The sequence below is a fragment of the Miniopterus natalensis genome, chromosome 1, assembly GCF_054644295.1.
Source record: "Miniopterus natalensis isolate mMinNat1 chromosome 1, mMinNat1.hap1, whole genome shotgun sequence".
NCBI classification, from domain to species: Eukaryota; Metazoa; Chordata; class Mammalia; order Chiroptera; family Miniopteridae; genus Miniopterus; species Miniopterus natalensis.
Genome location: NC_142081.1, coordinates 59902566 through 59963513, shown reverse-complemented (window position 1 = coordinate 59963513; position 60948 = coordinate 59902566). Strand labels below are relative to the sequence as shown.

The following is a 60948-nucleotide window of genomic DNA, read 5'->3' as shown; positions in this document are numbered from 1 at the left end:
CTGAGTGGCATGCCCGGGACTAGAGGCTTCAAGGCAGGAGAGGTCATCCAGGGCGAAAGAGAGCGTTGAAATGCTTGGACACCATGTTCACCGAGGGGAAGAGGAAGCAGCCTGGGGGTGGGGAGGGCAGGAAGGTGACCCATTGTCCCTGTTTGCCTGGAACCGACCCTGTTTTAGCACTGAAAGTCCTGCATCCAGAAACCCCTCAAGTCTAGGCAAACCTGGACATTTGGTCAATTTAGGAAGAAAGAAGGTATTGCAAGAGGCTGGGCAGGGAGGGAACTGCTCAGGAGCCTGTTGGTGAGATACTCTGAGTGATACCAGAGGCCAGAGGTGGGGCCATGTCCAATAGGAAGATCCCTGTGTGAGCAATGGAAGGAACAGAGAGGCCAGGAAGTCAAATAGGTCCTCAGTGCTCATCCTAACAGTAGTAACACCACCTCCCACTTACATCTGACATGGCCAACCCCTCACACACGTGATGCCATTTGATCTCGTCAAGCTCTGAAATCTGTGAATTAGCCAGGGCAGCTGTTATTAGCTTCTCTTTGGCCATCAGGTCGGTGAGCTGCCCAGGAGTCTGGATGGAGGGGTGGAGGCCTCCCCACTGCACCTGCCCTGAATCACTCAGGCCGATGCCCCAGCCCTGAAGCACACTCTCCAGTGCATGCCCAGGGCTGGCCACTTTTGCCCTCCTGCAGTGAGAAACCTGTCCACCCAAACCATGTAAAGGAGCCTGGCTGGCCTGCCTCCCTCCCCACCCAAAACCAGTCCGAACAAGGGGCCTTGCTGGCTCTGCTGAGAGAGATTGGAGGCCAGAGAGAGGGCCATCCTGCCTTCTGGCCTTCACTGTCAGTTGCACCCTCTGGAGACCCCTGCCCATAGCCTCTACCACTGCAGGAGACACCCTTTAGCCTCTCCTCTCCCTGAGCCCAGCCCCTTACCCAGTCGTGTCTTCTTTGCTCCCCAGGCTCCTTTCTCTTCCACTTGGTACCTTTCTGGCAGGGAAGTGCCTCCTCTCTCAGCCAAGCAATAAGTCCAAGCACTTGGTGAGCACTTCCCACCTGTAAGGCACAGTGCAAAGGAAGGGGACACACATGCGGCCGAGGCTCTGCTTGCACACCTTCAGGTTGGGAAGGGGAGAAGCCAGAGCACCATGCTCTGCTGTAAATTGACTCCAGCATGCTCACCCTGCTGTGGGCATCCTCACTTCCCTCAGGCCTCTCACCTCACCCAGGCCACTCAGTCTGTCCTGGCTTCTCTGTCCACCCCATAAAGACAGGTCTACCACCTCCATACCTCCCAGCATGTGCCTGCGGCGACTGGGACCCCGAGCTCAGACCATGACTCCAGAGATGATGAGAACTGAGGCCCTAAACCTCGGGACTAGAGCAGTGAGCCCCCACAGCACTCCTCAGCCCTGCAGCCCCTCAGTCTCCCTTGAGGGTTCCTGAGGACATAGGCCTCCCCTTTCCTGCCAAAGCTGTGGGGAGATCATGTTGTCAGGGTCCCTAAAGGGGGAAAGGAGGATTCCTAGGAGAGAGAGTGTGAAGGGCTGGCAAAGACAGGGCGTGGGTGGACACAGGTCCTGCCATTCACGCAGTGTGGGCTGAGGGGCGGGAGTACTGCAGGCACCTCCCTGTGGGCCTCCATCTCCCATGCCCTGGCTCCCCCAAGGCTCACAGCAAATGTGTGGGTGATGCAGTAATAACTCTCCATCTAGTCATTGACCAAAGTCCTTTGTCCACAATGTTAACAAAGCAGGCTGGAATTTTCCAGAAGAGTATTCCTGAAAGGAGAGACAATAGTAAGGTGGAGAAGACCCAGGCTAGACTCAGATTGTTGTGATTGGGACTAACTGCACACCGGCTGGATGGCCTCAGGCAAGCCTCTTAACTTCTTTGAATCCTGGGTTTTTATTTTTTTTTAATCTACAAAGGAAGGGAAGGTAACACTTATCTCCAAGAGCTGATAAGAGATAATTAATACTATAAAAGAACCTGACACAGAAATATTTTTCTACCCACGATGAAAATAATGAAGAATCACTCTTTTTCCTTCTTTCCATTTTTCAAATCATTTTCTGATGTGGTTATGTTACTTCTGTTTACAGCTCTCAGTGAGACCAAATTGACATACCATAAACTGCACAAATTGTGCAATTTGATAAGTTTTGCTATATGTATAATCCATGAAGCCATCACCACAATTAAGATAATGTAAATATCCATCAAACCCAAAAGTGTCCTGGTGTCCCTTACTAGCATCTCCCTCCATCTCCTCCCCATTCCCACCACACTGTCCCCAGGCAATCAATGATCTGCGGTCATTGTAATTAGCTCACATTTCCTAGAATTTTCCAAAATTCTAGAATTTTCTAGATAGAATTGTACAGTATGTGCTGCTTCTTTCACTTGGCAGTTATTTTGAGACTCAAACATATTTTAGCATATAGCAAAGGTCTTTTTATTGTTGAGTAGTATCCCAGCAAATGCATACACTACAATCTGCTTATTCATTCGCCTACTGATAGACATTTGAGAAGCTCCCAATTTTTAGCTTTTCCAAACAAAGCTACGCTGAACATTCAAGTATAAACCTTTGTGAGGACCTGTTTTCATTTCTCTCAAATATGTTACTTTTTTCTTTTTTTATTAAAGTATTTTTCAATTACAATTGACATTCAATATTCTATTACTTTCAGGTATATAACATAGTGATTAGACATTTATATACCTTACAAATTGAACACCCCAATAAGTCTAGTACCCATCTGGCAATAGGTGTGTCACTTTTTAAATTTTATTTTTTTGATTTAACAGTTTATTATGATTTATAAGTGTCATTTTAAAAACATTGATCCATTAAATCATGTTGCAATAAGTATGCAAAAAGTTTGCAAACAAAGCATACTTTAAACTAGTTAAAATATAGAGGTTCTCTGAAATTCTGGATTTTTCTGTCACTTTGTTATTATGCTGTGGCAGCCAAGTAATCCTTTTTACTCCAGGTGGAATAAGCCTCCTAAATCCAGCTTCGTTGCAGATTCCACCTTCTATGTTATCTTCTGTCACTTAACCCTTCAAAGCTTTCCTTTAGGGTTAATATGGCTGTATGAATGGTATCTTCAAGCTCTAGATATTCATTATATCTTTTCTCAAGGAAAGTTTTCCCATTCACATGGTTCTTTCCCATGCTGTGGCTTTCCAGGTAAAGTAAGCTCTTGATGGATCTGAGTGAAATAAATATGGTTGTCCCTCGTTCCAACCACAAATTAGTAAAAAACTCCAAATGGACGACCACCACCTGACGGGCATATTCTCACATCACAGATGCTACTCTCTGTACCAGCTGAGCTGTGGGAATGGGTTTTCGGTAAACAAGATAATATTGCTGAGCTAGTTTTGGAGCTCTGTGCACAAGCACTCTGTGATCTGGGCCCATGCCACTAGAGTCAAGCCTGTGTGTTTGACAATTGGCTCCACTTTGTCTACACTTCGCTCATCATACGAAATGGATTTCTGTTTCTTCTCAGTTGCTAATACCACAAATACCACACCATTTGCAGCTTTAATTCCCACTGAAGGGGCTCCTCCAGCTACAGCAGCCAAAGCACATGCAGTCTGAACAAGTTTCCAGATGGGCTGAACGCAGTCAATGAGAAGCTGTGACTGCGCTCGGCCATCTTTACCCAGAGACTAGATACGTTACTTTTTGTTGTTAATTCTCACCGGATCCATTTAGAGAGAGTGGAAGGGAGAGAGAGAGAGAGAGAGAGGGAGAGAGAGAGAGAGACATCAATGTGAGAGAGGCACATCGATTGATTGCCTCCCACACGCACCCCAACCAGGACCAGGGATTGAACCTACAACCCGGGTTCATGACCAGAAATCAAACCCGCGACCCTTTGGTGCATGGGCCGAATCTCTAACCACTGAGCAACACCAGCCAGATACGTTACTTTTTAAAATGAATTTAATGCCATTCAGGTACAGATAGTTCATCCAGGCTCCTTACAGGAAAACCTGGAACAGTGACTGTTTTCACTTCTCTGCTTTCTCTTGTGATTTCACATGGTTCTTGTTCTTGATTGTAACAGGAGCCGACCAAGCCCTTTGCCTCACTGAGAATGGGAGTCTCAGCTGGCCTCAGTTTTGCCCAGCATTGTGAGCTCAGGTCAGCCAGGGGGCTGCAATCCTGGAAGATATGCTCCTCCTTTTTCCAGAAAAATGTGTAACAAGGAGAAAAAACACAAAAAATAAACCACAGAAATGGAAGTGTGTATATATATATATATTTATAATATTTCCATCATTACCCAACAATAACTACACTCCAAATTCACCAGATACTTACTGGCACCTGCTAAGTGCCGGGAGAACTGCTAAGGGCCAGTCCCTGGGAATACAAAGATGGGCATACAGTCCAGTGGGGGACAAGTGACACTAGAAGAAAGGATCTAGGGAGACAGGAGAGCTTGTAACAGGGGTACCTGGTCTGTCTGCAGGGCACAAGTGGAAGCCAGTGTGGCCAGAGCACACAGAGCAAAAGGCTGTGGCCCACGGCAGAGGTCAAAGGCTTAGAGGAGGCCAGAGCACAGGGGATTGCAGAGTGCAGAGCAAGTTGGCAGCCTGGACTTCAAAACCCCTGGCTCCTTTCCCTCTTGTCTGAATTCCATCCCGAAAGTCCCCTTTTCTGAATTGTTTGATTTCCACTCACAATATGGCTCCCTGGGTTGTGGCAGCACATTCGTGAACTCAGAACTGGGGCTTGGTGCCCAGGGCAAATTGTCAACCTGTTCCTTCCACCGGGGTCACTATTTCCTCCACCCCTGGAAGCAGGTGAGAATCCTGTCTATTTGCAGGAGTCAGTGGGCTAACTAAACTGTGTGAAGCATCTCACGGCCTGGCATTCAGTAGCAGCTCCACAGATATTTAGAGCCGGCCTGGTGCTGAACAGCCTTGCCTTGGTTCTATGCATCTTGTTACCAGACCAGACCAATCAGGTAATGGGTTGTTCCCTACTCTCTCCACCTGCTACACACACACACACACACACACACACACGTGCAAACTGCTTCCAGCTCCTCTTTGCCCAGATAGAGGTTAGGCCATCCGCCCTTGTTCCCCACACCCTCTGCCCATGATCCTCCCAGTGCACCTGGCCCCTCCCAGACCCTCCCCTTTACCAGTGATTCTCAACCTTTTTCACCTCATGGCACATATAAACTAATTATTAAAATTCTGCAGCACACCAAAAAATATATTTTTGCCGATTTGAAAACACACACACACAAATCGTATAATTTTTATTCATTCACACAGGACATCTGTTGTGTTAGCTGTTGTCACATTTTTATTGGACAATGTAAGGGAAAAGAGGTCAGCACCCCTGACTAAATAGCCAGGTATTGCATGTTTTAAAAAAATTCTTGTGGCACCCCAGGGTGCTGCAACACACTATTGAAAATCGCTGCCTTATACAAATACACCTGAGGACTGGGCGATCCTGACTTCCTCCTGCCCTCTGCTCTGCACTCTCAGGTAAGAGTCTGGCTCTGCTGGCTGCGGCAGGGGACAGGAGGAGCTCTCTGTGAGAGTGTATGGTGGCTCTATGTGGCCGTGGTCTCTCTGGGTATAAGTACATGTGTTCTGAATTGGTATCTGTGCCCCTGTATCTCTTTGTGTGGGTGTCATGCATCTGTGGGGGTTAGTCTGTGTCTCTCCTAAATGCAATGTGGGTCTGTGTGTATATCTGCATCTGTGTCTGCTCACCTGCCCTGGTCCCATTCCTGGCCAAACTCCTAAACGTCCACCTCTTACTTGAGTTATAATTGAATTTACAGCCTCTGTCATGCCAGGCAGACGGGTTTTGCTGAGGGTTGAAGGGATAGAATGACTAGTTTCCTTTCAGAGCCGCCAATTCTTGTCCCTCAAGCACTTGGCCTGAATTGGCAAGAGAAAGCCCAAGACCTTTTTTGTTGTTTTTTGAGGTTTAATTGATGTATAACATATTAGTTTAAGGTATACAACAGTTTGTACCTTCTGATCCCCTTCACCCATTTCATCCACCCCATCCCCCTCTTCCTCCCCACCACCTCTGATAACCACCAATCTGTTCTCTGTGTCTATGAGCTGAAGGGTTGTTGTTGTTGTTTTTATTTGGGGTTTTTTTTTTAGATCTCACATATAAGTGAGATCATGCAGTATTTGTCTTTCTCTATCTGACTTATTTCACGTAGCATAATGTCTCAAGGTCCATCCATGTTGTTGTAAATGGCAAGATTTTCTTCCTTTTTCATGGCTGAATACGATTCCTGTGTGTGTGTGTGTGTGTGTGTGTGTGTGTGTGTGTGTGTGAACATTTTCTTTATCCTTTCATTTATCAATGGACACGTAGGCTGCTTCCATGTGTTGGCTACTGTAAATAATGCTTCAGTGAACATGGGGGTGCAGATATCTTTTTGAGTTAGCATTTTCATTTTCTTTGGATAAATATTCAGAAGCGAAATTGCTGGGCCATATGGTAGTTCTATTTTTAATTTTTTGACGAGCCTCCACACTGTTTTCCATAGTGGCTGCAGCAATTTACATTCGCACTAACAGTGCAGGAGGGTTCTCTTCTCCCCATCTCACCACCAACACTTGCTATCTTTTGTCTTTTGATAACAGCCATTCTAACAGGTATGAGATGATATCTTCTGGTTTTGATTTGCATTTCCTTGATAATTAGTGATGGTGAGCATCTTTTCATGTACCTGTTGGCCATCTGTATGTCTTCTTTGGAGAAATGTCTTTTCAGATTCTCTGCCCATTTTTCAATTTGATTGTTTGTGTTTTTCCAAAACCTGTCTTTTCTCTTTTTTCCAAGACAGATTCTGACTGCCCCAAGGTTTTCTTTACTGCTCCTTCTCCCAAGCCCAGGCCCATGGATCTCTTTCAGACTCATCACTCATTAAGAGGAAGGATTGGGGGCAGGAAGGGCCATGGGCATAGCTTGGAAGCTGACTTCAGGGGAATATTTGTGGTACAAATAGAAGCCAACAAAAATGAGTGGCTCAAGAGGTACAGGGGGCCTATCTTGGAAGTGTGTGTGTGTGTTAACATTTGTGCTTCTATGTTCAGCAACTATATGAGTACCAGAGAGCCCTGATGTCAAGTATTTGGTCTTTCTGCTGTGTAATGTATTCTCATTTGTGGTTCAGGAAAAATGAATGTACTGTGTGTGCACTTGGTCCATTCTGGTGTTGTCCACTATGACCTGTGTGCCAGCCCCAAACAAGATGAGGCCAATCTTGGCAAGAGAGTACCTCAGCACCTCCATCCGATGAGAAAACATTTGTTGATAAATGACAACTTGGCTCAGACCCTAGGCCTCCCACCAACTTTTAATTCTGGTGGGAAGAGACAGGAACAAGCACTTCGGACCCTGGCAGGCTTTCCATTCACTTGCAAAGGTCTTTGGGTCCCTGGATCTTCCATAGGCCCCAACCCACTAATCCCATGCTGCTCTTCCCTGCTCTGGGTGAACTGATGTCATCAAGCCATCCTCTCCCACCTTTATGCCAGGTGTCTACACAGGGACAAGAATCTATAGGGACTGGGTACCATAACCTGGCACATGGTAGGCACACAACATGAATAATTAACATGATTGACATTGATTCAAGTGGAACTGAATTAATACATGATTTTGAGTCTGGGGGTCAAATGTGAGGGTGCAGGGTTCAGGGGCCAGTGCGTGATGCTTTCATGTCTCTGTCTACCCACCATGTGGGTGAACCCACTGTATCCATTCAACACTTGTGGCTGGCACCTATTCAGTGCCCAGCTCTATGCTGGGTACCGAGCTAAGCGAGAGAGAGCAGTTTTATCCCTTTCAGCTCCTGCGTGGGCTGGGTTACACATCCCTGGGGGGAATAAGGAAAGGTTGAGATTTAGATTACAGTAAACTAAGGTTTACCTGTTGAACCGCAGGTGTTCCTTTGCACTTGTCCCATAAAGATGGAGCTAGGTAACTACCGTGGCGGGGAAGCCGTGGGGTGGAAGAAGGAAGAGAGAAGGAAGAAGAGTGGCAAAGGCAGGGGCAACCGCTCAGCTAGATCTACTGCTGCCGAGAATGTGCATTTGTGCCTGGCCGGTGTGCTCAGTGGTTGAGCATCGACCTAGGATCCAGAAGATCGAAGTTTGATTCCCAGCCAGGGCACATGCCCGGGTTGCGGGCTTGATCCCCAGCGGGGGCGTGCAGGAGGCAGCCGAACAATGACTCTCTCATCATTGATGTTTCTACCTCGCTCCCTCTCCCTTCCTCTCTGAAATCAATAAAAACATATTAAAAAAAAAAAAAAGAATGTGTGTTTGTGCAAAGGTGGTAGTAGGCTTCCTAAATGAAAACAACTTCTTATACTTTGTAGAACACTTTATAGTTTAAGAAAGATCCTCATACCTTCTTCATCTCACTAGATCTTCAACCTCAGGGGTAAAGCAGACAGATGCTTCCCTATTGTACACAAGAGGCCAGAGGAATTAGGGGGTTATGCTCAGGGTGAGGCCATGGAGGAGTAGCTAGTTCAGGAGCCCAGAACTCAGCTCTTGGCACCTGTGCCATTGGCTTCCCTCAAAAGGAACAAGAGACAATCCTGGTCTTCAAGAAATGTAAGTCTCGTTGAGTAGGCAGTTCCCACCAATGCACCCTTCCAAACACCCAGGACACTCAGATTCGTCACTGAAGAATGACCCTACTGGACCTGCAGCTCCGCAGGCAGGGCAGGCAGGATGGCCCAGTCTAAACAGACATCCTGCAGGAAGGCAACACAGAGAGGAGCAAGAGAGATTTTCAAGTGACAGGAGATAGGAGCAAAGGCTAAGGGAGGGGAACAGAAGGCCATAAGCAGTAGCCAACAAGCAGCTGACTGAGCAGAGAGACTGGACTGAGAAAAGTGGGATTTGGCAGGGGGGCAGATGGGGAGGCTGGATGGGGCCTGCCTAGAGGTGGAAGCAGAAGAACCAGGGTTTGCCACTGCAGAATACCTCCCTTAGTGTCATGGAGTTTGGCTGAGGTTTGGAGGGCAGACAGCTGACAGGGTGGGGACAAGAACCCACACCTCCTAACTGGCCCCACAGCATCCAGGAGGACTCGGCCAGCTCTTGAGCAAACAGGAATGCACAGCTGAACTTTGCATTGAATTTCTCTATACACATGTCTGTTGTTGAGTGAATGAAGGAAAGAATGATGGTCAGGCAAGTGAGCAAGCCTGAGGCACCTTGCTGATGGTGGGGGGTGGGCACAAAATCAGCACCAGGGAGAGGACAGGCTTCTCACTGCAGAACCAAATGAGGAGTGGCTAGTTCTGGAGCCCAGAACTAGCTACTCTTTTTCCCTTTCTCTCCCACAGGTCAGAAAGTAGGAAAGTTTCCCAGTCGCCTTCCCTTTTTTCTCTTCACTGCCATGTCCTCCAGGCCTCTAGCTGCCTTCCTAGACCTTCCCAAATGAAGAGTAGGGAGCAGGCTCAGCCGTAGGCCCCACAGCACTTACCCACCCCCTGCTGGCTGCAGCCTTCTCTTCAGCTGCTCTCCTGTTTTCCCATCTGTCTCTCTCCTCTCCTCACATCCCCTCCCTGCCCCAGCAACCCATCCTCTCTCCTGCTGCTTCCCCGCCTGTTCCTGCTTCCTGCCTTCCTGGCCTCCCCCACAGTCTTCCTGGATGGCTGGTTTGCTCCCAAACCCCAACCACACTACAGGGCCCCAGTGACCTGCTCAGGCCAGAGAAGGGAGGCTGCCAGCTCTCCTCCCTGCTCCCCCAGTCCCTCCATTGGCTACCACCAGCAGACTCAGCTCCTAGGCCTGGAACTGGTTCCATCACAAAAAGAGTCATAGGAGAGGCAGGCAGGATAGGAAGGGGCTATATCCAGGCATCACTGAGCCTGGAGGGGGCAGGGGCTGCTCTAACATGGTCACAGGAAAGCCCCTGCTCCTGGAGCCTGCCTCCCCACCACATACCCCCATGCTAACACCCCATGACCACCCCCACTCCCCAAGCCTTAACTAGGCCCTAGGAGGCAGAAGCAGACTGGGAAGCTACCTCACCTCTAGAGTAGGGGCATAGGACACACACACACACACACACACACACACGCTCCCTCAGGATCCCAGCCAGGGTGGTATCTCTCTCCTCTTCCCGCAGCTTGTGGCAAGAGGTAAAGAAACTCCTCTGACCTTGGGGCCTCAGGAGTGGTTCCAGCCAAGACAGAAGGTTAAGCCACCCTCTTTCCAGGCCTCTTCTGGCTGAGGCAGTAAAGCCTTGATTTTACCCTCTAGTCTTTCTGGTTTCTTGAGTCTGGCTCCTATTCAGGGACAGGCATAGGCTCACACACACTCCCATTGTCCTGTACTTACAGCCATGCACATGCACCCATACGCATGCATCTGTGTATACAGCAGACATGTATATGCACCCACCCATGCACATGTGCAAAGACACAGCTATCTGCATGTAAATTAGCACACACCCTTGTACCTATGCACACGCATGCACTACCTACATAATGAATACGAACACCCCTGACTTGCCACCTCCTACCTTTGGTCTCCTCCCACCCTCAAGCTGTCTTCCTCCTCTTTTTCCTCTCCCTCCTCTTCCTCTTCTGATACTACAACCCCCCCCACCCCCCCCACCCCCCCCACTCCCCCTCCCACCCCCCCACCCCCCCCCCCCGCCCCGACCTTGCCTCCTGTCTCCTCCTTGCCTCTGGCCCACAGTGAGCTTCTCTGTAGCCCCCACATCCCCACCCTCACTTCTAAGTACAGTCAGCTTGCGGTTCCTAACATGGCAAAACCTCTAGTCACTCTACAAGGGTTCCTGGGTGATGGAAGGAAGAAGATGAGATTGAGATAATTCTGCTTCTTTGATACAGATAAAATAAACTGAGGTCCAGGGAGTGGGAGTCATATCTCAGCTCAAAGAATGGAGACCAATGAATCTAGCTTCCTCCCTTTTGTCTGCTCAGTGCTCTGGTTTCATCAAAGCAAAAGGCCCAGAGCTAAGAGCTGTCACTGCTGTCCCTGCCTTCCAACCCTCCACTATGATCCCCTGCTAGTGTCCAGGAATCTTGATTCCTCTACAGTATGGAGTAGGGAGAAGGAGGGAGTCAATTTGGGGTGAAATTGGCACCGACCTCTGACTCTAACATTGTTAATTTGGCTTTCCACAGGAGCACTGCCATGGTAGTGAGCATTGCCATGACCCTGGCCCTAGGCACTGCCCTGGAGGGAAGCTACCCCCAGGGTCCTGTGGGTCACCCCCTGGTCCACATCACTGAACAAGCAGAAGAAACAAGACACAAGAATGGGGAGCCTGAGTGGGTTGCCCTGCTGACCTGAGATGAAGCCTGAACCAGAGTCTTTTTTTCCTAATAAACAGCCTCCTAAAGGCCATATTTTAGTCTTTATTATTATTATTATTATTATTATTATTTTAATTTGAGAAAGGGAGAGAGAGAGTGAAACATTGATGTTAGAAGCATTGATCAGTTGCCTCCCATACACGCCCTGACCAGGGATCAAACCCACAACATGGGTAAGTGCCCTGACTGGGAATCAAACCCGCAATCCTTCAGTGCATGGGATGACACCCCAACCAACTGAGCCACACTGGCTGGGTGCCGTGTTTTACTCTTAAAAGAGCCCGACTTCCTTCACATCCAACCTGCCACTCAGGGGGCCTAGCAGTCTGAGTTCCTTAGTTGTGAGAACGGGGTACCCAGCCAGGCATTCTCAGAAGCTTGGCTCTGTGGTCCCCATAACATAAGGTTGTATAAGGCCACCTCTCCTTTCTTTTTCATTTCTGCTTCCTCCCATCAAAGGGCCTAAAATGTGGCCTCATCACCTCTACCCCATCATATACACCCAGACCTGGTGGGCCTTCCAAAGTTCCATCTTGCATGCCTCACTTTATAGATCAGAAGCCTTTAGTGGATCCCTATTGTCCAGATGAATTTCTCATCCTTCCCTGAACATACATTGAACTTTCCAGCCTCCTTAATTTTTCACAGTTCACCACCACCACACCACCCTTGCCTCACCCCCAGGTCAGTAATTCCTTGCTTCCAAGCCATGTGAAGCTCCACCATCAACATGAAGCCTTCCCTAAAGCCCATTAGGAAAAGAGAGGTTCTCTCTTTGCACACTACCTCCTTCTCTACAGCTTATATCAACTATCACATGGATAGGACAGAATAGCCTGACCCCATGCTACCCAGTCAGCACCAATTTATGGGCTAGTCTTTTGTCTCTCCAACCAAACTAAGGTACCCAGGGCACGCCCACCACTTCTACACGTCTAGATTCCCCACCCCCATCCCCTACTGACCTATGCCTTGCATAGAATGGCGTTTGCACACAGTTTAGGGATACCTATACCTATACTTCTGGGTTCTAACTCTCTCCCCAGTCCTATTCTTCATCCAAGGCACCTCCCTGCACACACATCCAGCCTGCTTGCTGTGAAACCCTTTCCACTTATGCAAGTCCTACATCTGGGACCCTCTCCACTCGCCAACTCACAGGCTTCTTACACTGCCCCTATCTATTCGAGTGCTGCCACAGCCCTCTAGCCAGGCCTGTCCACAGCCCATCACACCTGCCCTCCCTCACAGTCATTCCCTCATGCGGAAGGCAGCAAGTGCCCTGGAGTGACTGGGTACTGGGTGCTTCCCAGGCTGAAGTAGGGTAATTATAAGAAAAGGAACGGGGACTCTCTGAGTGTCTTTCTGCCCCCTCCCCACTATATTCCACACTTGAATAACAGAATTGGGGCTACGTTTCTGATGGGCATAGACTCATGTCCAGGTCCAGGTGAAAGTAAAGAAGGACCCAACTTGAGCAGGTGCCTAGCCCCGCTGGGGAGGAACAGGGATCACTGAATGGAGCCGAGAGAAATGTGGGACTAAAGTCATCCAACCTCTCGACCCCTCAGTGTCCTGTTCCCTCAAGTGCGGGTGTGGAGCTGCTCCCTCTTTGCGACTGAAAAAGTCTGCATTTCAAGTTGTGAGGCTCTCTATACTGTGCTCGGGTCCCGCTTCCTGGTTCCTTACGGGAAGACCGATGCCCCTCAGGAGAAGCCGACGTGCAGACTACAGCCAGAAAGCCAGACTCCTAACAGCAGCTCTCAGACTGGGCCTGGTCAGAGGGACCCACACCGCCAGCCCCGGGGTCCTAAAGGACTGGGAGCGTGCAGCTCGGGCCAGCGGCGCTGCAGGCAGCCTCTGTCTCCGCCCCCCAGTGCCGCGCCCATTGGCTGGGCTCCTGGTCGGCCCCGCCCAGCGATCCGCTCGCCCGGCGCCTACGCATGCGCCAGAGCCGGCCCCACGACTGCTTCAGCACCAGGGCCCGGACAGCGGCACCGCCCACGGGCATGGACCGAGGTAGCTGCAGCGGCGGGAGCGGTCCGGCTCCCGGCCCGGGTCCGGAAGAGGAGCAAAGGCAAGAAGGGGAGCCTTTGGCCCCAGATGGCAGCTCCCCGGACAGGTAGGGCGGACCACTCCACAGATCCAACTCACAGACCTTCCAGCACCCCCACCCCAGGTATCCTCAGGAGCCGCCATACATCGCCCCATTCATTCCCCAGCCCCTCTCGGAGCCCCACCTGGCGCCTCCACGCTCCCGGCCCCCTGGCCACGCCCTCATTCCGCCAAGTCCATTCTCTCTGCCTGATACCCCCTACTGTCAGCCCCCGCCGCCCTCAGCGCCCCGGGAACCTGCCCCACCCACCATTCCTACCTTACCTCCAAGGCCGGGGCTTCCCTCCCCGGCCCCCGAGCCACTCCCTCTAGGCCCTGCCCCCGCGCCTTCTCTGTAAGCCTCACGCCCGCGGGCTGCCTCAGTCCGGGTGGCAGCATGTCAGTGTGCGGGAGAGTGTGCGTGTACCATGGATGGGGGGCTCACCAAGGTGGGTGTCCTGGGGAGGGCAGACACTCGGCGGCCACGCCAGGGACTGTCTTTGTCCATCACCGTCAGGAGACTCTGCCCTGCATGGCCGGCTGCGCACGTGTGGGCCAGAGTCCCCGCATGTGGCAGCTACCTGCACTCGCTGGAGGCACTAAGGTGGGCAGGCTCAGAGGCTCAGGCCCTGAAGGAGCCCCAGGCTGGCAGGACCAGAGGAACACCTTTTGGCTGAGGGCCCAGGTCTTGGTGCCTCTCCTCTCTCTTCCTCCATCATATGTGGGAGGAAACAGCCCAGCCAGGTAGCAATATGGCACAGGTTTTGTGCCCTGCCGTCTCCAGAACCCCTCTCCTGACATGACACTGCCTTTCTGTCCTGCCTGGACTGAAATAAGAGGCATTCTTTGCAGGCACAAAGCAGAGGTGGACACATGGTCTCTAGACTGCTCCAATTAAAATGTACATTCTGTACCTCAGAGCAAGAGGAGACCCCACAAGTGAAAAAGAATGTTTTCATCCCTCTATTGTTAACACATCAGCTTGGACAGATATAGCCACCTTTCCATCTGAAAGGCACAGAGATTTATTCAAAGGGATGTGACACAGGATGGATGTGTTCCCTGGACCAAGGTCTACTTGGGATTATGGCCTGACCAAAGAGCCAGGGGTGGACAGGGCAGGGCAGTGACAGGGCAGAGCAGGAGTCTGGGGTCAGGAGCCTCCCTAGAAGGGGCTGGAAAGTCATTTGGTGCCTTGGATATTTTGCCAAGGATCAGCCCTGTTTGGCCTGCTCACTTCCCCTGCACGTGAGGGTCATTCTTGGGCATGTGAACTAATTGCTCTCCTCCAACAACTCCCTGGGACCTCTGGCCCCTCTCTGCACATCCCCAGAGACCCTGGATACCAATCAGACAAAGTGCAATTCAAGAAAAACAACTATGCTCCTGATGAGCTACATAGAACTCTGAGGATAGATACACAGTGAATATGATGGCGTGCAGATGCACACATGGACACGGACACACACACACACACACACACACACACACACTGTCCTTTACTAATGCATTGACTACAGAGCAATTTGAAATACTTCATCCTTTTTTAAACTTTTTTTTTTTAATATATCCTTATTGATCTGAGAGAGAAGAAGGGAGAGGGAGAGAGAGTTGAAACATCAATGATGAGAGTCATCATTGATTGGCTGCCTCCTGCACACCCCTGACTGGGATGGAGCCCACAACCCAGGCATGTGCCCTGACCGGTGATTGAACCACGATCTCCTAGATCCTAGGTCGATGCTCAATTGCTGAGCCACACCCAGCTGGGTGAAATATTTCATTCTTTGTATTTTTAAAAATTACCTTTTTATTTTCCTAGTGACGTGAGCTGCTTCCCCATCTATCCTGGGCACTCTGCAGGATCACATGGATGTCCATATGGCTATGTGTCTGTGAGTTTGGGAGCAAGGTCAATGCACATGTGCATTGCCCCTTATGAGGCTTCCAAGTGGAACTTCTGTGTCTGGAGCCCCGTCAGGCCCTGACTGCTGTGACTTTGGCCTCTTAAGGAGGCCTGCGTCACTACCTTCCATCCCCCTGCCCGCCTACCTCAGTTACTTGGCTTATAGGCCAGCGAGCCCAGGCAGGCAGCCCAGGAAATAGCTCATCCTAGTCAGAGCCATGGAACTGAGAGGGTGAGAATAAAAGCCCCCTGGGGAGACAAGGCCTGGAGTACTTAAGTCATATTATTACTAGATCTCCTGAGAACAGAGGGCAGCAGGGGCTGGCAGGAGAAAGCTCTTATTCTGAGTAGAGTTTGGCTGTTCTTGAAAGAGTTGAGATAAAGGATCAGTCCTAAAGCAGCCAGAATGTGGAGGTTTCAAATTCTACCATATTGCCCTGGTTGGTGTGGTTCAGTTGGTTGGGTGTCATCCTGTGCACTGAAGGTTGCCAGTTCGATTCCAGGTCAGGGCACATGCACAGGTTTCTGGCTCAATCCCCCATAGAGGGAGTGCAGGAGGCAGCCAATTGATGAGTGTTTTGCTCTCACATGAATGTTTCTCTCTGTTTCCCTCTCCCTTCCTCTCTCTCTAAAAATTCAATTTAGCCCTGCTGGTTTGGTTTAGTGGTTAGAGCGTTGGCCTGTGGACCAAAGGATCTCAGTTTCTATTCCTAGTCAAGGGTGCTTATCTCCATTGCACATTTGAGCCCCAGCCCCAGTCATGGTTCATGTGGGAAGCAACCAATCCATGTGTCTCTCTCACGTCGATGTTTCTCTCTCTTCCTCTCTCCCTCCCTTCCACTCTCTCTAAAAATCAATGAAACAAATATCCTCAGGTGAAGATTTTTAAAAAATCTATTTAAAAAATTTTTATCATATGACAATGGGCACAGTCAAAAAGGTTGAGATTTGGGAACAGCTGATCCTAGGTCCCTGGAGAGGGAAAGAAGGGGTTAAAAGAAAGGGGCTGGAGCCAGGAAGACCTCATTAGAAACAAATAAGTGGTAGACACTGGAATCCCCATTAAATAGAAACAATGGAATGAAGGGGTTGGGCTTATGAGGTTTGGTAGACTGGTTAAGGGAGAGTGCTCATGTTCTCCTCCAACACCCCCTGGAGTGCTGGCTTCCCTTAGTGAAAAAGAAACTGACACTCCAAGTGGGAGCCTGGCTCCTAGGACAGGTCCAGTGCTCAGTGAGTGCTTTAAGGCCATGGGAAGTTGGAACAGGCACCCTGGTTGCCCCACCCTCCTGACCTCTGGAAGGCAGGCCCTGCTCTAAAAAGGGAGACCAAGACTAAAGGGTCATCTTCATGCCTTCAGGATCCAACCCAGACCAAGCACCGTGCCCAGCATGTGGTAGGTGCTCAAAAAACACCTGCAGGATAAAAATCGTAAAGAGGTAGATGTCCACACTTAGACACATAAACCCAGGCCATTTATCCAGCTTCCTTTTGTCCATGGAGATGGGCCCATAAGGTCTTTTAACTGCCAGGACAGTTGTTGCTATGTCATTAATTTTATGGGGTCATCTGAAGTCTTGCTTTAGCACAACATTGGTCAAATCCCTACTTTTCTAAAGGTTGTTAGTAAAAAATAAAAAAAAAATTTTTTTTAAGTAGCAGTGATTTAAATTGTGGGATCAAATTCTGATGCAGCTTTTGGATAACAAAAAGTAGTCTTTATAATTATGTATGTAGTGAGATACTTAAGGTGTGAGGAGTTCTCATATAGAGATATATTATCTGAGGTACTAAAGAGGTCAAACTGTAAATATAAATATTCTTAAACTACATGCTCCCTGCAGTACTGAGTGTGAGAAGGGGCAGGAAAGCAAATGTATCTTCCACATGCCAGGCTCCATGTCAGGCACCTCACATATGTTGTATCTGTTAATACCAAACCCAGGAGGGGTCGTTATGGTTATACCCTCACCCAACAGACATGGATGCCAGGGCTCCAAGAATCATGTGTCTTTCCCAAGGTACCAGGGCTAAAGGATGATGGAGCCAGGAGTACACTTCCACTGCCCCCCCCTTTCTCAGCACAAGGGTCACTCTACCCAGACTGCTATGCCAGCCAGCCAGCCTTCTGGGAGGAAGGGGAGGAACTTGCCTATTCTTTGCAGTCTCTCCAGTTGGTCTCTGGGCAGAACCCAGCCTCTGTGAGCAATGTCCAGTTGGATCGGGACTCTGGCCCAGAGCCTCTTCATCAGTACAGCAGGCAGGGCTGGGAGCCAGGGTTGGTTCGGCATACACCTGGCTCTCCCGTGGGAGCTATGCAAGCTCTGGCAGGCCACGTGATCCAGGGAGATGGAGGGAAAAAGACAGGGCTCTGCCAAGGCTACCTAACAAGCCCAGAACCCCTGGGGAACCCCCCACTCTGTTCTGTGGCCATCTTCTCATGTCCTATCTGGCAATTCTGTCACTGGGGTGGGACTCCATCTACCCCCACACCCAAGGAGTGGGGCTGAGTCCCTAGACAGTGTTGCCCTCATTAGTAATTTTGGAAGAGGAATCTATTTCTGACTTCTCCTTGGCAAGTTCCTTGGGAGTCCCAACTGCATCTCCCAATTGTGTACACCCTTGCAAACAAACTTTATGGCCCATGGCCCAAGGTTGGTGGTGGAAAGGCAGCAGCTGCCTCGGCCAAACTTTCCCTGACTATGCCCAGCCTTGTGAAGTTCGGGCCCTCCTCTGGGCTCCTTCAGCCCTCTGTGACTTCTCTCACAGCACTCAACATGTTGGACTGTCCACATCTCCCACCCGCTATGAGTGCCTACAGGACAAGGACTGGGCCTTCTTTATCCTAGCACCACTATTAGCAGCCTGTCTGAACTCGGTATTCATTCAACAAACATTCCCTGGGCACCTTCTGTGTGCAAGGCACTGTTCAAGGCACCGCGGATAGAGAGATGAACAAATGTGCCAGGCCCCGGCTCTCCCAGAGCTCGCATTCCATATGAGAGACAGGCAATAAATATGACAGCTATATCATATCATGTCCAGTTGTGGCAAATGCTCTGAGAAATATAAAGCAGGTAGGGGGATGGAGAACTGGAGGGCAATTATTTAGCAAGGGTATTCATGGAAGGCTTCTCCAAAAGGTAATAGTTGAACTGAGAACAGAATAAAGAGAGAGTGTGAGCCATGCAATTACCTGGGAGAGGAGCAATTACCTGTGGGGACAAGAGTGCAGCAGGTGCTCAATAAATGTCTAACAAGAGGATGAACTGATGACTAGCAGAAAGAGCACAGGACTGTAAGTCAGAACTGGGTTCAAGGCCCAGCTCTTCACATCTCAAAGAACCTCAGTTTTCAAATCTATAAACAAGGAAAGTACTTCCCCTGTAGGTTTTTGTAAGGAGTGCATTAACTCATCATGTGAAAACACGTTCATTGTCTAGCACAGTTCTAGTGTGTAGCAGGCTGACACTAATGTGTTGTTTTTTGAGTGCATGGACAGATGAGTGAACAAGGCAATGGACCCCAAGAGGTAGGTTGGGAATATAGATTCATAGTCCTCACCCTCCTTGCCTCTCCTCCAGGACTAGTAATAGAAAAATTTCACCAATGTGCCTCACCCGATCTTCCCTGCCTCTTTTCTCCCCAGGTCCCAGAGCAAGGCTGTGGCCCCTGAGGCAAGCCCAGAAAGGAGCTGCTCCCTCCACAGCTGTCCCCTTGAGGACCCTTCCAGTTCTTCAGGACCTCCACCAGCAACTTCTACCCTCCAGCCTGTGGGCCCTTCCAGCCCTTTGGCCCCTGCCCACTTCACTTATACACGGGCACCAAAGGAATACCGGGGGGGCAGTTCCCTGCCAGGGCTGGGGGACCGGGCAGCTCTGTGCTCCCATGGCTCTGGCCTCAGCCCTTCCCCAGCCCCCTCACAGCATGATGGGGCCTGGAAGCCACCATCTGTGCAGCACCATGTGATCAGTGTCAGGTAAGAGAGGTCCAGCAGCCTGCCAGCTGCCATCGGAAGGTAGGGCAGGGCTAAAATGTGGGGACAACCCCAAGCTCTGGACAACATCATCAAGGCAGTCCAGGATGTCCCCTGCCTCTGATGAAGGAGGCAGCCTGGATAGAGGAGGAAGTAAGGGCTGTAGCTGTGGTGTGGGAAAGCCTAAAAGGGTTAATACCATCTTCCTCTATCCCCCTACCCCTACCTCCTACCATATAAAACGACTCTGGCAAGCATGTGTCTTTTCTTCTATTCCACAGGCAAGAACAGGCCTTCCGGATGCCCAAGAGGTAGGCCTAGGCCTTGGCCTTCTCTTGACCCCTAGGGTGACCAGGCCATGCCCAATATAGCTCTACCACCCTTTCTTGGTTGCTCCAAAGCTCACCCAGGCCCTGCTACCACACCCAACACCAGTTTATGTGGGTTCTCTTCCTCTTTCCAGCTATTCCCAGCTGATTGCTGAGTGGCCAGTGGCAGTGCTGCTGCTGTGTCTAGCTGTCATCCTTCTTTGCACCCTGGCTGGACTCTTGGGGGGCCACCTGCCTGACTTCTCCAAGCCCTTGCTGGTAAGGGACCAAGGGAAGGGAGGCAGTCCCCAGACCTGGCCACCTCAGCTCAGTCTGGGGCAACAAGTTGGAGTGGCCCAGCTGAGGGCAGGGTGGCAATGGTGGGCTCTCAGCCTACATAGAGAGCTGGAAAAATGCTATAGAGGTGATACTCCCATTCAACAATCCAAGCAGGAAGGCTGGCCTTCCCTGCTCCAGGGATGCAAAGGGGCAGAGCTGAGAAGAACCATATGGAAAATCCCTCCTCCTGCTTGCCTATCTTCTTGGCCCTCCTCCCCACAGGGTTTTGAGCCTCGGGACACAGACATTGGTCGCAAGCTAGAGGTCTGGAGAGCACTGCAGTCCCTCACAGGCCCCAGGAAGCTTCTTTCCCTTTCCCCAGACCTTGAGCTGAACAGGTAATGGGTTCCCATCTTTCCACACCATTGAGGGGAATGAGGGGGGGGGGAATGAGGTCTCTAGGTAGAAGCCACCAGATGACCTCCTCAAGAGCAAGTTAGAGGAGCTTGCTGGGGAGTAGCATCTGGCCTCTTCTGAACACCCCACTCCTTGATGGTGCCTGGCACTGGTTTTCTGTATACCTCAGCTCAAACCCCCACACCACTCTGAGCCCCACACCCTGGAGTACTGCCCAGGAGGGCATGGTCCGGCCCCGGAGGATGGTGGAGCCCCTGGAGGAGAGAGGGCAGGAGAACTTCTTCTGTGGCCCCCCTGGTAAGCTTCAGCTTGGCCAGATCCTGGCTTTAATGGTGGTCCCCACCCCCACCTACTAGAACAGAAGGGCACAAAAGAACAAAGTTAGGCAGATAGAAAGGGAAGGAAGCCAGCTGGCCACATTCAAGCCAAGGAAGTTGGATTACGTACATCTGGGAAGATTAGGCAGATCTCAGGTGATCCAGCCAGATAGGGTCAAGGCGGGGTGGGGGTGGGGGGACAGGAGCTGGGATGCAGGCCCTGGATGAGGCAACCAGGGACAGGTTTCAGCTTCCTGAGAATCTGAACCTCATATGGCCCTGGGTAAGAATCTTTCCTTTGGTGGGCCCAGGACCTGGGGCCAAAGGGCTGAGCTCTGGGGGGTATGTTGCAGAGAAGAGCTATGCACAGCTGGTGTTCATGTCCACCTCAGAGGGCAGCCTGTGGAACCTACATGCCATCCATTCCATGTGTCGCATGGAACAGGACCAGGTGAGCTGACTGGGGAGGTACCAGGACACCAAGAACCTGATCCCAAGGAAATACTGCTGAGCCAGGACTGCTAGGGTGGACTGGGGAAGAGCATTCTCTGCTTAGAAAATTATTCCAATGCTGTTGAGAGGCTCCAGGTTGGGGTGGGGAAAGAAGAGTCAGCTGTTTTCAGAAGAGCCAAAACACAAGTGTTGGAAAACAGACCATGAGGAGCCTGGGGATTTCCTAAAGGTCCTAAAAAGGAGCCTCAAGAACTGTTAAGGAGGCCCTGACCCAAGGGCCCTAGGCCCCATCAATCCAAGCAGTGCCAATGTAATCATGCTAACTAGATAACCACACACCATAACATCTGCAGAAAGGTTTGCTGCTAAAAATACCACTAAGTAGCCCAAGACGCCCACTTCATACAAGGATATCCAAAGTACAAAGAAACACTGGTTAAGAACATGTGCTCTGGTCCTGGCCAGCGTGGCTCAGTGCTTGGAGCATTGGCCTTCACACCAGAGGGTTGAAGGTTCGATTCCCAGTCAATGGCACATATCTGGGTTGCAGGTTCAATCTCCACCCCCGGTCAGGGCTCCTGAGGGAGGCAGCCAGTCAATGTGTCTCTCTCACAACATCCCTATGAGGAAAGTACCGTTCTTATCCCCCCTTTGTATGCACAAAGACTGAAGCACTGAGAGGTTGAGAACATGTACTCTGGAGTCAGATGCCTGATTTCAAGGCCAGCTCTAATACTTCCTAGCTGAATTCAGACTGCTGACTACCAGGTGCCGTCCCGCAAGTTGTGTGACTTCAGGCACCTTTCTTAACCTCTCAGTGCCTCAGTCTTTGTGTGTATAAAGTGGGGATAAGAACGGTACTTTCCTCATACGGATGTTGTGACAATTAAGATAGAATTTGTAAAACTATAATGTAATTACCGGCAAGAGTAATCGCTCAATAAATGTTACTATTGTCACCATCATCTCAGATCCAAGGCCATACACCCAGTTGGTGGCTCTGGTTCCCAGACAGGCACTCTCTGTAACTATACCACCTATTGTGATGTCAACAGCACGTGGGAGAGAAAAGGAGGCATGAGGTCTGAAAAAGAAACAGACCTGTGCCTAACAGGGTTTAAGCAGACCAGTAGACAGAGGGAGGCGGGTAGGGTTTGGTAGTGACCTTGATCCTGGAATGTTTTGGCCTCCGCGTTTCTCACCATTTGCTTCCAGTTCTCTGGACCGCAGCCCTGTTCCATCTGTGACTGCCACTTCCACTCCTACTCCTGGCTCAGGCAGTATAGAGTTGAGGTGTGTGACCTGCAGGGGCCATTAGGGCAGGACCTCTCAGGCTGGGGCCTCAGCAGCATCCCTGAGGCTCCACTTAGATGGAGTCAAGATGTAACTGCTGACACCTGGGCCAGGGGCCAAAGGCAGCTCTGAGACAAGCCAGTTCTGCTGGGCTGTCAAGATACATCGCTGCCTCTGCCCTGCAGTCTGAAAGAAGATGAGAGGGCCTTGGACAGGGCTAGGGAAACCTGGGCCCCTGCACTGCCCTTGAGCTCTCTCCTGCTGTCTGTGCCCTACAGATTCGTTCCCATACCCGCTTTGGGGCTCTGTGCCACCGTATAACAGCCAACAAGTGCTGCCCTAGCTGGTCCCTGGGCAACTATGTGGCCGTGCTCTCCAACCGCTCCTCCTGCCTGGACACTACTCAAGCAGACACAGTCCGCATACTGGCCCTGCTTCGGACCTGTGCCCTCTACTACCACCGTGGTGCCCTGGTGCCCTCTTGTCTGGGACCTGGGCAGGACAAGCCCCCACGCTGTGCCCAGGTTCCCACCAAGTGCTCCCGGAGCAGTGCTGTCTACCAACTTCTGCACTTTCTGCTGGACAGGGACTTTCTGAGTCCCCAGACTGCTGACTACCAGGTGCCCTCCCTCAAGTACAGTCTGCTCTTCCTGCCCACCCCAAAGGGTGCCTCCATGATGGGCATCTACCTGGACCGCCTAGCCACCCCCTGGGGGCTCTCTGACAATTACACATCCATCACTGGCATGGATCTGGGCCTCAAGCAGGAGCTGCTCAGGTACTACCTAGCCCAGGATACGGTGTACCCCTTGCTGGCCCTGGCTGCCATCTTCCTCAGCATCGCTCTCTATCTGCGCTCCTTCTTCCTTACGTTCATGGTTCTGCTAGGGGTGCTGGGCTCCCTACTGATGGCCTTCTTTCTTTACCGAGTGGCCTTCCGCATGGCCTACTTCCCTTTCGTCAATCTGGCGGCCCTCGTCCTGCTCAGCAGCGTCTGCACTAATCACACCCTCGTCTTCTTTGACCTCTGGCGCCTCAGCAAGAGCCAGCTGCCCTCTGGCGGGCTGGTGCAGCGCGTGGGCCGCACCATGCACCACTTCGGCTACCTGCTGCTGGTCTCCGGCCTCACCACCAGCGCGGCCTTCTATGCCAGCTACCTGAGCCGCCTGCCAGCTGTGCGCTGCTTCGCCCTCTACATGGGCACGGCTGTGCTGGCGCACCTGGCGCTCACGCTCGCCTGGCTGCCCTCCTCGGCCGTGCTCCACGAGCGCTACCTGGCTCGCAGCTGTGCCGCCCGGGCGCGAGGCCCGTGGGCTGGCAGCGCGCCCCGGCGGCTGGCGCTGGCGCTGCACAGGCGGCTCCGCGGCCTCCGGAGGGCGGTCACCGGCACCTCGCGCCTGCTGTTCCAGCGCCTCCTGCCCTGCGGCGTCATCAAGTTCCGCTATATCTGGATCTGCTGGTTCTCGGCGCTGGCGGCAGGGGGCGCCTACATCGCGGGCGTCAGCCCCCGCCTGCGGCTGCCCACCCTGCTGCCCCCGCGCGGCCAGGTCTTCCGGCCCAGCCACCCCTTCGAGCGCTTCGACGCTGAGTACCGCCAGCAGTTCCAGTTCGAGCGGCTGCCTGAGGGCGAGGGCGGCCACATGCCCGTGATTTTGGTGTGGGGCATCCTGCCTGTAGACACTGGGGACCCCCTGGACCCTCGCAGCAACAGCTCACTGGTTAGTGACCCTGCCTTCTCGGCCAGCAGTCCCGAGGCCCAGCGCTGGCTGCTGGCACTCTGCTACAGAGCTCGGAATCAAAGTTTCTTTGGAGCCCAACCGGAGGGCTGGCCCACACTGTGCTTCATGGAGGCCCTCCAGCACTGGATGGAGAGCCCCGGTTGTGCCCGCCTGGGACCTGGCCTCTGCTGTAGCCACTCAGGCTTCCCCTGGGCACCCCAGCTTTTCCTGCACTGCCTCAAGATGATGGCTCTGGAGCAAGGCCCAGATAGCACCCGTGACCTGGGGCCTCGCTTCAATACCCAGGGCAGCCTGACTGCCCTGGTCCTACAGTTCCAGACCAGCTTCCAGTATAGTCCAGACTACAGCCAGGCCCACCACTTCTACACTGAGGTCAGCCACTGGCTGGCAGCAGAGCTGGGCAGGGCACCTCCGGGCCTCCGCCAGGGTTGGTTCACCAGCCGTCTGGAGCTGTACAGCCTGCAACACAGCCTGAGCACCGAGCCTGCTGTGGTGCTGGGCCTGGCTCTGGCGCTGGCCTTTGCCACACTGCTGCTTGGCACCTGGAACGTTCCACTTAGCCTGTTCTCCGTGGCAGCTATAGCAGGCACGGTACTGCTCACCGTGGGGCTCCTGGTTCTACTCGAGTGGCAGCTTAACACTGCCGAGACACTCTTCCTCTCTGCATCTGTGGGCCTCTCGGTAGACTTCACTGTCAACTACTGCATCTCCTATCACCTATGCCCACACCCAGACCGCCTAAGCCGTGTAGCCTTCTCACTGCGCCAGACCAGCCGCGCCACGGCCATGGGGGCTGCAGCCCTGTTTGCAGCTGGTGTGCTCATGCTGCCTGCCACGGTGTTGCTCTTTCGCAAGCTGGGCATTGTCCTCATGATGGTAAAGTGTGTCAGCTGCGGCTTTGCCAGCTTCTTCTTCCAATCTCTCTGCTGTTTTTTTGGACCAGAGAAGAACTGTGGGCAGATCCTCTGGCCCTGTGCCCACCTGCCATGGGATGCTGGAACTGGGGAGCCAAGTGGGGAAAAGACAGGCCGCCCACGACCAGGGCCAGGAGGAGGGCCGCCTGGGTCCTACTCGGAGCAGTATGAGCTACAGCCCCTGGCACGGCGCCGGAGCCCCAGCTTTGACACCAGCACAGCCACCAGCAAACTATCTCACCGGCCCTCAGTGCTCTCTGAGGATATACAGCTTCATGATGGCCCCTACTGCTCCCGGCCCCCACCAGCCCCTGCCTCACCAAGGGACCTGCTCCTGGACCACCAGGCAGTCTTCAGCCAGTGCCCAGCCCTGCAGACCTCCTCCCCTTATAAGCAAGCTGGCACCAGCCCCAAAACCCAGGCCAGGCAGGACTCCCAAGGGCAGAAGGCTGAGCCCATGCAGGCCTCAGCAGAAGCTCCAGCCCACGCCTCCAAGCCCAAGGCTGCAGAGCCACCTGATTGCCTCTGCTCCTCAGCCAGCACCCTGGAGGGGCTCAGCGTCTCGGATGAGACCTGCCTAAGCACCTCTGAACCCAATGCCCATGTACCAGATTCCATGGGTGCCTCCCCAGAGGACCTGGATGAAACTGAGCAATCAGTACCTGAGCGAGGCCAGCTGAACAGGAAGCGGGACACCCTGTGGCTGGCGCTGAAGGAGTCTGTGTATGATCCATCACAGCCTGCCTCCCACCAGAGCACCTCATCCTGGAAGGGCCGTGGGGGACCAGGGGATGGCAGCCCTGTGGTGCTGCCCAACAGCCAACCAGATCTGCCAGATGTTTGGCTGCGCAGGCCCAGCACCCATACTTCAGGCTACAGTAGTTGAGGGAGGCTGGGGGAAGCTGGGCCAGGGTGCAGAGCCTGTCAGGGAGGACAGGGCAGGGGCAGCATCAAGCTGGAGCCTGGTGGTGTTTCCCCATGTCAGCAGGGAGAGACCTCACCCTTCAGCTGTGGACTTTAAACCCTGCCAGATATTCCAGCCTTGGTCGGGGCTGCTGCTTACACCCCGCATCTGGAGGATTCAGTGGGGAGAATCTTTGGAGAGAAATGCCAAGCTCTCCTTGTGACCTGCTGAGGACTCCTGAGCCCCCACAGTGCCAACCAGGACCCACTCCAGGGAATCTCACCAAGCAAGAGTCCTGGGGAACCTCGGCAGCCTCCTGGGCCTCATATCTTTCAGGGGCTCTTTACCAGGATACTTCCTTCTCTTTGAGGCACTTCTGTGTGCCAGAATTGGGCTGTGGCCTCTGCCCTGAGCTGCCCTACCCCCCACACACACCCCAGTCTGACCGGAAATTCATCAAGGCCAGGCTGAGAAGGCAGGAACAGGAGAAGAGGGCTGATCAGCCTCTGAGTATCCCTATTACATTGCAGCCTGGTCCTTCACAGGCAGCTGCCGTGGCAGGGAAGAGTGGACTCCCCTATTAACAGTCAGAATATTTTCTGTCCCTGCATCTTTTAGTTTACAGAACACTTCTAGACTTGTATCCTTGGAATCTCACTTCACTGTGGGGTACCCTGAAGTTGGTTCTTTTGCCCCCAATTTATAGGTAAAGACATTGAAACTAAGTAAAGGTAAGTGACTTACCCGAAGTCACATAGCTAATAAATGGCACAGCAGGTTTCCACACTCACTCCACCACTACAGCTCCCACTCCCCTCCTGGCCACCTGGCCACAAACATTGGTCTGTGGCTGTCCTGATCTTTTACCTCTAGCACCCTCCTATGATTGCCTTCTCAGATGTCTCTGAGTAAACTCCCCTCCCTCCCCCTTCAGGCCTCCATCTCCAGAGAGAGATATTCTGAGCAAGCCTGGAGTTCCTCCCACCATCCCTGTGCATCCCTCCAAATCCAGCTGAGATGCCTGCTGGCCATCAGGTATCCTGGCTAATCTGGTTCCCAAGTTCAGAGTCCGGGGCATGCCTCTTCCATGGCCACAGTATATGGAGAGCCCCCACCAGGAGAGACACTGAGGAAAGTAGAGGTGGAGCAAGAACTCAGGGCTGCCCTTTTTGGGACTGTATGGGTCTGAAGCTGTTCCCCGGCTTCCTAAGGACAGGTGTTCCTGGTGGCCATCAGCAGACCAAAGGCTGATTCCTCCTCCCCAAGGCAGTGAGTCTCTCTGGAAGGTTTTATCCCATGTAAGAGCTCATGACACTTAGAGTATCAGCAAGTTTACTGAATACCTACCCTGCATATGGTACTACAAGGAGGCAGAGGCGTGCAAGGAAAATCATCTTCCCTCAAGGAGCTCACTCTCTAACTGGGGAAACAGTTCACACATCCATGCAGGCATCAGTGGGCCTCGGAGGGACATATGTCTGTCACCATCAGTATTGTTGGAGCTCAAGTACCCAAGACTGGGTAACCAGGAAGGCTTTCTGGAAGAAGAACAACTTGAGCTGGGCTTCAGAATCCTAAGTGTATCAGACTGGAAGGAACCTTAATGATCATCCATTCCAGCAGTTTGCAAACTTTGTAGCCTCAGGACCCTTTCTTCAAAGAATTGTTGTATGGAAACATAGTATGTAGAACAGATAAAAAGCAGCTACTCTGCTGGGTGCTGGGTGGGGGAATACAGAGCCAGCTCAACCTCCCTTTCTACTGTACCTGGGGAACCCCTCAAGCTCCTGAAGGCCTCACAGAATGTGGTGTGAAAACCCTTGATTCAGGCCATTTTACAGATGAGTATCACAAAAGGAAAGGAGTTTTCTAGGCATGAACAGTCTGTGGCAGAGCTGGAGATAAATCAAGGAGTGTTTTGGTTTTTCGTATATTGTTGAGACTCACCTCCCACCCCAATGGGAGCTCATGAAAAGTGGGACAGAAGCCCAAATGAGACACAGGAGTTGAAAACACAGAAGACCGTGGGCAGGAATGACAGAATACTTTGCAAGATAAGTAAATCGAACCCATCTGACTCCTGACACTAGGAAGGGAAGATAGTGACTAGGACATAACTTCAACCTGTCCCCCCAGAGATCCGCTTGGAGCTTTCCCCATGTTCAAGGAGAATTCAGCCTCTGTGGCCTAGGGCTGCTCATCAGGGTCCTGACTTCTCTGCACCATGGACTGTCCTGTTACTACACAATCAGGCTGAGAGCGCCCTGGTCTCACCTGGGACAATCAGCCCTCTAGAGGGAGGACAGGTGAGCCCTTCCTTCTGAGCATGAGCAGAAGTGTGACCTTGATGCAAAAGAGAGTCCAGCATCTTAGCTGCTTCTCAGCAACTCACCAAGGTTCTTTTGCCCCATGTTGTGGGAGGGCAGCAGGGACCTGGACCAAAAGAACCTGCTCCTCCACACCCTTTTTTTGTGTCTTACAAAGGAAAACATTGGTGTCTGGGACTGGAGCTTCAAAAACTGCCTGAACACAACCACTGAAATGTTAAAGCATGGGGTGGGGGCGTCATTGGGAGTTTGGGCACACCTGATGATCCTATCAGGGATTTCTGGGTCTCATTCTTACAGGCTATGGCCATACAACCCTATAGGAAGGCAGATGAGCCAGAACAGCTGAGGTGCCAACTGGATTTGTTCTTTATGCCTCTGGGCCCTAAGGACTGGAAGAACCCACTGGCAATCAAAAACTTCACCTCGCAACAAGAATGGCCCAAACCAACAGCAGGCACCCTATTTCAGCGGGTAATCCAGCCTGCCTCTCGGGGCCCCAATTTTGGAAAGCAGGATTTAAGGCATTTTTTAATTTCCTTTGACTTTAGTAGATCTATTCACTTAATTATTGTTATGGGTGGTTACAATGAGTGTGTGACCCTGCATACGTGGGGAGAGGCTTCGAAGCATACTGTGAGGCAAGGGAAAACCAGTCAAAGCATTCACATTTGCTCTGGAAAATTCAAGAAATGGTTTCTTAACACTAAGACACTTTAAAATAGAACTACATTAACACTCACTTGGGACTTGAGAGTATTTCTCCTATTTGTGCTACAGATCCTTGAACTCACACTCAGAGTATGTGTGCTGTGTTTTTAAAATGTAACTTGGAATAGTTTGTTACAATGGGAAAGCCCATCCTTCCATGGCTGTGGTGCTTTGATGACGAAGATAGGCAGAGATTGATGTGACTGGCAGAATCTTAGATTTTATTGGCACATGGCCTATCCCATACCATGATATTTAGTCAATATCCCAGCTTGAGCCTGATTCTGAAAGAGACATATCATAAGAGATTGACAAGCCAAACTTCCTCAGTCCCCTCCAACTCTTCATTCTTCTCCCGGTGCACAACCGGACAGGGAGGCAGGTGAGAGGTATCAGGAAAGAGGAAACATTGATTTACAACCTTCACCTGTTATCCAGAGAGTTTCTGATCTTTTCTTCCATCGTGGCCTTATCTCAGCCTTTGATAATACACATGGGCAATGACAAGCTCTCTGGCACCCCATGCTGTGCGTCAAGATCCCATTAGCTTGGGGATAGGAAAAACAGACATTCCTCACCCTTTCTGCCCTCACCCTTGTTCACAGGTGTGACTGTAACTCAAGGTCTGGAGGTGTTTTTACTTAAGAAATTGTAACACAATTCACTGGGAAGATGAGGAACAAAAGAAAGCCATCATGTGCTATGTAAATGGCTGGCAGTCCAAAGCCACCCTGTACTGAAGAGCCCTGGAAGGACCTTGATAAACTTATAATTATTATCAGGCTTCTGTGTGATTATTCATGGTATCCTTCAATATAGGGGAAAGATCAGCATTTTACCAAATTCCCAAACATCAAACAAGAGCTTTAGTATTGCTAAAGAAAATTACACAGCTGGGCAGACTGATGTCGATCTGAATTCATGACCACCAACCTCCTCCACTAGACCCTCAGCCCTGCCTAGCTAGTTTCCATTCTAGTTTCTAGTTTCCATTCTTTGTAATGACCATTTCATACTTTCTCTACCTTCCTCAAATATCTGATGCCCATCTCCAGCTTCCACAACCCCACTGTCAGTAGACAAGTCACTCTTCATAAAGAAAACTGGAAATTTAGTCACCTTCAAGGCACCAAGTCCCCAACTTACCTACCCCTGCTCCTGCCTGCTTCTGTTCCCATCCCTTCTATTACAACAAAAGATGGTTCCATCAATGGCTTCACACACTGCACCAAAGGCCTTCAACCTAGGGCTTGCATTCCCACGGGGACATGAAGACTTTCTAAAAGGTAGGTGGACACAGACAGTTTTAGGGAATCAGTTTCCAGAGCTTCCTCCTTCATATGTTTCCTCTCTTTATATTGATCAGCCTAAGAAGGAGCCTTAGGTCAGTCAGTTCTTCTCTATCTCCACTTTCCCAGTTAACCCCCTCCTTCCTTTTGAATCCTACTCTGGCAATTTGCTCTGCAGTATAAAAAACAAAAGGACACCTTGAGAATGCTCTGCTTGAGGAAGTCCTTGAGTGAGCAAAGCCTAGATAGTTTCTATGAGAAGTTTCACAGGGGGCAACCCAGTAGCTCAGTTCTGTGCCTTCTCCATTTAATTTGAATTGTCTGAATTGAAAAATGTAATTAAAAAACAAAGCAAAAAATTTTAATAAAAAATTTTAAAATCAGACGTTTTATAATAGAAAGTCAATTTGATTTGGCTGATGAGTTTGACACAAAGGACTGGCTTTGCACATAGGATATTTGGTGGACATTTTCCAAAAATGGAGTCATTTAAATCTGAAGCTTCATGGTTTGAACAGAAGTATATTTAAAGTACATATACCACTTCCTCTTCTAGCCAAGATGGAGTAGCAGGACCAGATTTACCCTCCTTCCTGAAACAATAACCAAATGGGGCGGGGGGGGGGGGGGAGAACACTTTTCATGACACTGTATATCCAACAACAAAGGTCAGTGATCCCTAATGGACAAGAAACAAATGAAGTGGGCCCTATAATTGCCCGGCTTACTGCTTAAGAGAGCAGGATACACTGCAGAGAGGGAGACCCCAGGCAGGGCCATGCAGACTTCCGGAGATGAGGAGACAGCTCAGGGTTTGGGGCAACCAAAACAGCTAGAGTGCTCAGGACAGAATAGTGAATAGAAGAAAGGTACAAAGAGAGAGAATTCTGGAGATCTGCAAAGGGCCCCCCTGAGTATTCCACAGAGCATTGATCATATAAATGTGAGGAAACTACTTGAGACCAAGGAAAGAACCACCCAAAATGATTAGAAGGAACAGTAGCCACTAGTTACACAGGGCTGGAACATTGCCTATTCCCATTAGCCAGACTGGGAAACCTCATAATTTATGCAGCATTGGTTAGAATTTGCAAAAAGTTCTTGGCTCAGTAGTGGGGACTCCCTAGTTTAAACACTGATTTTTCCCACCTAATAAATATTAAAAGCAAGACTTGAAGGGATCAAACTGTTTCTAAGTAATGTAACTGCATCCCAGAACAAACCTTCAGAATAGTTACAGGAATACAAAAATCACCAGCACCCAAAAACATAAAATTCACAATGTCTGGGGCCTAATAAAAAATTACCAGTCATGCAAAGAAGCAGAAAAATATAACCCATAGTAAGGAGGAAAATCAATTGACACCAACCCAGAACTGAGACTTATATGAGAATTATTTGACAAAGCCAACAAAACAGTTATTGTAACTGTATCCCATATATTCACATAGCTAAGTAGAAACTTGGAAGGTATTTTTTAAAATAGTCAAGTTGAACTTGTAGAGATGAAAACTAAAATGTCCAAGATGAAAAAAAAATCACTGGATGGAATTAAAAATACTTTAGACACTGCAGAAAGTGATTAGTGAACTTGAAGACATAGCAATAGAAATTATCCAAAATGAAATACCAAAAGAAAAAAGTTTTAGAAATGAATAAAGGTCATACATAATATATAACAGGTAGAAAGCATATGTCCTTTACAAATATTTAAAATTATGAAAACATTTAGGCATCAACTAAAAATAGGTAATAGGGTACATTGTTTTTTGTTTTATTGTCTTGTGGGGGTATGTGAACAAAAGAATTTGAAGATGCTGCTCTAGATCCCACCTTTCTTCCCTCTTTCTCTGTGACTTTGCTCCTTGCTCATCTCTCCCCTCGAAAGCATCCTTTTCTTCCTCTCAGCTGGCTCATTCCCAACAGCACATGTAGCAACTAGTATCTGCACCTTCAAGACGAGCCCCCCAATCCACCTCGTTACTGCTCACCTGTTCCTCCATTCACAAACCAAGTCTGTACCTGCCATCTCTGCTTCTCTCTCTCATGTACTCTTCAACCTGCTCCAACATGACTTCCACTCACACTTCACCAGAATTTCTCATCCTATACTCTTCAATAACTTATTTGTTGCTAAATTAAATGGATCCTTTTTATTTTTCATCTCGCTTACCCTTTAAGTTTTTTTCAATAGTTTACCACTCCCTCCTTCACTCCTTCAGCAGTTTATCACTTCTTCCTTCTTAGCTTCTAGGATACCACCCTTTTTTTTTGTTTCCTTCTCACCTTTCTGGCCCATCTTTATTGTGTTTCTTGGCTGGCACCTTCTTATTGCAACTTCTAAATGCTGCTGTCCCTGTCCTTGGCCCTAAGGCTCTCTGTACACTTCTTCCCTTGGTGATCTTATCCAATATCATGGGTTTAATTGCATCCCTAGACCCATAACTCCCAAAAGTATATCTCCAACCTAGACTCTCCTCTGGGCTCAAAGCCTACATTTCCAATTGCCTACCTGACAGTTTAAACACTTGAACGTCTCAGAGGCATTTCAAGTTTACCATGTTCAAAATTAAATGCTCGGTCTCCCCCAACACAAAATAGTGACTCTGTCCACCTAGTTATTCAAGCCAGGGAATCATCCTGAAGATTCCCCCTCCCTTATCCTCCACTCCCTGCCCACTGCCAATCTGGCACTGAGTTCTGCGAGTCAGTCGCTTCATTTCCATGAATACCACCACCACCATGGCCAAGCCACCGTTCCTCTCACTTGATTACAGTAGCCTCCCCGGTGCCTTCCTAGTTCCACTCTTGCCCCCTTCGATCCATTCTCTGGAGTACCCAGAATGAGCTTTTTAAAATATAACTTGAAGAATACTCTCCTGCTCTAATACTTCAATAACTTCCCATTACTCTTAAGATAAAATCTGCCCGGCCAGGCGTGGCTCAGCCGCTGAGCATGGACCTAGGATCCAGGAGATCGTGGTTCGATTCCTGGTCAGGGCACATGCCCGGGTTGGTGCCTGTGGTATTTCAGCCCACGGGCCGTCTTCAAACCTCATCTGCCACTCTCGACCCTGTAACGTGTAGTTTTATGCCCATTGAACCCTTTGCAGCCTGGCAATCAAGCATCATGCAATGTCCCTGACCATCACAGACCAAACAAAGAGGATTGTGACATGGACTCTAAACTTGACTGCGTTTGCGTCCCAAGCGGAATGTGACGCCGGTGGCTCACAGCTCCGTTCAGGTCCGCAAAGTGCACCACTCCCCTCCCCCGCCCAGACCCAGGGACTCCACCATCACCGAGTGAAGGGAAACTCAGGCTCGCGCCTCCGCTCAAACTTTCCGTACAGCATGGCAGCCTCCGAAGGCGCCGCCCAGTGCACGGCCGACCGTACAACGTGGCCGCCTACTGGGCTCGCGCCGCAGCCTCGCCCACCCGGCGACCGGAAGTTTCCATTTGAAACCCAGGCGGCAGAGCCGGCTGACGGTGCGGCAGTTGCAGCGGAGCACCTTCTGAATCCGAGCAACGAGGACTGCGGGCAGGAACCACAGGCACCTGGGTTCGGTCTACCGGGGAATGGGATTGGGCTGATGAGGGCGGGCGGGTTGGGGTGGATATGGAGGAGTTTCTCCTTACTCCTCCCCGGAGCCGGGACGGGCTAGGTCGCGCTCTCCCCGGGCCCTCCACTTCCTGGGGGTGGGGGGCGACACCCTGGACCACCGGGTAACGTTCACCTTCCACCTTCCAGGGCCCAGCCTTGCCACCTCGCTACGATGGCCGGCGTGGTTAAGACAGTGTGCACACTGCAGCCCCCCTCGGTGCTGAGCGGCGGCCCGCCCGCAGGTGGGTGTCCACCCCCCCGGGAAAGATGGAGGAGGATCGAATCGTTGGCCGCTGTGGGAGGCGCAGGCAGGGGTGGGGGAGGGCATCCCCTCGGCGCTGACGACCTGCGGACTCCGGTAGAGCCGTCGGGTCTGGCTTTAATGTGGGAGTTAGGGGAAGAGAGGCGTGCGGTAGGGTTTTAGACCTGCCCTGCACCCCTTGCTTCCCCAAACCTGACCGGGCTGCATTACCAATTAGATTTAAGTTGCTGATTGCCCTACAATATTGCTCCCATTAAGCTGGGAAGCCCTTTGTTAACAATTACGGGTTTTATTTCCATACTTGCGCTGTCTGGAGGGACCGAGTTTGTTGTCTGGGAGGACGGAGGAGAGTTCATTTGGGAAGCAAGATACATAGGGGGTGGCTTTAGGGTTCCCCAGCTTGTCTGGTTTACATTTGTATCTGCCTGGTGTGTCTCATGTAGTTCATTCTCAATAAACATGTGTTGAGTGAAGTGAGAGAGGGGGCTCAGGCCAACGTAAAGCATTCGAGAAACTTGGGAGAAGAGACCTGATTAAAACTTGTTTATTGCTTTGCCATCTTGCTTTACGTTACTTGGCCTGTGGTTGAAAGTCATTGTACAGGGTCTGCAGGTGTTCAGCTGCCTAATCTAGAGATTGTAGCACAAAATAAGCTTCAGTCATCAGAACCTGTTGTGGGACAGGTAGACTGTCCGGTTAGGTTAAGAAGAGTGAATCGATAGCTTGTATTTGTTTTTAAAATTAAATTAATCCTGGATTTTAAAAAAAAAAGAAAAGAACTTGTTGTGGGAGATTTTGAAGCAGCTGTTTTAAGATCCCTTCTCAGTTACTCCATGGAGCTGGTTTAAAGGGTTGTCCTGCTTATATTACCTCAGAACACCTGACTGGTAATCCTGCCATTAGCAGGATCTAGGAGTGACCCGGGAACAAGTGCCACGTTTGTTTACCCTGCTTTTCCCTTAGAGTGCAGTGCCTGTCAGTGGGGAGTGACTGGCTCTCCCCAGCCAAGTTTTCATCTTTTTGCTTTCTGCCCCTGTCCCAGCTTTGTGATCTTATGTAGCCTCAATAATTTAACATTTTTAGGCCTTCTTCCAGGTTTTTTGTTTTTGTGTTGGGCATGGGTTGGTTGTTCTTAAGTTTTAGTTTTTTTATTTGTTTTTATTACATTTAGTGGGGTAACATTGGTTAATAACATTATATAAATTTCAGGTGTACAACTTTATAATACAGCATCTGTATACCTGTTAGCTCAGCACCCGACGTCGTTTTTTTTAAAAAAATAAATATTTTTTATTGATTGATTTTTATTTTATTTTTTTAGTATTCCGTTGCATATATGTACCACATCTTGTTTTTCCAGTCATCAGTCAAAGGACACATAGGTTGTTTCCATGTCTTGACAATATTGTGAATAGTGCTGCAGTGAACACAGTGGTACACATATCTTTACAAATAAGTGGTTTCATATTTTTAAGGTAGATACCCGGAAGAGGTATTGCTGGCTCATATGTTAGCTCTATTACTTTTTGAGGAGCCTCCTTACTGTTTCTCATAGTGGCTGCACCAATTTACATTCCCAGCAGCAGTATACCAGGGTTCCCTTTTCCAGAGCTTCTCCAGGATTCTGACAGGTGTAAGGTGGTAGCTCATTGTGGTTTTGATTTGCATTTCCCTTATAACTAGTGATGTTGAGCATCTTTTCATATTTCTGTTGATCATATGTGACTTCCTTGTAAAAGTGTTTATTCAGGTCTTCTGCCCATTTTTTAAATAGAATTGTTGTTGTTGAGTTGTATGAGTTCTTTATATATTTCAGATATTAATTCCTTACCAGAGGTATCATTTGCAAATATCTTCACCCATTCCATTGGTTGCCTTTTTGTTTTGTTGATGGTTTCTTTTGCTGTGCAGAAGCTTTTTAGTTTGATGTAGTCCCATTGATTTATTTTTCCTTTTACTTCCCTTGCCTTTGGGGTCAAGTTCACAAAAACCCCTGTAAGACCAAGATCCATAAGTTTAGTGCCTATGTTTCTTTCTATGTATTTTATTGTTTCAGGTCTTATATTCAAGTCTTTACTCCATTTTAAATTAGTTTTTGTGTATGGTGTCAAATAAGCAGCCTAGTTTCATTCTTTTGTGTGTGGCTTTCCAGTTTTCCCAACATCACTTATTGAAGAGACTTTCCTTTCTCTATTGTATGTCTTTGGCTCCTTTGTCAAAAATTTGTTGTCCATGTGCGGGTTTATTTCTCAGCTCTCAGTTCTGTTCCATTGGTCTGTGTTTCTGTTTTTCTGCCAATACCATGTTGTTTTAATTATTGTAGCTTTATAGTATAGTTTGAAGTCAGGGAGTGTGATGCCTCTAGCTTTGTCCTTTTTCCTCAGGATTGCTTTGGTTACTTGGGACCTTTTGTGATTCCATACAAATTTGAGGAATGTTTTGTTCTATTTCCTTGAAAAAAGGCCATTGGGACTTTGATAGGGGTTGTATTAAATCTTTCAACAAGTGTCTTGTAGTTTTCAGTATACATATCTTTCAGCTCCTTTGTTAACTTTATTCCTAGGTATTTTATTCTTTTTGTTGTGATCGCAAATAGGATTGTTTTCTTTATTTCTCTTTCTGATATTTTATTGTTAGTATATAGGAATGCAACAGGCTTTTATATATTGATTTTGTATCCTGCAACTTTATTTGTTGTTTCTAATAGTTTTTTGGTGGCATCTTTAGGGTTTTCTATATAGAGAGTCATCTCATCTGAAAACAGTTTTACTTCTTCATTTCTACTGGATGCCTTTTTTTTTTTTCTTTTTGTCTGATTGTTCTGGCTGGGACTTCCAGTACTATTGAATAGGCAGTGATGAGAGTGGGCGTCCATGTCTTTTTCTTAGAGGAAGTTTCAGTTTCTCACCGCTGAGTGTGATGTTACCTGAGGGTTTGTCATATATGGCCTTTATAATGTTGAGGTACTTTCCTTCTATACCCATTTTTATTGAGTGTCTAACTATAAGTGGATGTTACAGCTTATCAAATGCTTTTTCTGCATCTATTGTTATAATCACATTGATTGATTTGTGGATGTTGAACCCTTGCATCCCTGGAATAAACCCCACTTGATCATGATCTATGATTCTTTTAATATATTGCTGTATTCAATTTGCTAGTATTTTTTTTAGGATTTTGCATCTATGTTTATAAGATATATTGGCCTGTAATTTTTGTGTGTATGTGTTATCCTTGCCTGGTTTTGGTGTGAGGGTAATGTTGGCCTCATAAAACGTTAGGAAGTATTGTGTCTTCTCCAATTATTTTGGAAAAAAATCACAAGGATTGGTATTAAATCTTCTTTGAATATTTGGTGGAATTCACCAGTGAAGTCATCTGGTCCTGGACTTTTGTTTTTTAAGAGGTTTTTGATTACTGTTCCAATTTCCTTACTAGTGACCCATCTATATAGGTTTTCTACTTTTAAAAAAAATCCTCATCTGAGTATATTTTTATCATTGCTTTTCAGAGAGAATGGAAGGGAGCCGGGGGGAGGGGGGTGCGGGGGGAGAGAGAGAGAGACATTGATGTGAAAGAGACACATCTTTTGGTTGCCTCCTACATGTGCCCTGACCAGGGCTGGGGATCAAGCCTGTAACTGAATTACGTGCCCTTGGCTGGAATCGAACCCAAGACCCTTCAGTCCACAGGCCGACGCTCTAACCACTGAGCAAAACTGGCTAGGGCGGTTTTCTGCTTCTTCATGATTCACTCTAGAAGTTGTATACTTGTAAGAATTTGTACATTTCTTTTAGGTTATTGAGTTTGATGGTGTACAGTATATCCTTTCATAGTATTCTAGTATAATCCTTTGTATTTCTGCAGTGTCCATTGTAACTTCCTCTTTTGTTTCTGATTTTGTTTGACTCTTTTCTCCTCTAGCCAGAGATTTGTCAGTTTTATTTCTTTTCAAAGACCCAGTTCTTTGTTTATTAATTTTTTTCTATTGTCTTTTCTCTATTTCATTTATTGCTCTGCTTTTTATTATTTCCTTCCTTCTACTAACTTTGGGCTTCATTTGTTCTTTTTCTAGTTCTTTAAGGTGTAATGTTAGATTATTTACTTGGGATTTTTCTTGTTTCTTAAGGTAGGCTTATAATGCTATAAACACCCCTCTTAGTGCCGCTTTTGCTGCACCCCTAAAATTTTGTTATGTCATATCTTCATTTTCATTCATCTCTATGTATCTTTTGGTTTCTTATTTCTAATTTAACCCAGTAGTTGTTCAGTATCATGCTGTTTAATCTCCACATATTTGTGATTTTTTCCAGCTTTCTTCTTGTAATTAACTTCCAGTTTTATACCACTCTGGTCAGAAAATATGCTTGGGCCCAGCCGGCGTGGCTCAGTGGTTGAGCATCCGCCTAGGATCCAGGAGATCACAGTTCGATTCCTGGTCGGGGCACATGCCCAGATTGTGGCTTGATCCCTAGTCGGGGGCGTGCAGGAGGCAGCCAATCAATGACTCTTTCATCATTGATGTTTCTGTCCTTCTCACCCTCTCCCTTCTTCTCTCTGAAATCAATAAAGATATATTTATATATATATATATATATATATATATATATATATATATATATGCGCACTTGGTATGATTTCAGTCTTAAATTTATTGAGACTGGTTTTGTGTCCTGACATATAGTCTATCCTTGATTGTTCAGTGTGCACTTGAGAATGTATCCTGGTGTTTGGAGATGGAAAGTTCTGTAAATATCAATTAAGTCCATTTGGTCTAATGTGTCATTTAAGGCCAATATATCCTTACTGACTTTCTGACTGGATGATCTGTCCATTGCTGTAAGTGGGGTGTTCAGGCCCTCTACTGTAATTGTAGTTTTGTTAATTTCTGCCTTTAGGTCTGTTAGTGATTGCTTTATGTGTCTTGGTGTTCCCAGGTTTCATACATATGTATTGGTAAGTATTATGTCTTCTGGATGAATTATCCCCTTTATCATTATAAAATGTCCGTCTTTGTTTCTTTTTACCTTTTTTATCTTGAAATCTATTTTGTCTGATATAAGTACTGCTACATCCACTTTTTTCTCTGATACCACTTGCTTGGAGTATCATCTTCCACCCCTTCACTTTATTTTTCTTTTATTTATTTTTTTAAAATACATCTTTATTGATTTCAGAGAGAAGAAGGGAGAGGGAGAGAGAGAGATAGAAACATCAATGATGAGAGAGTCATTGATTGCCTGCCTCGTGCATGCCCCATATTGGGGATCGAGCCCACAACCCGAGCATGTGCCCTGACCGGGAATCGAACCATGACCTCCTGGTTCATGGGTCGAAGCTCAACCGCTGGGCCACACCGGCCTGGCGCACCCCTTCACTTTAAAGCCTATGATTATCTTTGGAGCTGAGTCTCCTGCAGACAACATATAGTTTGGTCTTGTTTTTTAATCTATCTTGCTACTGTGTGCCTTTTGATTGGTAATTAGTAATTTACATTTAGGGTGATTATAACATATGAGGCTCTAACCACAGCCATTTTATCTTTTGTCTTCTGGTCACTCTGTCTCCATTGTTTCTTTTCCCTTGTTCTGTCTGCTATTTTAATTTGGTGGTTTTCTATGATTTTTTCCCCTTCGTTTCCTCTTTTTTTATGTTTTGTGTCTCAGCTCTGGGTTTTTGTTTTGTAGGTGCATTAGGTTTATGTAAAATGTCTCACACATGCAATAGTCCTGCTTTTGATATTCTCATATCTTCATTCACCTGTACGTATTCAGTACTTTTTCTCTTCCCTTTTGTGATTTTGTTGTCACAAATTACCCCTTTTTATGCTGTGCATTCATTACCAAGTTGCAGTAGCTATAGTAATTTTTTAATGCCTCTTTTTCTCCTTAACCTTTGTTATAATTAAGTGTTTACTCTCCTACTCTGAAGCAGAGTTGTAGGCTTCTGCTTCTGTATGTTAGTCATCTTGCTCAAAGTTTTGTATACTTTTCTCGGTTTTCCAGTAGAAGAGCTCCTTTCAACATTTCTTGTTAATGCAGGTACTGTAGTAAATTCTCTCAGCTTTTTCTTTTTTTGTCTGGGAAAGCTTTTATTTCTTCATAGCTAAAGGATAACTTTGCTGGATATATTATCCTTGCCTGATGGTTCCTGTCTTTCAATATTTTGAATATTTCTTTCTACTCTTTCCTGGTTTGCAGTATTTCTACTGAAAAATCTGATGGTAATCTAATGGAGTTCCCATTGTAGGTTACAGTCTTCTTTTCCCTGGTTGCCTTGAGAATTCTTTCTTTGTCATTAATTTATGACAGTTTGAATAAAATCATCTTGGAGAAGATCTTTTGCATTGATAAAATTAGGTGTCCTGTTAGCTTCCCTTATTCTAAAGTCCATTTGTTCCCATAGGTTTGGGAGTTCTCATCAATTATTTCTCTCCCGAGGCTCTGTTTCCTTCTCCCTCTTCTCTAGCATTCCCATTATCCTTATGTTGCTCTTTCTAGTGGAGTCAGATAGTTCTCATAGACAGAGTTCTTTCTTTTTTTTCTTTTTTTACTCTTAGTTCTCTCTGTACTTCCTCCTGGGTCATTTCTAGGTTTCTATTTTGAGCTTGCTAAATCTCCCTTCATCTTGTCTGCTCTATTTCCAGTGCTCTCTGGTGCACTCCTCATCTCATTTATTGAGCTCCAGAATTTGTTTGGTTCCTTTTTATAGTTTAAATCTCTTTGGTAAAGTACTCCTTTGAATTAATTTTATTCTTGAACTCATTTTACTACCTTTCTGAGTCCTCTTGTATCTTGTTGAACTTTTTCATAACTGCAATCTTAAATTCTCTGCTTTTTGTGTGTTTTTTAAAAAAAAAAATTTTTTTTAACATGTCTTTACTGATTTCAGAGGGAGGGAGAGAGAGAGAAACATTAGTGATGAGAGAGTCATTGATCGGCTGCCTCCTGCACGTATGCCACTGGGGGGTCGAGCCTACAACCTGGGCATGTGCCCTGATTGGGAATTGAACAGTAATCTCCTGGATCATAGGTTGATGCTCAACTGCTGAGCCACACTGGCTGGGCTTAACTTCTCTGTTTTTTAAGTCACAGCCTTCCACGACTTTGATTTCTGGAGACTTTTCATTTTCTTTCTGTTCTCCTATGTTATCTTGGTTGTTCCTGGTATTTAATGAATTGTTTCTCCACCTGAACATTTGAGGTACTGCGCTCTTTTCTTGTTTAGGTACTATTTTGCTCTCAATAATTCAGGAGTTTGCTAGGTAGGGTACTTTACTTTGATGGTATTATAGTGTTAAGTTTTTGTTTTCTCTTACCTGTGATATTGGCACCTCTGGGTTCATGGTGGAGCGATGTCACCTGAGTTAAGAAAAATGTTGCATACCCACAGGGGTGGTTGGTGTCCCCTCTGGGATTGGGTGGCCTCAGTTACAGGGCACTGTCACTGTGGTGGGGGATGTGGTGGATGGTAGAGTACTGGTTTTGTGCATTATCTCCTTTTCCTAATGGTCGTTGGCCCTGCTGTCTTTTTGGAGGCATCTTCACTGCCTCCTCCTGGCTCTGTTGGGATGGGTGGGGCAGGGGAGACAAGTTTGTGATCTTATGACTCTGCCCCCCTCCTTGTCAGCACTGCTGTACTATTTAAGGTTTCCCAGCCACCTCTATTGGGGTCTGCCACAATGGGGAGGGGAGAAGGGAGATGCCTTTCCCCAGAGGAACACTGCTGCTGCCCCTCTTGCAGCCCTTGTGTGAGGGCTGCAGCCTGACTTCACTGCTAACTTGTTCACTGGAGCCATGGGGGGCCCCATTCCTCTATTTCCCCCATCCTGCCTTCCCTACTTGTTCTAGTACACCCACCTTCAGGTGTCCTAGTGGATGGATTTTTAGGCATGTCTGTGTGTTGAGCAGAGGATCCTTTGTTGAGTTATAGTTGCCGAACTTGTAAACTTAAGGGGAGAAACAAAGGGGTTTTCTCACTCTGCCATGATGCTTACATCACTCCAGGTTTTACATAACTCCGAGTTTTAGGTTTTTAAATGGGTAACATATACACATAAAAAAAATCCAAAGTTAGAAAATGATATGCCATGAAAAACAAGTCCTCTTTCCTCCTTTGAGCACCAGCCATTCAGTTTCCCTCCTAGCAGCTCTCATTTTAAGAAGTGTTAATTTTGATCAATTTACTGTTAACACCTTGTTATCATCTATAACTTACGACTACTTGAGAGAGGAGAAGGTAAATATGTTCCCCCAATGTTGCCTTTTACTTCAGACAGAGACCTCAAAAAGAACCCTTTTAATCTTTGTTTTGTGGATAAGAGTATGGAAAATTGGGTGTAAGTCCTCAGTGAGTATACCTATAAATAAAATAATTTGTTAACCTGAGAAATCATATTTATTCCACAATAATCATATTATTGTGAAGTTAGAGTCATCAAAATCTTTTTCAAACATAAATACAAAATTTCCTAATCCCTGTGATCTAGTGCTTTGTACCTCATTTCTTCAACTTGATTTCATTGTTATGGCTCTTTCTTTATTTAGGTTAAGCTTAAAGGAGCCATTTTACAATGAAGAAAGTAAAAGTGTAAACTAGAAAAGTGTGTGTGTGTGTGTGTGTGTGTGTGTGTGTGTGTGTCTGTCTGTCTGTCTGTCTGTCTGTCTGTCTGTCTGTTGGGGAGAGGAGGGAGGGTACTTAACCCCAGAACAAGTTACTACTTGAATTTGGTATGGAATATAAATGGTAGAAAGGCAGCGTGTGGTGAAGGGTAGTGTGAGGGTCAGGGAATCCCGCCCTCTGGGCAGGGCCGTTTCTCGGTTACCTGGCCATAGCCTAGCAAGAGGATCAGAACAGAATGCTAGATGGTAACCTCTGAACTTAGTGATGGGTAAACATATTAAAAGGGCCGGCGGTAAAGGTAATCAGCATGGAAGAGGGAAAGGAGACTAGAGGAGATTCTTTACAGATGGTCTGTGAAATAACCCACGAAACTTTGAAGGGTACTGTTTACTCAACAGCAGGTATTGAACCTCTGTTCGTATGCCAGATGCTCTCCTAAGCACTGGGACACAAAGACGCATTTTGGAGTAGTTAAGGAGACAGTCTGGTCAAAACAGCTAAAGCGATGAAAAGAGAAACTCGAAGCAGCTTGAGTGTGGCCTCGGGAGAGCGTGCCAAGTGCCTAGGAGCTCAACAGGATGGCCCGAGTCCTCGGCTCTCTGATGAAGGATTCAGCGTGTTTTGCCCTGCTCACCGCCACACTGCCTCGCATTCAGCTCTTGGCTTGTGTCAGCCTCCACTTTGACCCTCTGGCCATTCCGTTTGCTTTGTCATCCAGCTTTTCGCTACCCTGAAACACACTGCACTGTCACATTTAAAGAATTTTGGTTTCTATCCCCAAGGAGTCTAGAATTCTTATCCTTCTGAATTAATTTTCACAAATTGAGATAGGCCAAAATGAAGTACATTTCTGGCAACTTAGAATGGAGCTCCGTTTGTTATAGAGGTTTTACCCTCCTGTTTTCCTTTGCAGACTCACAAACTCGAGCCACTTCTAAGAGCTTATTACCTGTTAAGTCTAAAGAAGTCGATGTTTCCAGAATTCTTCATCCAGGAGTTTCAGAAAATGATGTTATGAAAATCATCAAACCAAGGCGAGAGACTGGGTGGGTCAGGTCATTGGTATCCAGTTAGAACACCTTGCTAAAAATATCTCAGTACCAAGAATTAGAAAAGAGGGTTTTTGAGAGCACAAGGCACCTGAACAAGTGGCCGGGAGTCGGTGACCCAGAGCAGTGCAGTATTGCTGAGTGGTTTTCAGGAGCCTCTATGTTGGTCAGTTCTGAAGAGGCACAGCAAGGGTCATGATAAGAGGCATTGTTTCCTTTCTCACCACTGCTCTCAGTGTACAGATGGCACCACTGTGGTCATACACCAGCCCTAAATAGTAGTCATGGCGGGTGGGGCTAGTTGTTAGCCTCTGTAGCTGGTCTGAGCATAGTCCAGCGCAGTGTGCATTAGTGTCCCTCCACCCAGTGCTCAGTCCCCATGTAAGTGAGGTTGACGTGAGATAGTCACTCCGTGTTGAGCAAGAGGGGATTTCATTCTCTGTTAATAAGCCTTTTTCAATAATCTGGGCTGAGACAACATGCATGTTTCAGAGCTAAGTCTTGTGCTGTTTGCATTGTATAAAATCTCTGGTTCTGTCCTCAAAAAACCAGCCTCTTTCTTCTGCTTTGTTCACAACACGTAACAATATATTACAATTCTCTGATCGATTCCTTTGTTGTTTTGTAATTAAGGTATTATTGACCACATTATAGTTTCAAGTGTACAACATAACAATTTGATATGTGTAGATACTGCAAAATGTTCACCACAGTAAGTCAAGTGAACATCCTGATTTCTGTGTCTTTGCATCTCTAGGCAGGTGAAAGCTGCAGATACTGCCATCAAGAGGAATGTCAAAAAGAGGTGAGCATCAGGGTAAATGAAGGTTAGGTACCATTTTAGTAGATCTCAGTCCTAGTTATATAGGATTTGTTAGGACTTGTTTAATGTGTTACAGTCTAGGTGCCACCCCCAGAAATCTGAATGGAATTTTCAGGGGTGAGGCAAAGCCATATTTGAGAAACACTCTTGGGGCAAGATCAGTGAAGAAGCTACCATCTTGAGTGCCACTCAAGAGCTTTTTGGGCTCTATGCCAGGACCACTGCTGTCTGGAAATAAAACCCAGCTATGATCTATGACCTATCACAGGATAGTAGGGGCTGCGTGTAGTTAGTGATTTCAAGATGGCATTTCTCATAGTGCTCCTGCTGCTGATGCTGGTGAAGGCGAAACCCAGGAGAAGGGTCCATGTTTCTGTCTTTGGGGCCAGCTGGGACATTTTGCAGTCCTGAGACAGAAATAATGTAAGCTGAAAAGTCTGTAGAAATAGGTTCTAATTCCAAATCTGGGCATGTCTTAAAAGTTCTGAAAACAAAATACTGTCCAAGAAGAACTCTAAGTTACTAAGTGTCAGTAGCTAGCTAAAAATGGTACATGTATTCTCTTATCCTTCACAATAATAATGTTCGGAGATGTAGATATTATCCTCATTCTAGAAATGAGGAAACAGAACCTCAGAGAGGTTCTGCAACTCACTGAAGGTCATACAGCACTGTGATGAAGCCAGGATTTGGACAGCCATTTGTGAGGCTCCCTAGTCCATACTCTCAGCCCCTCCACCACCTCCTTAAGCACTGTTATCATTACAGCTATAGACCACTGAGTAAGCAGAAATCGGGGGAAGAGCTCAAGGATAAGAACCAGATCTTAGAGGCTGTCAACAAGCAGTTGCACCAGAAGTTGACTGAAACTCAGGTAAGAGACCCGCCAGCCCTCTGCCATCAGCTGCACTGGGTGATGCATGTGGGACCCTGAGGGACAGCCCCTCAGGTGGGAGCAAGCTTGTAATGCCCAGCTACCCATGGGCAGAGAGTTAAGACGCCAGGCTTGTGCTGTGGCTGTCTTGAGAGCAAGGGCAGCAAAGACCACCCCTGAGGAGTGGAACAGGCCTGATCTGTCTGCATGGCACCCCAATAGGAAAAACTGAAGGACCTGACCGAAAAGGTGGAACTGCTGCAGAAGTTTCAGGACAACAGTTTGGCAATTTTGGAGAGCAAGGGCCTCAACCCAGGTAAGAAACAGCACACAGTGGCCTTCAAAGGAATCAGTGCACTTGCCCTCTCCTGGGATGATTCTGGACTGTGTGTTAAGAGTCCAGCATGGCAGCAGCTGGCCTAGTCCGTGCAGGAGCTCAGAGCTCTTCATTCGCTGACGATGTTGACTATGCCTGACCAACAAAATTTCAGGTGGTTGTGGAGAGAGAGAGGATTGTCGCTTTCTTATCTGAACACTTTATGCCATTCATTTGGTGCCCAAAGGTATGACCTTGCAAATTAGACCAGAAATACTTTATTTCTTTCAAGAAAGAGAGTATACAGTTAACTTTCCCAGGTGGGAAGAGAGAGAGATGATGCTGTTTCTAGTACCATCTGGCTAATCAGAATCACCGTGGTTAAAATGTGATTCCTGTTCTGACCCCGTCCCTAGAGAGCAGAGTGTAGAGCAAAGAGGAGAGCACAAGAAGGGCTTTCCCAGAGACTGGAAGGGGCCTTAGACGGAGCTGGGGAGCCTGAGGGTGCCCAGGGAAGGGCCCCAGTCTTCTTTGAATTAAGGAATGATGACATTGAATGCTACTGGTTAACTGTGCAATTTAGGATATATTCTTTATGTACATTTTTACATTATTTTAATTTACTATGTGTATGCACTACTTTTACCAAAAATAAAAATATTTAAAGCCTGAAAAGCTTTAAAAAATAGTTCCGTGTTTTGTAAACAAAAAATCCAACCTAACATTGCCTTTGGAAAAATTTTCTGAAGAGAAAGGAGGAGGAATTCTTGGCCATATCCAAACTTAGAAAGGAAGGAGATAAAATATATCTCAAGGCAGATGTGGGCAACACTGCCAAGGTAAAAATTCAGGGGAGTCGGAGCAGCTGCCTAGAGGGGTTTTTTTGTTTGTTTGTTTGTTTAAGGTACAGTTCCCTAAGCGAGGCTAACTTTGTTGTCTCCATTATGTTTAGATGCTGAAACCCTGGAAACAGAGCAAGAATCCAACCCGGATCATGTGGACTCTATGGTGAGGGCATGGGTGTGAGTGGGCGAGGGCTGAGTGGCCATGGGGCTCTGCAGCTCTAAGATCTCTGCCATATGCTCAGTAAACCCCGAGGATCAGCCTTTGGTATCCAGGGTAGTGGAAGAGGAGAGGGGTGGGTATGTACTCAAAATAGCATATTTTACTTGGCAGGTGACTTTGTGCTTACAAATATGAGTGAATTTGAGTTGAAAATGTACTATTTCAAAACACACAATAGGAGAGACCTGGTTTCTCTGTCCTACACTATAACAAATTTCTCTTATTACTTCGCTAAAAACCATAATGCAAAGGTTCAACATGAATTAAATTTGGCTTCTTTTTGGTTCCTTCTCTGAAGTGTGGGATTTAAGTCTTTTGAGCCTCTATAATCAGGAGATCAGTTGTCATCTTAGAGTCATAGAACACTAGATATGGAACCATCCTCAGCTTTCCCAGGACATTAGTCACCCCTTCAGTGGCTCTGTTTGCTCATATTGCTTGTGTAGCAGGGCTCATGGAAGTGGGGTATTCTGTAGTCCCTCCTGAGGACTGAGTTCCTCCTGGGTGCCCAGTAGGGAGCCCGATGCATGTGGACCCTCAGCAAACGACTGAATGATCATCTAATTCAACTCTCCTTTGATACAAAGAGCTTAGTTTATATGAAGAAAGTGTTCACATATCAATAAAGATTCATTACTACATTGTACTTTCCTCTTAGTTGCTGTTAGAAACTTTGCAAGATGAACTGAAGCTTTTTAATGAAACAGCCAAAAAGCAGATGGAAGAGTTACAGGTAAGAGGCAGGCATCACTCTGAAGCAACATTACCATTTCCTACGACAGTAGGTGGATCTATGGAGGGCTTTTGCTTATTTATGTATTTATTTTTAATAAACTTTTGTGATAATTTTAGATTTACAGAAAATTTGCAAAGAAAAACAGAATTCAATTCCCCTACAAATACAGATAATTCTTCCTCAATGGAATAGAAGCATAATGTTTCAAAGTTTTGGTTTTTTCTTTTTGAATATCTTTCCATGCAGGCATTAAAAGTAAAGTTGAAGATGAAAGAAGAAGAGAGGGCCCGGTTCCTAGAACAGCAGATCTTATGTAACAGCCAAGTAAATGATTTTACAACAGCCCTTGAGGAAATGGAGCAGCTATTAGAAATGTGATAAAAAGCAAGTGGCCAGATGGCTCTCTTGGGAATTAACTTGAAGAGAAAGCCACTAAGGATATTTGCTTCTTGGCCGTAATCTTACCATCCCTAGAATGAAAACAGTTTTGGCAGTAGGATTAAGGACAGTTTATGCTGGAATGGCGGTTCCTCCTTTAAGCAAGTGTTCCCAACCTTCACATTGGTCAGAAGTCTACAAGAAAGGGGTCTGGAAACTTGGATCAGCTCCTAGGCAACAGTGCGACATGCCGTTAGAATCAGGAGACTAAACCAGCCACTGCCAGAGGACCCAAAATGTCACACTCAGATGTGTGGGAAGAAACCCTTAATTGTACATTGGAGCTTAGGTGCTCCACAGGGAACATCACTGAGGAGCCACACAGCCCTCTTCTGATTTGGAACACATTCTTTCCCATCCTGGTTGGGCTCTGTACCTCATAAATTTGTGAACTTAAGTTACTTGAAATGGCTTACTAAATGGGGTGAAGGTATAGATAGCAGTAACACCTACCTGAAACAATACAACTTGGAGCTTTTAATCTAAATTACTTCTGTGTTTTTTATATGTATATATATATATATATAAAGTGTTAATTTTAAAATAAATATTTCTGTAACTGTTTGGATTGCAACATTGAAAAGTGAAAATAGCCTTCTAACCTAAGTATGTTCACTGACTACTATTTAACTAATGTAGGTAACAAGTTCACAACTCCAATTTAACCCAGAATATCTTTCTTCCACTCACTAAGTGCTCCATGCCTACGCCGCCCTGTCCTCCAGGAACGTTAGCTAGTCTTCTGGGGGCATTCCCTGCTTGTAGCAGCAGGTGCCAGGCTCCAGTCACAGGTTTGTGTCACGAGTTGCCTGTGTTCTCCCTGTATTCCTAAGCGTGGTTGTGTGCCTGCTATTGGCTTTGTATGGCCAATCCGGGACCTGGCTTCATGGATCCTTAATCACCTGAAGTCCATAGCAGGCTGCCTCACCCTGGTTTACCAAAGGCACAGCATTACTGAAGCTTCCCAGAGCCACCCAATCAAGCGATGAATGCCCCCACCCTAACTTATAGAGCTAAAAGTCTTTGCCTTCGCCACAAACATTTGTGCAGTTGGTTACGCCCCACATGTTTTGAGGGGGCAACCCAGTTAAATCTCATCAATGAGAAGGACTGAACATTTTCTAACCATTTTCAGGATGTTAATAGTTTAAAAAGTTGTTTACACCAAATGAATTTATAATTGCTATTTCAGGCCCCCCAAAAGTTTACTTCCTTCTTGGAAGGAGAGGGTGGGAAACTTCGTGTGGGATCCTCACCGCCTTGTCATGCCTCCCTAGTTAACTCCTGGGAACATACTGATTTCAATGTCTATCATTACTCACCTTCCCAGCAGAGACCCTGCTCTCTGATGGCCTGGTCTCACCAAGGTTCTGCTCTGCACCACCAGCCAGCATTTGTGCACTCTTGACTCATTCCCTCTGACCTGTGCTGCTCCATCTGCCTTTTGTACATGTAATATTCTGGGTGCTTATTCTGATCTGGAGCCTGAACAAATTCATACACAAACTCAACAAATAGTGATCTCCACTCTCCACTTTGCTAGATGCTATAGGAATCTTTAATGTAGTGTGACATTCTTAACCTCAGACTCTTACAGTATTTGGTGAAACAAAAAGTGTGCAGGTCATATACAAGTTAAATAACAAAAGGTGATTCTTCATTAACAATGGGTTGTGTGATACAATTGTGTTCTATAGTAGTTGACTATGGGCTAGTCTTTGAAAAAGGTAGACTGGGAATTGAAGGAAAAGTAACATTTGGAGAGGCTAGCTAAAAAGTTGAGGGCCCTCCAGGTTGGTGAACACGTGGAGAATTGGGGAGAGTGGCAGTATCATTGGGAAACTCCAGAGAGAAAATAAAATCATGGAAGACTGGGAAAAAAGGGCAGAGGAATATCCAGATGAGTCTTGGGAAACTTAGTAAGAACACTGGGCTTGTTCAGAGGGTTCAAAATGAGAAGGGATTATGTCTGATGCTTAACTGAACACTTGTAATGTGCCAAATGTGTTCATGTTCCTCATGTACATTCTCATGTAATCATTACAATCAGAAGGTAAGCACTGTTACTCCATTTTACAGCTGGGGAAATAGCTCAGAGTAGTTAAATTGATTCACCCAGGGTCAAACTACAAGCCAAGTATTCAAGAAAAAAATTGAGCCAGGGAATAATGGGAGTGAAGATACATGGTGTTGCCAGAAGTTTTGAAGAACCTTAAATGCCAGGCTAAGAAGTGTGGGTTTTTATCATTTAGGCCAGAGGTTTCCAAACTTTCTCAGTTCATGATGCCCCTATTGTCTCAGTAATAATTTTTTTTAATTAAAGAAATTTTATTATCAACTGTCTCTGCAGTTTGCTTGCTCTTACTAGCTGATAAAATTCCAGAGCAGAGCGATTCACCAGCACTAACGGATTTAACAGTCATTAAGTTGCAAATCTATCCTTTGGCACAGCGCAAGAATACAGATCAGCTCCAGAAAGTAACTTCATAGGAAAGTGTTCACAGAAGAAGTACCCATATCCATTTATCATGCATTCCAGGGCCTCATGGTCCCCTTGCAGTTGCCTAACTCCTAACCCAGTTTCTTTGTATAGTCTGAAAACAATCGCTCAAGTGAGATATCCCTCCAGAGCATTGTTGAAAATACATGGTGTCCCCAAAGACTACTGTATACACTAACAGCTGAAAGCTCAATTGATGTTTCTTTTCAGATTTAACTCATTGGAATTAATAATTATTAAAGTGTGTAGACATTTTTGGGGACAACCTGTATATTAAATGTAGAGATATCCCAGGTCCCTGTTCTAAATGTTAAAAATATATTAAATGAGCACATAGAGAAAATATCCATAGGTACAGTCTATGTTCTAATGAGTTTTTGTTTCCCCCTTTTAATAATGTCCATAATTTCTTCCGAACCCTTCCTTTGTAGGCATTCGGTTCTATCAACATTTAACTTCTTTCGATGCTCCAGTGGCAAACCATTCTTTTTTGCACCCATGCAAACAACGTTTTTATACTAAGGTGAAGGGGGAGCATTTAATTTTTTATCTGATAACTTCAACAGGTTATTTTTTTTTCGTTCTTGAATGTAAACACTTCTACTGGAGCATATGTTCCACTATGAACCCCTTCTTGCTTTCCAGAGAACCTAAATTGCTTTTGTTCATTTTCTATACTACTCCCATACTTCATCGCCAGGACTTTGAAAACTGGTAGCTATACATCCACTCCAAGTTTCACTTGTTTTGCCTTGGGAATTGCCAAAATCAAGCTTAAAATCCTATAACTGAATAAACATTTGGGGAATTCCCTACCATATGCGTCTAGAGGGTAGAGAGTGCCAGAGCCCGAGTCCTGATTTTGAAGCTCTGAACAGCAGAAACTGGTTATCCCAGCTTTGCTTGCAGTCAGGGCACGGGCACATGGCTAAGACTTAGCCAATCTGGACACCCTCTGGGGCTTTGAATTGTGCCCAAGAACAGCAGAAACTTCACCCTGGTGGTGGCAGCCACATCTGGGTTTTGGGAACTGCAGGGGTGTAGTGACAGCAGCAGGCAGGGTGGTGCCGGTGATGCATGAGGCAGTGTCCACGTTCGCCAAGCTCAGCAGGGGTGCAGTGGCCTGCGGGGCTGTTTCCGTCTGTGACACTGGCTGTATTACAAATGCCTCACCTCCCTTATGCCTGCCTGTTAAGTCAGCTTTATGGTCCTAAATTCCTTGTCATTCTGTAAGCTTTAAAACAGCCTTTCAACACGTTCCTTTGTCTGCTGAAATCGGCCACTTTCTGTTGCAACTAAGAACCCTACAGGCGGTCCACGAGGCGTTCAGAGGTGCACCCCCTGGGTTCAGCAGGTTCCTGCCATGGGCAAAGTACGGAAGCTCTCCTCCTGGCCCTGCGCATCTTTGCGGCTGGGGTTGACAGGACCTCCCGCAGCCGCCTGCAGCCCCCCCCATCTGCAGCAGGGGCACGAATGAGGAGGGGACAGCAAGCACAGCACAGTGCCACTGTCTCCAGAGTTACGGGAAAGGTGGGAAGTGTGGGCCCTATTGTCTCAGTAATATTTTTTGACACCAAAAGAAATACCTAGCTACTTCAAGTAATTACATCCAAATAAGTACTTATGGCCTAACAATAGCTATTTGAAAAAATAATACAAAGATCTAGAGAAAAGAATTTTCATTTCACTGCTCAGTAACTACAATTATTTACTAATGGGATGTTGGACACTGCTTAATTTCTCAAACCTTGGAATCAAATTGGACACTACTGCCTTCATTCCCTGTTTGACGTTGAAAGGAATGTAATAGGGAAAGGGGCATCTGTAATTCTTTCAACGATAAAGATAAATTTTAAAAAAGAGGAAAGGAATGTAGTGTGATCTAATTTTGAAATTGACCTACTTCAAGCTAGTAGTTCACATGTTTAGTATCACTGAGATTCCCCCAAAAGTTTAAAATATTACATGACATCCCTGTGAGTTTGCAGCCCAGTCATCATAATGAATGTTTTAGAAAACTGAATCTGGCATTGGTGTTAAAGATGGATGGCAGTGTTAAAATAAAACAAATGGATAACAGCCTTGACAATTCCAAGGAGACAAAACTAGTTCAGTCATACAAACAAAGCTTAATTTAGCTTATTTTGCAACACGAACTTGCCCTGGTTCATTTCTTGCTTTTGCTTCAAGAAATCATAAGCAAAACTTGACCCCTTTCTTGAGGTTGACATAGGTAACCACTGAAAATTCTAATATAACCAATTGCTGTGAAGAATTAATAGTCACTGTGTTTGTAACTTTAGAATCAGCTCAAAACGGTCCTACCCTGTTTCTAACAAGTTACTCAGTTGTCTTTCAGAGTCAACAGACCAAAACTGCAACTCATGAAGCCAAAGCATGTGCAGAGGAGAGAATTTTGGCCTCCAGCTACATACACACAGGACCAAAGAACTGGGACGTGACCAGAATTTGAACACCAAAACCCTTTCAGAAGCAAAGGGTCCCTTGTGCAGGAAGATCAATGCTGAAGCCCCTTACCATATTTTACCATAAATGGCCAAGTTCCAAAGCTCTCCAATCAACACCTGTACTGCCAAGTGCTTCTGCATACCAGCCTGTTCCCCCTAACCCCTCACCTTCAATCTTTGCCTTTAAAAACCCTTGATTAAAAGCCATCAGGGCACGGCCGGGCGTGGCTCAGCGGTTGAGCGTCGACCTAGGATCCGGGCGATCAGGGTTCGATTCCCCGTCAGGGCACATGCCCGGGTTGCGGGCTCCATCAGCGACTCTCTCATCATTGATGTTTCTGTCTCTCTCTCTCCCTCTCCCTTCCTCTCTCTGAAATCAATAAAGATATATTAAAAAAAAAAAAAAAAATCAACCAATGAATATATAAGTGGGTGAAACAACAAATTGATGTCTCTCTCAAAAATGAATAAATAATTTTTAAAAAAAAGAAAAAAGAAAAGCCATCGGGAGTTTGGATTTTTAAGCAATAGCTTCCTGTTCTCCTTGCTTGACTCCCTGCAAATAAAACAGCTTTAATTTCTCCTTGCCGACCTTGATGTTCAGTGTTTGGCTTTGCTACACATAGGGCAGGCAGACCCTTGATTGGTATGGTTTGGTAACATTTTCTCACTATATAAGCTGCTTTATAACAATATACCCCTGAGCCTCACCCCATGTTTTGGTGTGAGTGCTCCTGGTTTACACAATAAACTTTTACTAATGACTACTTCAGTGATTCACTGGTTTTACTTTGGCTATTTCTGAACTTTTAAGAGGATTAAGATGATAAGAGTCCAGGACATCAGGACTGCAGAGGACTCAGATGTGTTAGGACCATGACAGCAAAGGTATAAAGAAAGATTTGAAACACAAGAAAACTACAGAAATTAATTGATGGCATAGGGTGTGGGGGAAGGAATCTACATACATAGAGGTTTTGAGCAATGACAGAAAAAGAATTAGTTATTAAATTAGGATGTTGAAACTTCAGCTTGCAGCTCATTCCCAGCCAGACAAATCTGGGTTGGAATCCCAGCCTACACACTGTCCATCAGACTCAAAAAGAGCCTGGAGGCTTTGGCTAGAAATACATGATAAAGATTTATTCTAGGGTTTTAGGGTTTGCAACCCGGAGATACAAGTAGGCAGTACCCAGAGTACAAAAGAAAGAAAAGCTAAGGGTTCTCATAGTAGAAAGTAATTTCTTGGAAAGGACGAGTTTTGCATTCTTAGCCTCTGAATGGGTCCAAGATGGTAATCCTCTAGATGACCTGAGGTCTAGAACATGAGTGTCAGGTAGTCTGGATATGCAAGCCTTCTTTCCTTAGTCTTTCAAGGGGAAATCAGAGGGTTATCTGAGGCTTGATGAATATCCATCATTGATATCAGACTGGAAAATTCAAAAAGTAAGTTCCCAGGCTAGTTAAAACCAAAACAGAGTCATTCCCTCATACCTCAGTCTACTTTATTTCAATAATTTAGCAGCTTGGCTATAGTGATTCCATTTTATTTCTCAATCTATTTCTCACCACTAAAAACTGGTCTTTGGCAAGTTACTTCCCTCAGTCTAATTTCTTACCAGTAAAGTAGAGATATCTGTCTTGCTGGGTTGTTGTAAGAGAGAATTGTTTCCAGCACCTGGCAAAGGTACTCAAATCCTGATGGTAATATTAAAATTCAATTTTTATCTTGGCAAATGATTTCTTTTATAACCTTGCCCTTAACTTCCACTACCATGCTGGCACTCTCTCTTGCTCTCTTCTGCCTCTGTCTCTTCAGTGCCTTAATTTTACTATGACTTCCCAAACCTCAGATATTCAACTTCCCTGTCACAGGGATCTCTCAACTTCTACTCTTAGGCTCAAATACAACCATCTTGAAACACAAGTACAAAAAAGAACCTTTCTCTCCCCTCCAGCTACCATCTATCTTCTATTCACAGTCAAATTTCTCAAGAAGGCCTGGCCGGTGTGGCTCAGTTGGTTGAGCATTGCCCCATGCACCAAGAGGTCACCTGTTCAAGTCCCGGTCAGTTCCCAGTCGGGGCACATGCAGGGCTTGGGTTTTAGTCTCGATCCCCAGTAGGCAACCAATCAATGTTTCTCTCTCATCAATGTTTCTATCTCTCCCTCTCCCTTACTCTCTCTCTCCCTTACTCTCTCAAATATGTTAAAAAACGTGTTTTTTTTTTTTAATTTCTTAAGAAGCGTTTTCACTCCTTTTCCCCTTCCAGTCTGATTATGAGGTACCCAGTAGGCAAATTAATAGAGACAGAAAGGAGAATAGAGGTTGCCAGGGGCTGGGTGGGGGAGGAAACAGGAAGTTTAACATGTACAGTTTCTGTTTGGGAAGATGAAAAGTTCTGGAAATGGATAGCGGTGATAGATGTACAACACTGTGAATGTATTTAATGTCACTGGTGCACACTAAAGTATAGTTAAAATGGCAAATTTTGTTATGCATATTTTACTACAATTTTTAATAAAATGTATTGAGGCTTACCAAAATATACTAACTTTACGTGTACAGGTTAATAAATTACTGCTTCCCTCTGTGGTAGGCAGGCAGACGCGAGCAGAGCAAGGATGAAGGGCCAGGTACAGAAGGTCGGCCTGGGTGGGAAAACCTGGTGCCTCGCAACGGGCAAAACTGGGAAAACAAGGACCTCAGCCCCGGGTAACCTTTCCTCCCCAACCGTGTTGCTGGTCATTCCGTTTGACCCCCTGACCTTTCATAACACCAGCCATGCCGTTTAGATCCTCTCCGGACCTTTCCTCCCCTGGCAGTGGGTAGTCGGGCGGGTTAGACGCCCTTAGAGGAACAAACAAGAGGCCAGCGGATCGCCCTTAAGCATTAAGCTCCAGGACAAAAGGTTCTGACCTGCATCAAATACAGCTGGGCCTCAGTTGTGTTTTAGCTCCAGGCCCTGAAAAGCAGCAAAACCTCAGAACCAGGTGCACTGAATAATGACCCCCTGCCCTGGAGCCCATCAGTCAGTGGAAAACAGGACCCTGAAAGGCCACACCTGGAAAGCTGATGAATATTCTGTTGAGATCCTCCCCTGGGACCTCCCCTAAAATCCTAAAATCTCCACCCTTAAGAGCCCCTGGACTGAAGGACAGAGGGGCTCAGGCTCTCCCTGACCCCCCCCCCCACTATGCCCACCCCTTTCCCTTCCCTCTTTTCTCCCCCCCAGGCAAGTTACCTTTGCCTTTCTCTCTTTCTCCTAAGCTGCAAGGGCCCTTCTTTTGTCTCTGTAACTGGTTTCCTGAGCCCATTTCTTCTACAGCTTAGTTCTTCTGCCTCTGTGACTATCTGAATAAACTTTCTCTTACAGTTTCTTACCTCTGAATTATTTATTAGCCAGAAGTCAAGTACTGAGGTTGCTGAACCCAGGTCCAATCGCCGGTAAAATCTGGTGCCCTTTTCGCCACGGCCACCACCTCCAGAGAGGAGTACTGTTCTGACAGAAAATCACCATCTATGAGTATTCTTTTCTTGAACTTCATATAAATGGACTTGTCCATTTTGTCATTGTCAAATGTGTTGGCATGAATTGCTCAAAATATCCTCTTATTACCTTTTCATACCAATAGGACCTGAAGGCTACCCTCTTTTTCATTCTTGATATCAGTGATTTGCAATTTCTCTTTTCTCTTGGTCGGTCTTGTTAGTGTTTCATCAATTTTATATTGCTTTTCTTTGTTGTAAATCTGCTCTCTCTTTCATAATTTCTACTCTTACTATTCATTTCCATCTACATCTGTTGTAATTTAGTGTTCTGTTTCTATTTTCTTAAAATGAAGAGTGGACGTCATTTCAAGTTTTCTCTTTTCCAGTTGTCAAAAAAGAAACAACAGGCCAAAATGGAGTCACTTTTTCTAAGCTAAGTCACCAAACCAAAACTTAATAACTAACCTAATTGCAGTTTCAGACTCTCTCAGGACTGGAATTTTTAAATCAATTAGTTTGGAATTTCCTGGTCAGCACTGAGGTAATCTACCCAATAAGATCTCTTACCTTCACTAAAGGAGGGTGTACTTTTCAAAATAATCCAGTCTTTTAACTTCTTAGTCCCACCCACTTTCTGCCTATAAAACCATTTCATTTTGTTCAACTCATTAGAGCTCCCTTCTATTTGTAGGTTAGATGCTGCCCAATTTATGAATTGCCTAAAAAAGCCTATTAGATCTTCAAATTGACTCCGTTGAATTTTGTTCTTTAACACAATATTTGCATTTACAACTATAAATTTTTCTCCAAGGGCCAGATAGCTGCATCCCACAAGTTTGGCTATGCCATATTTTCTTTATCATCGTGTTTAAAATATTTTCTAATTTCTATTGTGATTTTCTCTTTCACCTATGCATAATCTGACTTCTTGTCTCATTACTCTACCAAAACAATCTTCGCTAAAGTCACCAATGACTTGCCTGTGGCTAAATCCATTGGACTTTCAGTTTCATTTTGACCTTTAAACAGCTGAGGCCACTATTAACTACTTCCTTGGAGTTCGGGCTCTTGGCTCTGCCAGAGAGGAACAAATTTTCTTCTACTCTCAAGGTTCTTCTGGCTAGTCTAATAATCAAGTAGACGTGAGACAGATTAGCAAGAGAAAATAACCAAATGTAATACATACAGAGACCTCACATGCATAGAGGTTCAGAGATAGAAAGGGGGATTGAAGTATATAAGATATTCTCAGCTAGGGATGAGGTGACACACCTTGGGGGCTTCAAAGGGCCATTGCAAGATGATAAAAATTTGCCCTGCCATATGGGTGGGTCAAAAAGATGATCACAGCCCTGCCCCAGTGTCTCAGCGGTCAAGCAACGACCTATGATCCAGGAGATAGCGTTTCATTTCCCGGTCAGGGCACAAGCCTGGGTTGCAGACTCAGTCCCCGGTGGGGGCTGTGCATGAGGCAGCCAGTTAATGACTCTTTCATCATTGATGTTTCTATTCCTCTCTCTCCCTCCCTCTCCCTTCCTCTCTCTGAAATCAATAAAAACATATTTTTTTAAAAAAAAGATGATCACAGATATTCTCTTATTATGGACAAGGCCCCTAGTTCCATTCTTCTAGGTAGTTAGAGGGGGGGGCAGAGAATTCTCTTGAGCCTAAAGCTAAAATTGCCTTTAGCTCAAAACAATCCATATACCACAGAAACACATTTTGGGGTGACTAGCTCTGAACCTCCATAGTTCCCTCCTCTGAAATTTCCCTGGAGGTTTCACATTCTAGAAGCTGGGCTAATAAACCATTCTCTATTAAGCCAGCCTCAGTCTTAAGAAAAGTTCAGTTCAGTGAAACTTGTCTCATTTTAGAAGGTGATGATGCCTGTCTTCACTCCATATGAAGATGATTTTGAAACAGATATCTAGAAATCTTAACTGCCTTTGGAGCAAGAAATCAGGTATTTTAATTAGTGACACCTCTCTGGAAACAAAAGCAAAACAAAGATTAATGATTAGAGATGACAATAATCTTGGTTTCTGAATTCTGAAGGCAGGCAGTTAAGATTTCTAGATATCTGTTTCAAAATCATCTTCATATGGAGTGAAGACAGGCAGTGACATCAGGTAGATCCTCCTGCAGTTTGAATGTCTCTGGCGATCTTTCTGAAATAGGCACAAAGATAGTCCACAGATGAGCTGTTGTGATTTCTCGGAAGTCTATATCAAATTGAAAAATTTTTTCTCTCTAAAATCACCCCCATTTTTACCAAAGATAGCCAAATTAAGAGTAATTTATTTGTAAAATAAGTCTAGTTATTATAAATCTCATTATTTGTATAAGTCCAGCAAGAATAGTAATCTGCTTTGCTGGAATATTTCATATTTCACGTGGAATCTTCAGATTGAATTTAAAAAGGCCTCTCTAGGATAAGAGGTCAAGCCATGCAGTTGCCATCAGACTTTGCCTGCAATACCCACTGACTTGGGGGTAATTCCGCTCTTCTTGAGGTCCCCAATGTATCCCGAGGTTCGTTCTTTGCACCTCCAGGAAGCAATCTGTTCCTTACTGGAAAGGCTGCTGTGAACCATGTAATCAAGGTACCAGGCTTTGTTCCTAAGGGGCTCTTGTTGGCTTGCAAAGTCAATCTTAATTCCTTAAAGCTTGCTGGTCATGTCTGAGTCTATGCATGTCTTTGTCAAACCTGACATTCCAGTCAAAGCCTTAGTAATAAAACCAATTTCCAGTTGTATCCTGTTATAAAGAGAACAGATTCTTATTGAACTTCTGCAAATTCACAATTGCCAAATTCTGGAGGGATCAGGGAAAGAGAATAAAATTTTCCAATTCTGCTTACAAATATATAATTTACCAAATTGCTCTAAGTATAGTTAAAGAAGAAGAAAAAAATCCTTATACCTGGAACACAAAAGATTCTTAAAATCAGCAGTATTTCAAATAAAAAGTCATAAAATCATAATCTTCATCAGTGCATTCAGTCCTGTGTAATTAAACCTGTTCTGCTTGAATCCAGTTTTCACCTGAGTTCTCTTGACCTTGCCTGATAATTGAGGGTGATAGGATCAGCGATAATCCAAGAGGTTTGCAAGGCGATCCATCAAGGCTCATATGATTTGTTCAGTGATGTGGGTGCCCCAATCACTAGAGATTATGGAAGGTATACCCCAGGTGGGAAACACATTTTCTAGCAGCTAATTTGCCACTGTGAAGGCATCAGCCTTGTGGCAGGGGAAAGCTTCAACTCATCCAGAAAACATACACAACAACAAGAACATATGGATAACCCAAACTAAGTGGCAGTTGAATGAAGTCCTGCTTAAATGTACTATAGTGGATGAAGGAATGTAAAAACAGAAAAAATGACCGGGAGCCAGGAAGAGCCAAGCAGCTGCCTTGGGTTGCACATAGCCCCAACTATTCACTTCATTTACAGCCATTGCTTACCCATCTTAATTTCTCTGATGCAGGAGCAGACTGTTGTCATGTTACAAGAACACAAGAATAGCAAAGTCTGGCAATAAGGGGTCATTTTTGCAAAAAACAGAATGGACTTTATCCATGTGACACAATCCGATACTCAGCTTCAGTCCTTGTAGTTTGTGCCTTGTCATGGCATTCCAGAAATCTCACATAATTTCTAGAACACTTACAACATGTACAAATACAAATATAACATAAAAAAGACTCAATGTCTTTTTTTCTTTTTTTAATTTAATTTTTCAATTACAGTTGACATTCAACATTATATTAGTTTTAGGTGTACAGCATAGAGGTTAGAAAGTTATAGAATTTATAAAGTGATCCCCCAGATAATTCTAGTGCCCACCTACTCAATACATAGGCCAATATTATTGACTATATTCCCTGTGCTGCACTTTACATCTCCTTGACTATTTTGAAACTACCAATTTGTAAGTCTGAATCCCTTCACCTCTTTCACACAACCCCCCAAACCCCCGCCAACCGTCAAAATGTTCTCTGTATGGCCCTAGCTGGTTTGGCTCAGTGGTTGGAGTGTCGATCCACTGACTGAAGGGTCCCAGGTTCGATTCCAACCAAGGGCACGTACCTCAGTTGCAGGCTCGATCCCTGGCCCTGGTCGGGTCGTGTGTAGGAGGCAACCAATCAATGTCTCTCTCTCTTCCTCTCTTTCTCTCCCCCCCCCCCCACTCTCTCTGAAAAGCAATGGAAGAATATTCTCGGGTGAGGATTAAAAAAAGAATAATAATAAAAATAAGCCCAATGATTAGATTTTTTTTTTTTAAATGTTCTCTGTATCTATGAGTCTGTTTCTGTTTTGTGTGTTCATTTATTTTGTTCTTTAGATTCCACATATAAGTGAAGT

General features: G+C 46.5%; 2 protein-coding genes and 1 pseudogene across 3 annotated transcripts; 2 read left to right on the top strand and 1 right to left on the bottom strand.

Annotated features, from left to right (window-relative positions):
• Positions 1 to 2973: 2973 nt before the first annotated feature.
• On the bottom strand, positions 2974 to 3685 carry LOC107542957 (proteasome subunit alpha type-2 pseudogene; annotated as a pseudogene).
• A 9415-nt stretch (positions 3686 to 13100) lies between these two features.
• On the top strand, positions 13101 to 25983 carry DISP2 (dispatched RND transporter family member 2). The gene is made up of 8 exons (XM_087814819.1): positions 13101 to 13523; positions 19051 to 19380; positions 19659 to 19688; positions 19841 to 19964; positions 20247 to 20362; positions 20551 to 20678; positions 21052 to 21149; positions 22723 to 25983. Exons 1-8 carry the CDS (start codon positions 13345 to 13347, stop codon positions 25981 to 25983), a joined length of 4266 nt encoding a protein of 1421 aa, XP_087670945.1. The 5' UTR covers positions 13101 to 13344.
• A 7699-nt stretch (positions 25984 to 33682) lies between these two features.
• On the top strand, positions 33683 to 49965 carry KNSTRN (kinetochore localized astrin (SPAG5) binding protein). 2 transcript variants are annotated; one of them, XM_087822309.1, is made up of 9 exons: positions 33683 to 33891; positions 34081 to 34175; positions 43731 to 43851; positions 44624 to 44671; positions 45458 to 45563; positions 45786 to 45879; positions 46832 to 46887; positions 47603 to 47677; positions 47927 to 49965. In XM_087822309.1, exons 1-9 carry the CDS (start codon positions 33683 to 33685, stop codon positions 48056 to 48058), a joined length of 936 nt encoding a protein of 311 aa, XP_087678435.1. In that variant the 3' UTR covers positions 48059 to 49965. The 2 variants fall into 2 exon arrangements, with proteins under 2 accessions (XP_087678435.1, XP_016075927.2); XM_016220441.2 differs by having other exon boundaries at positions 43731 to 43863.
• Positions 49966 to 60948: the final 10983 nt, after the last annotated feature.

What these genes read in the sequence shown, in the direction of transcription:
- KNSTRN (XM_016220441.2), top strand. Translation starts at nt 33,683, where the DNA reads ATGGCAGCCTCCGAAGGCGCCGCCCAGTGCACGGCCGACCGTACAACG. An exon ending in GAGCAAGGGCCTCAACCCAG is followed by an intron (nt 45,880 to 46,831) that starts GTAAGAAACAGC and finishes CATTATGTTTAG; the next exon opens with ATGCTGAAACCCTGGAAACA. An exon ending in CGGATCATGTGGACTCTATG is followed by an intron (nt 46,888 to 47,602) that starts GTGAGGGCATGG and finishes CTTTCCTCTTAG; the next exon opens with TTGCTGTTAGAAACTTTGCA.
- DISP2 (XM_087814819.1), top strand. Translation starts at nt 13,345, where the DNA reads ATGCGCCAGAGCCGGCCCCACGACTGCTTCAGCACCAGGGCCCGGACA. An exon ending in CCAGACCTTGAGCTGAACAG is followed by an intron (nt 20,363 to 20,550) that starts GTAATGGGTTCC and finishes TGTATACCTCAG; the next exon opens with CTCAAACCCCCACACCACTC. An exon ending in CTTCTTCTGTGGCCCCCCTG is followed by an intron (nt 20,679 to 21,051) that starts GTAAGCTTCAGC and finishes GGTATGTTGCAG; the next exon opens with AGAAGAGCTATGCACAGCTG.